Source organism: Dendrobates tinctorius, unplaced genomic scaffold, assembly GCF_039654945.1.
Source record: "Dendrobates tinctorius isolate UK_male_01 unplaced genomic scaffold, ASM3965494v1 ptg000165l, whole genome shotgun sequence".
Classification (NCBI taxonomy): Eukaryota; Metazoa; Chordata; class Amphibia; order Anura; family Dendrobatidae; genus Dendrobates; species Dendrobates tinctorius.
The window spans coordinates 24,826,373-24,898,205 of record NW_027361832.1 but is presented as its reverse complement, the minus strand read 5'-3'; the positions used below and the strand labels follow the sequence as shown (position 1 = coordinate 24,898,205).

General features: G+C 46.4%; 1 protein-coding gene across 1 annotated transcript; it reads right to left on the bottom strand.

The window, feature by feature from the left end:
• Window positions 1-22,253: 22,253 nt before the first annotated feature.
• ZFAND1 (zinc finger AN1-type containing 1) lies at window positions 22,254-56,413 on the bottom strand. The gene is made up of 8 exons (XM_073550591.1): window positions 56,258-56,413; window positions 52,259-52,301; window positions 50,844-50,883; window positions 49,225-49,352; window positions 49,054-49,145; window positions 33,520-33,641; window positions 26,132-26,287; window positions 22,254-23,855 (listed from the first exon to the last, which is right to left on the bottom strand). Exons 1-8 carry the CDS (start codon window positions 56,310-56,312, stop codon window positions 23,685-23,687), a joined length of 807 nt encoding a protein of 268 aa, XP_073406692.1. The 5' UTR covers window positions 56,313-56,413; the 3' UTR covers window positions 22,254-23,684.
• Window positions 56,414-71,833: the final 15,420 nt, after the last annotated feature.

Here is a 71,833-nt window from a genome sequence, read left to right as displayed (position 1 = left end):
CCTGACTCCCATAGAACACCTGTGAAGAGATCTAAAAATGGCAGTTTGGAGAAGGCATCCTTCTAATATCAGGGACCTGGAGCAGTTTGCCAAAGAAGAATGGTCTAAAATTCCAGCAGAGCATTGTAAGAAACTCATTCATGGTTACCGGAAGCGGTTGGTCGCAGTTATTTTGGCTAAAGGTTGTGCAACAAAGCATTAGGCTGAGGGTGCCAATACTTTTGTCTGGCCCATTTTTGGAGTTTTGTGTGAAATGATCAATGTTTTGCTTTTTGCTTCTTTCTCTTTTGTGTTTTTTTCATTTAAGACAAATTAAATGAAGATAATAATACCAAAGAATTTGTGATTGCAATCATTTTCAGGAAGAAACTGAGTTTTATCTGACAAAATTGCAGGGGTGTCAATACTTTTGGCCACAACTCTATATAGCTGCTTGAGGTCTAAAATGGAAAATGCTCCCCCTAGTGGTAAATATATATTTGTAAAAAATATATATACTGTATTTTTCATCTAGAAATGTTTGAAAACAGTGCAGACATTGCATTAATACATTTTAATTACTATTTTAAGCTTAATTTCACAAAAAAGTACAAGAAAACTGGTGGCACCTTCTCTTTAATGCAATCCTAAAAAGACGGACACTGCCGGAGAACAGGTCCTATGGCGCCCACATTTCCTCCAACTGTCTCATTATAGGGAATCTTACGATGTAGGTTCAGTCTGAATCACGCATTCAGAGATTTACACGGAAACCATGGTGTAAGCGCTCAGTGCAGAGTGTAGGATAAATGCACGCCAAGCCTTACTGCGATCTTTGGGAGGCAGAATGAACAAACCGTGGATAGAAGCCACGTCAATGCTGGTTCTACATGTTTTCAACATACCCCACAACAATGGGACTGTGTGAAGTTCATTAAAGAGGATAGGCCTAGGAGGTGGTACGCGTTTGCTGTTACCCTAGTCTCCTTTGATGAAGCCCAGAGGGTGGCAGAAGTGCAGGAGGATGTACAACCACAGGCAGCAACCGCCTTTTAAGAGAGGGCCACCACACCTGGCAATCAAGCACTGTTCTCCAAGAGGCATCGGCAGTACCTTAAGTGAGAGCCACCACACCCAAACCTCTGAACCCTGTGACCCCATGAATCAGGAGAGGATCCAGAGGGGTTGTTGGGAGTCCAGCTCGAGTTACTCCTCTAAGGGGACCACCATTTTCATCTACCAGGGCCAGCAAACAGCCACCTACACATATGCAAGAGCCCGCAATCGGCCACCTACATGTGCAAGACAGGAGTCCAGGAAACGTGGGTACGCCGCGGCCACATTAAAAAAAAAGAGTTAAAATGCCAAATTAATGTGTCGGATGTAAGTGCTTGTAACATGTCAAATGAGACTGTCGTGGGACCCTGAGGGCAGGAGGCCCTGAATGACCAGGAGCTGTCGGTGATGGCTAGGCCAGTACAGCTGAAGGGTTTTTTTTGCGTGTGTTTCACACTCCCTCCAAGTTGTTTTGCACATGTGTGCGCACCCACTGCTGGGTTGTAGGACCGTGGAATCTGAAAAGGACTGATATTCTTGTGGCACCTATGGACTGTGTGCACTCTGTCCCATTGTTCCCATAGTTCTGCCCAATTTTTTTCATTAACTTTCCCCCGGGGACTGATGGGCTGCACTGTACATCTTAGGTCGGGATCACACTTGCGAGAAACTTGCACGAGTCTCGCGTCTCAATATCCGCACTGCTGCCAGCACTCGGGACCGGAGTGTGTGGCTGCATGTATTTCTATGCAGCTGAGCGCTTCTGTCTGAGTGCCGGTGGCAGTGCCAGGTATTGAGACGCAAGACTCGCATGAGTTTCTCGGAAGTGTGACCCCGGCCTTAAAGAGACTGTAGTTCACAAAAGTGGGAGGGGATGAAACGGGTGACCAGAGGATCAAGTCGGTTCAGAACTGTAAGGACTGTATGGACAGTGCTCCTGGACTGTTGGAACTGTTGTAATGTTGGCCAACAGGCCACTATTTGCAAAAATGTGTACACCCTGGGGTCATGTGGACCCATGGAAAAATGGATGACCTGTTGTGCCTGTCGGGCTGAATTGGAGAGGACTGTGCCCATGGACCATTGGGCAGCTACTGTTGTCTTGGCAGAAGGGCCAATGTTGGTAAAATAACTTGAACTCTATGTTCCAGGGTCACAACCGAGTGGGACCGTGGTCAAGGTTGACCGGCAAAAAGTAACTTTTTGTCCCTGGATGAAAGGAGCATTCATTTTATGTGTATTTAATGTAGAAATGTATTTCATGCACTTTAGGAGTGCATTGTTGTCTTGCAGGTTCCGTTAAGGTCAAGGACGACCATATTTAAAGAGGAGATATATGCAAATGAGACTGTCGTATACCTGCCCCTAAAGACAACAATTGTAGTGTGAATATTGATTTAGGTTTTATTTTATGAAATGTTTAAAACGTGTGCTATAGGTACTGCTACTGCTATGTGGGTATTGTATTAGTAATGCCTAAGGTATCCTGGTACACTCAACTCAGGGGTAGGGAAAGTGTGCTTAGATAATGATAGGACGAGCCCAGAGGGTGGGAACATTAGGATAGATAAAGCAGTGGTGGGCCTTATTAGTGTACACTAATAGGAATAGTATAGCATAAAGTTAAATGTTTGGGACCAGCCCAGCATGCTAGAGGTACTGTCAAGTAAAAAAGGGAATCACTTCCTGGTTTAGTTAGAGAGAGTTAGATGTAGTGTGAGGTTTGTGTTAAGTTCAGGTTCAAGTGTTAGTGGGCTAGAGGCACGTGGAATACATAACATTCTGGCAGCATGAGATTTCCTGCTGGTATTCCTGTAATGTTTGAGGCCTATAGCCTGAACTTGGCACTGAGGAGTGTGCCTTAATCCCTTCCATACAGAGGAAGCTAGATGGAGAAATGTGTGAGGAAATGTAATGGATCTCAGGAGTGGTGGCAGAAAATCCCTGGGGCTGACAAGAGGATAAAGCATAGTAATAGTACATGCAGAGCTTCAAAATGTACTGTGTTGATGAAAATTGAACTGGAGGGGTGCTGTACTTGATACTGCGTGTTAAAGACTGACGTATTTGAACTGTCCAGAAAAGTTGAAATTTGTATAATGAACCGGGTGTCCCCTGGTGTGTGCGGCTGATCTGACCAATCTCCTACCTAAATAACTCCCCGCTTCCCCTCTCTGACCACAACATTCTCTCCTTCGCGCTCACAAATCCTCGCCCACCCCAGCACACTCCTACCTATCACACATTCAGAAATCTACATTAACCCTCAGACACTTTCAGACTCCGTACAATCTTCCCTGTCACCAATCTCCTCTTTTTCCTGTCCTGATCTGGCTGTTCATCACTACAACTACACACTTAGAAGCACCCTTGACCAAGTAGCGCCCCTCACCTTTAGAACCTCCAAGCACAGTAAAACTGTTAGAAACTGCTCAGTTTGTGACTATCCACCATTTTCTTGTAGTGTTCTGGCTGCTGGTCTTTTTCCCCTGTTGCTGGGTTTGCCTTTGGTCAGGTGATTGTATCACCCTTTATTAGCTTGCACCTGTCTCCCATTCCTTGCTAGACAACAGTGTTAATCGGCTTGAAGTCTGGCTTGGAGCCTTGCCTTGCTTTCTGTGTGTTTAAATTAATGCAGTTCTGGGACCTCCGGTTCTGCTAGTCCTAGTTTCTGTTTTCAGTTTGTTTCTGCAGCCTTCTTTGTGTGTTCTGTTAGGAGGTGACCCGTTTTTGTACCCAGTCCTTATATCTTTCACGGTCCCTCTTCCCACTATCTAATGGTCTCCGCTTGAGATTAGCCTAGAATCATTGGTGGGTCTATTCACAAGGAATGGGTCGCCCATTCCATTGTAGGGCATCAGCCTAATCGCAGTGCGGGGTCAGTTTTCCCCCTCCTACCCTAGTCCTGTGCTGCAGAACCGTAACAAAAACAGCCCTGGCTCACATCGCAAACTTGACTTCTCCAGCGATGCTCTAGGAGTGCTGAACGCCGATGGAGAAAAACCCGCACACCTGAAGACTTCATCCACTTCAAATTTATGTTAAGAACCTATAACTCTGCCCTTCACCTCACCAAACAGACTTACTTCACCACCCTGATCTCCTCACTAGCCAACAACCGCAAGAAACTTTTTGACACCTTTCACTCCCTCCTCAGGCCAAAAGCACAAGGCCCTATCACAGACATTTGTGCGGATGACCTGGCCTCCCATTTTATAGAGAAAATAGATAATATCCATCAGGAAATCCGCTCCCAACCACCAAGTGCTGTGACTCCCATCCCTCCCTGCCTCCACATTTGATCCCATCACAGAAGAAGTCTCCAGACTCCTCTCTTCTTCTCGTCTGACTACATGCACTACCGACCCCATTGCCTCACATCTCCTCCAATCTCTCTCTCCAGTCATCACAACTCACCAAACTACAATCTTTAATCTCTCCCTCTCCTCGGGCATTTTCCCTTCCTCCTTCAAGCACTCTATTGTTACTCCATTACTAAAAAAATCCGCTCTCGACCCATCCTGCACAAACATCTACAGACTAGTCTCCAATCTCCCCTTCATCTCTAAACTTTTGGAGAGCCTAGTCTACTCCCGCCTTACCCATTACCTCTCCACTCACTCCCTCCTAGACCCTTCACAGTCCGGCTTCCGCCCCCTACATTCGACTGAAACTGCACTCAAAGTTACCAATGACCTTCTGACAGCAAAATGTAATGGTGACCACTCTCTGCTCATTCTTCTCCACCTTTCTGCAGCTTTCGACACTGTTGACCACTGTCTCCTATTCTCTAGGCTCCAGTCACTATGTATTAAGGACACCGCTCTCTCCTGGTTCTCTTCCTATCTTTCACCGCTCCTTCAGTGTTTTGTTCTGTGGCCCCACGTCATCTCCTCTTCCTCTCGCTGTCAGGGTACCTCAGGGCTCAGTCCTTGGCCCCCTTATCATCTCGCTCTACATGGACCCAATTGGACAGATCATCAGCAGATTTGACTTTCAGTACCATCTTTATGCTGATGATACACAACTATACACGTCATCCCCGACCTTACCCCGGTGGTACTACAGAACGCCAATGACTGTCTGTCCGCAGTGTGCAACATCATGTCCGCTCTCTATCTGAAACTTAACCTCTCAAAAACTGAACTTATTCTGCTCCCACTGTCTGCTAACATCCCTAAATCTGACATTTTCCTCTCCGTGGGTGGCACCATAATAACACCCCAGAAGCAGGCGCGCTGTCTGGATGTTATGTTTGACACCAACCTCTCCTTCACATCTGATATACAATCTCTTGCCTGCTCTTGCCGCTTACACCTAAAAAACATTTCCAGAATCTGCCCTTCTCTCACCATGGAAACAACAAAAACCCTCACTGTCGCATTGATCCACTCCCGCCTGGACTACTGCAACGCTCTATTAATTGCCCCCCCATTACTCGACTTCCCCTCTCTAGTCCATACTTAATGCAGCAGCCAGGGTCATCCATCTGGCTAATTGGTACTCGGACATGTCTGCTCTTCGCCAGCCGTTACACTGGCTGCCCATTCATTATAGGATCCAAATCAAAGTGCTTGTTCTCACCCACAAAGCTCTCCACAGTGCAGCACCCCCCTACATAACCTCCCTCATTTCTGTTTATCGGCCTAACCGACCGCTGCGCTCTGCAAACGACTTTCAACTAACCTCTGCACTAATCCGCATCTCGCACTCCTGACTTCAAGACTTCTCCTGCGCTGCGCCAATCCTCTGGAATTCTCTACCCCAAGAAATTAGGACTATTCACAATTTGCACAGTTTCAGGTGCTCCCTCAAAATCACGTTCACTAATCAAAGTAATTTTATGTGTAAGTGTGCGTGTGTAGCCCATTCACTATCTCTATCTATCCCTCACTCTCTCAAGATGGCTGGACCATCATTGTAAATACATCATTGTAAATACACACCTGTACTTTGTATCGCCCCCACCTCATTGTAGATTGTAAGCTCTCACGAGCAGGTTCGTCTTATTTTGCTTTAATTATTGTATTGTTAACGTTGTTACTTATGACTGTAGTGTTTGAAACTGTTAAACAGTAAAGTGCTGCCGAATATGTTGGCGATACATAAAGATTATTATTATTATGGATGTGGAAGCAGCAGAGGCCTCCAGCCTGCAAGTGAGTACAATGTACTGCACACAGCACGACACTAATGGACTGGGACATTGTGTGTTTGTGGGGTGGCAGGGAGTATAGAAGCAGCAGCCTACCCTTGGCTACAACACCTCACATAACTGCATCACATAACTCAAAATTCTATGTGCCAAAGTACAGATCAAAGTCATGAGTGTCTCAAAAGATGACAAATTTCTTTCTGGAGTGTGTGCTGGGCAGATATTCGTGCCAAGCTCGAAGCTTGAGTCCATTTTTTTTTAACATCCAAACTCATGCACATTGATATTGTTTTAAATCAACCTATAACTGAGCTATTGGCAAAAGTTTCTGAGGATCTTTTACAAGTTTTTCAACATTTAATTTTAGACAAATTGGACAGGGCTAACTTTTGGTAGCTGTAACTTGGGTGCCTAGGAGTGTACCTAACTGCTCTATCAATTCCATCAGCTCTCATTTTGAGACATTCGTAATACCATATGACATAGCAACTAGGTGAGGGAACAAAGTCCTGGGAGGCACTGGACGCCCATCTGAATGGCTCCATATTGGTACCACAAACAAGCCTGTGGGGAAACAGCCCTACTCCTAAGAGCTCAGTTCAGCTGCTAATGCAGATGACTGGAGATCTGAGAGAAGTTCAGGGGAAAGGTTCGCTGTACATTCTGTACAGCAAGGATCAGACAAAGCGTCTGTTCCATTGGTATGTGCGCAATTCTGTTTGCTATGTCATCAACAAACGTATTGTGAGTAGTGCTAAGTATGACTGGCAAGTTTCTAATGCATATTGCTATTGCTTCCATTACTGAGACATCACAGGAGTGCTGACAGTCATGAGGAACAATGAAATAACCGACTGGGTGAAAATCTCAAATCCTCTACACACACTTAGTGTGCAAACAATGAAACAAATTCATTTGCAGAGCAGATCTCAACCCAATAAATTATAAATTCAGAAAATTGTAGAGGAGGAAATCGGCACCAAATTCCTTGACGCTGCCACTTAGTTACTCCTCATGAGACAGTACCAAAACATCGGCCAAAGGGGGAACTCGGGTGAACATCAGAAAAAAAGGTAAACATATGTCCAAAGTAAGAAAAGAAAGGTGGCACTCACTGTCCATATAAAAAAAATCTTTATTTCAAGTCCCTAAAACATTGCAGCTAGAGAATGGCTTGGACACTTCATGGACAACTGCGTTTTGCGCAGTCTGCGCTTCAATGAGTCCTGTGCTACAGAACACAAGGTCTCTGTTCTTGTGAGCGTCTTTATAGGGCCTAAATGGTCATCTGTCCAAACCAATTTTATCCATTAATAAGTGATAATCTACTCTGTCACAAAAGTGTCTTAAGTACTACAGTCAGGTCTGTCTCGGCGATGTGGCAGATAAGTACAAATGTTACATGCTGGCCAAAATGTTGGCAGCGGATTATTCAGGATACTCTCCAAGCATGGGACAACAGAGCTTCTTTATTCAGGAACAATCAGGAACAATATACAGTTAGGTCCATATATATTTGGACAGAGACAACCTTTTTCTAATTTTGGTTCTAGACATTACCACAATGAATTTTAAAACAATTCAGATGCAGTTGAAGTTCAGACTTTCAGCTTTCATTTGAGGGTATCCACATTAAAATTGGATGAAGGGTTTAGGAGTTTAAGCTCCTTAACATGTGCCACCCTGATTTTAAGGGGACCAAAAGTAATTAGACAATTGACTCCAAGGCTATTTCATGGACAGGTGTGGGCATTCCCTTCATTATGTCATTTTCAATTAAGCAGATAAAAGGCCTGGATTTGATTTGAGGTGTGGTGCTTGCATTTGGAAGGTTTTGATGTGAAGGAAACATGCGGTCAAAGGAGCTCTCCATGCAGGTGAAACAAACCATCCTTAAGCTGCAAAAACAGAAAAAAACCCATCCGAGAAATTGCTACAACATTAGGAGTGGCAAAATCTACAGTTTGGTACATCCTGAGAAAGAAAGCACTGGTGAACTCATCAATGCAAAAAGGCCTGGGCGCCCACAGAAGACAACAGTGGTGGATGATCGCAGAATAATCTCCATGGTGAAGAGAAACCACTTCACAACAGCCAACCAAGTGAACAACACTCTCCAGGAGGTAGGCGTATCAATATCCAAATCTACCATAAATGAAGACTGCATGAAAGTAAATACAGAGGATTCACTGCACGGTGCAAGCCACTCATAAGCATCAAGAATCAAAAGGCTAGACTGGACTTTGCTAAAAAACATCTAAAAAAGCCAGCACAGTTCTGGAAGAACATTCATTGGACAGATGAAACCAAGATCAACCTCTACCAGAATGATGGAAAGAGAAAAGTATGGCGAAGGCGTGGTACAGCTCACGATCCAAAGCATACCACATCATCTGTAAAACACGGCGGAGGCAGTGTGATGGCTTGGGCATGCATGGCTGCCAGTGGCACTGGGTCACTAGTGTTTATTGATGATGTGACACAGGACAGAAGCGGCCGAATGAATTCTGAGGTATTCAGAGCCATACTGTGTGCTCAGATCCAGCCAAATGCAGTCAAACTGATTGGCCGTCCTTTCAAACTACAGATGGACAATGACCCAAAACATAAAGCCAAAGCAACCCAGGAGTTTATTAAAGCAAAGAAGTGGAATATTCTTGAATGGCCAAGTCAGTCACCTGATCTCAACCCAATTGAGCATGCATTTCACTTGTTAAAGACTAAACTTCAGACAGAAAGGCCCACAAACAAACAGCAACTGAAAACCACCGCAGTGAAGGCCTGGCAGAGCATCAAAAAGGAGGAAACACAGCGTCTGGTGATGTCCACGAGTTCAAGACTTCAGGCAGTCATTGCCAACAAAGGGTTTTCAACCAAGTACTAGAAATGAACATTTTATTTACAATTAATCTGTCCAGTTACTTTTGGTCCCTTTAAGAACATGGTGGCACATGTTAAGGAGCTGAAAGTCCTAAACCCTTCATCCAATTTTAATGTGGATACCCTCAAATGAAAGCTGAAAGTCCGAACTTGAACAGCATCTGAATTGTTTTGTTTAAAATTCATTGTGGTAATGTCTAGAACCAAAATTAGAAAAATGTTGTCTCTGTCCAAATATATATGGACCTAACGGTATGATAAGCTTAATAGATCAGGATTAAATCATTTGTGTGTCTCTATCTGTGCAGCATCTACAGCAGGCTGCTTCTCTCATACACAGACGCAGGAAAACAGGAAATAGTCACATGCTACCCCTGTGTGATCCTCTGGGAGTTTTTTTTTCTAACTTTATGGACAGCATACAAATCTAGCAACTAAACACTCAGACAGGAATGGCGTTGTTACACCAAACATATTCCAACACAAAACCATATGGGTTTTGTCGAGGAGGAGATTCTTTCATTGTGGCCTCTAGACTGCAGGGCAGAAAAAGGGACCCACTAGTTCTGGATAACTTTGGCACCAACTTTTCTATGGTTGCAACTCTTACAGGAGCCGCTATGACAGATGCTTTAAAGGGATGGCCAGTTTACTGAATTTACTGAAGTACACTTGATTCATTATCCTCCTCTCTTTTTCCCCCAGACAATTGTTCTGCAGTCAGTTAGGCTTGTCGAGTCGTGTTTTTGGTGGCTACTCCTGAAAGAGCCCCCTTTCCTTGTGCTTAACTCCTTGCTTGCAAGCTCAATAAGATGAGGAATATTGGCAATTTATACATTATAAAAGCTATATTAATTTCGTTATCAAAGGTATGAAATCAGAATCACTATCATTCTCAGATAGGCTACCATAACCACCACAATTTTCAGAGATTATTAACTGTTGAAAGGGTGACATTTGGTGGTGAAATAACCTCCTGAAGTGCCACCTGAGAAGTGTCCTGTATGACCTGAATAATGGAACGGGTAAATATGTGTCTCTGAGATGCAATACTGCAATCCATTTGTTCTTTTGAAGAACAGACATGACTGACCTTATTGATTCCTTCTTGAAGTAAAACTTCTTTATAAATTTGTTGAGGAATGTCAAAAGTATTACCAGCCTCCAACAATCATCTATCTTGAAAACTGAAAATATCTTTAAAATGGACCTGTGACCAGGTATGGCCGATATGAGGTAAGGCCACCACCTTTTAGGGCTTATCTACAGCATTCTAGAATGCTGTATATGTGCCTGCTTTTCTGCCTAGGGCAGAGTAAAGTACTGCAATGTGCAGGCACCGGCGCCGTTTGCCCTTTTCCCAGCACCTGCGCACTGCAGTACTTTGCTCTGCCTTCAGCGGGGTAGATAAGGAGCACGACCGCGACTCCGGAAAGCCTGTGTGGATAACACACGGACGTGTCACCCACACAAAGCAAGAAGAAAGGCAGCGCTTGTAAGAAGATGGGAGGCACCAGACCAAGAATATCAACACCCATCGCACCGGATCGTCCAGCAAAAATGCTCTTTCTTCTCTTTTAGGTCGGGTTGGGGCAGATATACAGCATTATAGAATGCTGTTTATCAGGCCTGAAAGGTAGTGGCCGTAACTCATATCGGCCAAACCTGTTGACAGATTCCCTTGTGTCCCGACAAGGAAACAACCAGTGGATGTTGATTTTTGCCTGAACAGACGGATCCTCGCAACAACAAGGACTGTTTTTTCTTAGGCCAAAAAGGACTTGCTTATTTTTTGCTAACTCTGCATTGGGTTATGCACCACTCCTAATTAACCAGTGAGTGTCTTAAAGAGACAATGTTCCTTTGCCTACCTCCGTGTTTAGCTAAGTGAGCCGATCTACCACAATATAATATATATACAGTCATGACCAAAAGTTTTGAGAATGACACAAATATTATATTTTCACATGATCTGCTGCCCTCTGGTTTTTATGTGTGTTTGTCAGATGTTTTTATCACATACAGAAATATAATTGCAATCATATTATGAGTAGCAAAAGGTTATATTGACAGAATGAGTTAATGCAGCAAGTCAATATTTGCAGTGTTGACCCTTCTTCTTCAGGACCTCAGCAATTCTCCCTGGCATGCTCTCAATCAACTTCTGGATCAAATCCTGACTGATAGCAGTCCATTCTTGCAAAATCAATGCTTTTATTTTGTCTGAATTTGAAGGTTTTTGTTTGTCCACCCGTCTATTGATGATTGACCACAAGTTTTCAATGGGATTAAGATCTGGAGAGTTTCCAGGCCATGGTCCCAAAATCTCTATGTTTTGTTCCCTGAGCCATTTAGTTATCACCTTTGCTTTATGGCAAGGTGCTCCATCATGTTGAAAAAGGCATTGTTGATCGCCAAACTGCTCTTGGACGGTTGGGAGAAGTTGCTCTTGGAGGACATTCTGGTACCATTCTTTATTCATGTCTGTGTTTTTAGGCAAGACTGAGAGAGAGCCCATTCCCTTGGCTGAGAAGCAACCCCACACATGAATGGTTTCAGGATGCTTGACAGTTGGCATGAGACAAGACTGGTGGTAGCGCTCACCTGGTCTTCTCCGAATAAGCCGTTTTCCAGATGTCCCAAACAATCGAAAAGGGGATTCATCAGAGAAAATGACTTTACCCCAGTCCTCAGCAGTCCACTCCCTGTCCCTCTTGCAGAATATCAGTCTGTCCATGATGTTTTTCATGGAGAGAAGTGGCTTCTTTGCTGCCCTCCTTGAGACCAGGCCTTTCTCCAAGAGTCTCCGCCTCACAGTGCGTGCAGATGCACTCACACCTGCCTGCTGTCATTCCTGAGCAAGCTCTGCACTGCTGGTAGCCCGATCCCGCAGCTGAAACACTTTTAAGAGATGGTCCTGGCGCTTGCTGGTCTTTCTTGGGTGCCCTGGAGCCTTTTTGGCAACAAGGGAACCTCTCTCCTTGAAGTTCTAGATGATGCAATAGATTGTTGACTGAGGTGCAATCTTTCTAGCTGCGATACTCTTCCCTGTTAGGCCATTTTTGTGCAGTGCAATGATGACTGCACGTGTTTCTTTAGAGATAACCATGGTTAACAGAAGAGAAACAATGATGCCAAGCACCAGCCTCCTTTTAAAGTGTCCAGTGGTGTCATTCTTACTTAATCATGACAGATTGATCTCCAGCCCTGTCCTCATCAACACCCACACCTGTGTTAATGGAGCAATCACTGAAATGATGTTAGCTGGTCCTTTTAAGGCAGGGCTGCAATGATGTTGAAATGTATTTTGGGGGATAAAGTTCATTTTCTAGGCAAATATTGACTTTACAAGTAATTGCTGTTAAGCTGATCACTCTTTATAACATTCTGGAGTATATGCAAATTGCCATTAGAAAAAATGAAGCAGTAGACTTTGTAAAAATTAATATTTGTGTCATTCTCAAAACTTTTGGCCATGACACACACACACACAGACTTCTGTACTGCCAATTCTTTGCAACACGCTCAAGTTTTACATGCTTCCATTGTTTGCAATGATCGATTAACGCTTGCAAAGCAGACACGCATGCCTGCATTTGTAATGCTCCAGTAATTCTTGATCTAATTTTTGCTTATATACTTGTCAAATGAGGGTGCTCACTTCCTCCACTATGAGGTCAAACCATATCCTTTGGTATATAACTTCTCGTGGGCACATAACATAAAAATAAGCAAGAATAAAAAAAAAAAAAAAGCCTAGATCTCTACAGACAGAAGGCAGCTTAAAAAAAATAAATAAATAAATGGTGGAAATAAAATAAGTGCAAAAACTGATCACCTTTGACCTGGTGACAACTCCTTATTAAATGTATTAGAATGTCTAGTAATAATTTTACTACCTGATGACTTATGAAAATACTGGTTACATTTTGTTTTGTATCTAAATCCAATGTTATTTCCCTTATATTTTTCATGTATTTCAATGTGATCAGACTGCTAAAGGCATACATTCTTTACATAACATATCAAGGCCTGAACTTGATCTATACACAAGGAACATTTTTTTCCCCCTTCACAAAGAACTTATTGATAGGAAAAAGAATGTGGGACAATAAAACTAATAAAGACAAGTCAAGCAAGCAAAATCATTCACCACATACATGTGTTCTGGGTACTGGTTGCCAGAGCTGCAGAAGCTGCCAAGATGGCACACTGCCTGGGCTAGGTAGCTCCGTGGGTTTATCCAACTTAGCAAGTCAAACATTAAAGGACCTATAACTAGTGGTTCAGAATATAAATTCAATTTTAAACTCCCTGAAGAAGCTGCATCTTGCAGTGAAACATATACTTGGGGCTATTTGTTGGCTAAATATTAATATAACCACTGATATACAGAGCGGACGGCACCGCTTTTACTTTACATGCACAGGTGGGTGTTCGGCCGGCAGTAGATCCATACTGGGCTTTTCCCGGGTGCTTGACCTCGTAGCAATCAATCTTTAGCTCCAAACAGAAGAAAATGGTCGCACTCCATGGGATAAATTATTAGTTTTATTGACACATCAAATTACATGTCAAGTCGGGGTTGTGGTGACAAAAGTGCAGAGCGGCTGACAACGGCCGTTTCGCGCTATTAAAGCGTTTCTACGTAGAAAGCTCTTTAATATCGCGAAACGGCCGTTGTCAGCCACTCTGCACTTTTGTCACCACAACCCCGACTTGACATGTAATTTGATGTGTCAATAAAACTAATATAATTTATCCCGTGGAGTGCGACCATTTTCTTCTGTTTGGAGCTAAATATTAATACAGCAACACTGTAGAATGCACTAAAGTAAGACTAACGCAAACTCGAGGTACTGTCAAGTTAAGCATAGTTTCTATTTTATGCCGACCTTAAAGGGAATTTCTCACCGGGTTTTTATGATCGAATACCATTTTTGTCTGCTGCAGATCTAGCAGAGCTCAATTGTTAAAGGGGTTTTCCTGGACTATTTTACTTTTTTTTTTTTACTGTGGGCCTAAGAACTAAGGCAGACGTGTGCTAATGATTATGTTCTCGTCAGAGCAGTTCTTCCTCTTCCGGGTTACTCTGTCAATGGAGCGTGACTACTAACGCCATGCTGATGGACAGCTGGAATCCTGCTGTTGGGCAGCAGGGAGCCAGCTGTCAATAAACTTGACATGAGCAGTCACGTCCTGTGAGAGCGGAAAAGGATCAGCTTTTCTGTAGATGTGACGACAACCGAAGCTGCAAATATGCCGGCAGGAGCAGTCAGTGCCCGCTCTGAGCTGGCAGAGATCAGTGTCGTATAGAAAAGGCAGCTATAGTTAGCAACCATAAAACTAAGTTTTTTTTTTTTTTCCTCAATGGGCCTGAGAATTAAGTCCTGGATAACCAAAGCCTCACCACGGCTTTGTGTACACTGTATAGGGATTATCTTGCCTATTGATACAATGGGTTGGGTGGCAGAAGACATAATAGACCCTACAAACACACTAACAAGAATATAGACTGACAATAGGTGACATTTTCCCTACTGCTTCTTGGATTAACAGGTTACCCAAAGAGTAAAATAGGTGGCAGCTGAATACAGTAACAGATTAAAAAAGGCAATAATTTCTTGTGAAGATACCACAATCCTATGAACCATCAGAGCACGCTAGGGTTGTAAATCCAAAAGTTAGGAAAGAAAAATTAAAAGAGGTAGGAAGTAACCGACTTTAACGACCTTCAGACAAAAGATGAACAAAAGCAATATGTCCTGCAAGTTGAAAGCAAATGCCGAGCATTATATTCTGACGTTTCAAAAACTACTTTAACAAAAGCTCTAGAATAGATTAGATAACTATGTAAAATTATCAACTCATGTAGGTTAGCGTGCTCTGATTGTTCATCTGTGCTACTGAGCAATTTATTAGCCATTAACAACTTTTCATTGTCTGTAATGGTGGGATCAAAAAAACGATAATCCCACCAACTCTGCATTCAAATACCACAAATGGTTCGAAAATTTGGTCAGGGCTATTTCTGCAATGTTGTTGTCACATTCTTTATAGTCTAACAGACTATGCAAAAACAGGATTTTTGGGTTGCTTACCGTAAAATCTGTTTCTCGGAGCCTTCATTGGGGGACACAGAGACCATGGGTGTATGCTGCTGCCACTAGGAGGCTGACACTATGCACAAAAAAGGTTAGCTCCTCCTCCGCAGTGTACACCCCACCGACCGGCAGGGAATTCCTCAGTTAGTGAGAAAGCAGTAGGAGAAGTAACAGAATAGATTGAAAACAGAACAAACAACTCAACTGTAACCAATCAACCAAAGAACAGGAGTTGTAGAACATGGGAGGGTGCTGTGTCCCCCAATGAAGGCTCCGAGAAACAGATTTTACGGTAAGCAACCCAAAAATCCTGTTTTCTCGTTCGCTTTATTGGGGGACACAGAGACCATGGGACGTCCCAAAGCAGTCCCTGGGGTGGGAAACAAACTTCCATCAGGCCAGTGGACTCACCACCGCTGCCTGCAGGATCCTTCTACCTAGGCTGGCGTCCGCCGAAGCGTAGGCGTGGACCTTGTAGAATTTCACAAACGTGTGAACCGAAGACCAGGTTGCAGCATTGCAAAGCTGCAGCGCGGAGGCTCTGTGGCGTACCGCCCAGGAGGCACCCACTGCCCGGGTAGTGCGCGCTCTGATCCCCGGAGGGGCCACTCGATGCTTAACCCGGTAGGCCTCCAAAATTGCCGATCTGATCCAGCGAGCAATAGTAGCTTTGGAAGCCTGGTGACCTTTCCGCGCCCCATCTGGAATGACGAAAAGAGTGTCTTTCGCAAGGAAGTCGTCCTAGACAGATAGACTCTCATTGCCCTGACCAGATCCAGCTTGTTCAGGGACCGCTCCCGAGGGTGAGTTGGACTCGGACAGAAGGACGGCAGAACAATATCCTCATTGAGGTGAAAGGAGGACACCACTTTTGGAAGAAAAGAGGGCGGAGGCCACAGAACTACCTTGTCCTGGTGAAGTACCAAGAAAGGAGAGAACTGGAAACATCCCTGAGAGGTTCAAAAGGAGAACCTTGCAGAACCTCAAGAACCAGATTAAGATCCCATGGATCCACGGGCGCTCGATACGGAGGAGCCGTGTGAGCCATGCCCTGAAGAAAGGTTTTGACCTGAGGGCGGGAGGCCAACGTCTTCTGAAACAAAATGGACAGCACCGAAACTTGACCCTTCAAGGAACTGAGAGCAAGCCCCGCATCCAGCCCTGCCTGAAGAAACGCCAGAACGGAAGGGAGCGAAAAGCACATGGGCGCGATGTTATTGGCCTCACACCAAGTGAAATAGGCCTTCCAAGTACGGTAGTAAATTTTGGAAGATGATGGCTTCCTGGCTCGGATCATGGTATGAATTACTCGACCGGGGAATCCTGCTCGTTTCAAAACCTCGGTCTCAACAGCCACGCCGTTAAGTTGAGCGGCCGAGAATTGGGGTGGCAAATCGGGCCTTGAGACAGCAGATCTGCCCTGTCTGGAAGTTTCCAGGGGGCGTCCGCGAGAAGATTGACAATGTCCGCGAACCAAGACCTTCTGGGCCAATTCGGGGCGATGAGAATGACTGGAATTCCTTCTGCTTTGATCTTCTTCAACAGCTTGGGAAGAAGAGGCAGGGGAGGAAACAGGTAGGGGAGCTCGAACTGCGACCAAGGAATGGCCTGGGCGTCGGCGCCCACTGCGAGAGGATCTCGAGCCCTGGATACAAACTGTGGGACTTTCCTGTTGAGGCGAGAAGCTAGCAGATCTACGTCCGGGACTCCCCAACGACGGCAGAGCTGAAGAAATACCTCTGGATGTAGGGACCACTCTCCTGCTGTGAGACCCTCACGGCTGAGAAAATCGGCGGCCCAGTTGTCTACGCCAGGAATGTGTACCGCGGAGATTGTCGGTACCGAAATCTCTGCCTACTGAAGGATCTTTGACACTTCTGTCAGGGCTGAGACACTCCGTGTCCCTCCTTGACGGTTGACATATGCCACCGCTGTGGCATTGTCTGTCCGAATCCGGACAGGCAGGCCCCTGAGGAGCCTCTCCCAGTGGACGAGAGCCAGATGGATCGCTCGTATCTCTAGGACGTTGATCGGCAGAGCAGATTCTTGAGTCGACCAATGATCCTGAACAGTGTGATTGTGGAACACTGCACCCCAGCCGAGGAGGCTGGCATCCGTTGTTACAATCTACCAGTGAACAGGAAAAGACCGCCCCAAGAGGATGAGAGGTGACGTCAACCACCAGTTGAGTGACCGCTTGATCCGGCATGAAAGGCGAACAGGGCGATCCAGGGACAGAGCCGACCTGTTCCACCTCGACAGAATGGCCTGTTGGAGAGGCCTGGCGTGAAATTGGGCAAAGGGAACTGCCTCTATCTCCGCCACCATCTTTCCCAGGACCCGCATAGCTGTACGGAGGGACGGAAATCGTGTGGTCTGCAGCGATCGTACATCCTGCTGCAGGAGAGAATCTTCTCTTGTGGGAGAAAGACCCTTGACCGACGAGTGTCGAACAGTAGGCCCAGAAACACAAGACGTTGAGTAGGGACCAGACAGGACTTTTTCCTGTTGACGATCCACCCGAAATTGGAAAGAGTGTCCAGGACGATCGCCAAACTGAGACGTGCCTGTTCGAAAGCGGGAGCTTTGATCAGAATATCATCGAGGTACGGAAAAAAAAAAAAGAGACCTCTGATCCTCAACAAGGCCATCAACGCAGCCACGATCTTCGTGAAGACTCTGGGAGCGGTGGCGAGACCGAAGGGCAGCGCGACGAACTGGTAATGTTCCTGGCGAACCGCAAAACGCAGGAACTTCTGATGTCCGGAGAATATGGGAACATGTAGATAGGCATCTTGGATGTCTATCGAACACATGAATTCCTGCTCCTCCATGGAAGCGATTACCGAACGAACCGACTCCATCCGTAAGTGGCGAAGGCGAACTCTCTTGTTGAGCAGCTTGAGATCCAAGATGGGTCGGACCGCCCAGTCTTTTTTCGGCACGACAAACAAGTTTGAATAAAACCCTGTAAACCGCTCCGATTCGGGAACGGGCACAAACACCCCGGAACTGAGGAGAGAGTCGATGGCCGTAAAGAACCCTGGGATCAAAGCTGGATCTTTTGGAGGACGGGATTCAAAGAAACGATCCCGTGGAAGAGAGACGAACTCCATCTTGTATCCTGACGATACAACCTCCCTGACCCAAGCGTCCTCTACTGAGGCCAGCCAGACGTCCTTGAAGAACAGGAGTCGACCTCCCAATTGGAAGGGACCCTCGGGAGTCCGAGGATAGTCATGCTGATGTGGACCGTCCAGATCCGGATCTGGATGGTCTGCCCTGCGAAGAGTGGGAGCGCCAGGAGGGAGTGGGTCTGAAGGAAACTTTCTTCCTATCTTGGCGTGCCTGTGGTCTTTGTTGGTTGGAGGAGGTCTCCGCCGTATTGAAACGGCGGTAAGCCCGAAAGGGTCGAAACTGACGCCTTATTGGGGGTCTGCGAGGCTTGGACTGAGGCAGGAGAGAACTCGTGCCTCCGGTGGTGTCCTTAATAATCTGGTCCAATTGGGATCCAAAGAGGCGCCCTCCCTGAAAAGGGAGATTAGTAAGAGACTTTTTAGAAGACAGGTCCGCATGCCAGGCCTTGAGCCAAATTGTACGTCGGATTGTCACAACGTTACTTGACGCCTGAACTGCGCAGGATGCGGCATCCAAAGAAGCAGAAAGCAGATAATCCCCCGCATGGGAAATCTGATTGGCGAGATCAGCCAATCGATCTGGTTGTGCTTTCTCTATGATGCCCTGACGAAGATCCTCTGCCCAAGTGGCTATGGCCTTTGCTGCCCAAGATGAGGCACAAATTGGGCATACCGCCGTCGAAGCCGCTTCGAAGGCAGACTTCGCCAGGGATTCTATAATCCTATCATTAGAATCCTTCAGAGACGCCACGCCTGACAGCGGGAGAACCATGTTATTAGAAAGCCTGGACACGGGCGGATCGATCGAGGGGGAAGCAGACCAGTTGTCCCTGAACTCTTTAGCAAACTGGTACAGAACGCTGAGACGCTTTCCTCGTTGAAAGCGTCTGGTCGGATCTCCTCTTTCCCTGGTAAAAATCTTTCCAAACTCGGAATGTAAAGGGAATACCCTGGAGGGTGTTTCCTCCCGTCTGAACGAAACCTCCTGATCTGAGGATTTCGCAGGGGGGTCAGCAATGTCGAAGGTCTGATGGATCGCTGCAATGAGGTTCTGCACAGTAACCCTCATGTTCGCATCCTGGTCCGAATGCAGCTCTAAGGTCCCCTCAGATGACCTGTCCGAGAGCGCTTCACCTGACTCGGGTGAGGAGGCCCGGGAGGGAGGCTGCCAAGGACTATGTGGAGACATGGAGCGAGGAGAGGATTCCGGCTGGAGATCCTGCCTGGGTCTTTTGCGACTAACGCTGGCCGACTCAGATGGAACCTCTTGAGGCCTGCTGGCCCCTGTAGAGGTGTCATGGGGCAACTTATCCAGGACGGCTACTAGGGACTGAGACACCCTGGTGAGGTCTGCCACTGACTGTGATAGAGACGAGGCCCAGCCGGGCATAGGGGGTTCACTCTCGCCTGGGGCCCTAGATGGCTCCTAGGCGGCGTCAGGTTGAATAGGATTGCTACAATCCAGGCAGAGGGAAGTGGGAGCCGCAGGGCGGTTACGGTCAGATTTGGAGTTAGACATAATGAAAATCTGAGGAAGAGCCGGAAGGTTGGGGGACAGGGTGCAGAGAAGGGTGTCTGCAGATGCAGAGCTACTCACGGTCCGGTGACCCCAGAGACGAAGGTATCCACCACTCTGCAGATGCAGGTCAGAGGAATGTCCGGCGGACAGGCCCAGGGAGCGATATCTGACTGACAGGGGCGTCCGGCTGTGCGGCTGCAAAGATGGCGACCGCCTGAAGGAATCATGGAAAACGCGCTCCCAGGGGAAGGAGGGTGGAGCTAACCGCCTGCTGAATCAGGAACCGCCCCTGGCCAGGAACAGGCTAAGAAGGGCGGTGGGAGGGCCTGGAACGGGCGGGAGAGAAGCCCGCTTAGTAGAAAGGGGCGGGGGCGTGGCCGCGATACCGGAGTAGGCCCGAACTGAAGCCGGGGCCTAAATTACTAGCGGTGGCCGCCTGTCAGCACGGGGTCAGCGCGGAGGTGCCGCCGCGAGAGGACCCTGGGATACCCGATCGAAGTGTCGGGGGAGAAGAGGACGGTGAAGGGGCTGGCTGTAGGAGCAGGATGGGCGCAGGAGATCGCAGCGCCACCGCATCCCTGCTCCAGGGAAGATGCTGCGAACGCGCCCTCGGGGAGGAATGCTACTGGCCAAAGGGTCCCCATACTTACCCGTCCCGGGAGAGTACCTGAAGAGTCTGCGTCTCAACCAACCGACAGGCTCTGGTAGGCGAGTGGGTGGGAGACTGGCGACGAGGACCCTCTGGATCGCTGACACATCTTCGTGTTGGCGTCCGCCTGGAAGGCTGGTGGTCCTGCTACGGAGAACTGTGAGGATACGGGGTGGCAGTACACGCCGTACTCAGACTCCTTGTGGGAGTACAGATGTGACCATACACACTGTATCCCTCCGGGAAAACCTGAAAAGGAACGACGCACATCGAGGTAGATATGGGTCTAATTAAAGACCCGTGTCCACCTCCTACTGACACTAAGCTAAACTGAGGAATTCCCTGCCGGTCGGTGGGGTGTACACTGCGGAGGAGGAGCTAACTTTTTTTTGTGCATAGTGTCAGCCTCCTAGTGGCAGCAGCATACACCCATGGTCTCTGTGTCCCCCAATTAGGCGAACGAGAAATACCTAAATCTTAAAATAACTCAATTTGGATTTTTTCAAACTTTGAGCGACGAGCGGCACAGGTTAACGCCGTTTGATCGAGCTCAAATTTTGGCTCTCTCAATATCTGGAAAGGGGAATCGTTTTGTGGGGTCCAGACGAACAAGATTCTGACATTTTCCCCCCCCCATATGAGATCCGGTCACCCTAGTGACCATTCACCAAGAGTGCACCAACATTCTGCCCATTTGTGCACGTCTGACCAAAAAGTAACCTGGCAAAACAGTTCTCATCCTATAGCCACAGCATTGGTTTATTTGTGCCAAAAGCAAGTTAAGTTTCTCTACCTCATTATAGAAATCAATCTCTCATTCTGCCTGGAAATTTGCACTTCCTTTGTGGCCACAGAGCGTTGGTGGGGGATGACTACTGTACTCAGCAATAGTGCAGATCTTGTGTAGCGATGAGCGAGTATACTCGTTGCTCGGGTGTCCTCCGAGTATTTTGGCATGCTCGGAGATTTAGATTTCGTCTCTCAGCTGCATGATTTGCGACTTGTGGACAGGCTGAATACATGTGGAGGAGATTCCCTAACAAACGGGTATTCCGCATTCAGGCTGTCCAGCAGCCGCTAATCATGCAGCTGAGACGACGAAAACATTCTGAGCACGTCAAAATACTCGGTGGACACCCGAGCAATGAGTATACTCGCTCATCACTAATCTTGTGCAAAAAAAAAAAAAAAAAAAAAAAAAAAAAAAAAAGTGCTCCAAAGGTTAACACCAGAGATGGGTGAAAGGCACCCGGTTCTAATGAATACGTTGCATGGGAGCTTGGTTAAGCAAGTTCTTTGGCCGGTTCCTCAAACTTATTGTTAACATTTTTGCTTTTAGCATTATTCCCCCCCCCCATATTTCGATTGCATAAATGGAGACAGTTTACTTTAATCTTGTAAAAGCAGCAATAATGATTGATGTGTGATTGACAAGTGTTCATGTCTAAACAGATGTCGCCATGCACTCAGTATCTTTTTTTTTTTTTTTTTTTATCTATACCTCTTAAATGTAACTTTTATTCTAACTATATTTCTTAAAATCAAAAAAATGTGAAGGCCAAATCTTTGCTTGGAGTACACATTTCGATATGAAGTTATATTAAGTATTGCTGTATCTATAGAAGTCTGACCTATCTAAAAGTACAGTAAATGCAAAGAGTATAATACGCCACAGCTGCAATTCTTTGGTCGCTGAACCTCCCCCCCCCCCTCTCCAAAATTGTACCAATAAGTTCATCTTGCGACGCCATAGAAGAGTCTTTATACGGGTCCATTAATGGAAAAATACATTTATTTTTACCACTTAAATACAAAAGAAAACAAATTGTACAAAGCTGGGTATCGTATAAAATTGTACTGATCTCGGAAGCCATTTTGCCAGGTTGCACAATAGAAAAAAAAAAAAAAAAAAAAAAAACACACCACACAACCAAACAACCACAGAATTGCATTTTCTTTTACCATTTATCTGCACTTGGAGTGGTTTTTTGACCTTCCAGCACATTAAATGTAAAATGAATGGGATCTTTCAAAACTACAATTCCACAGTGTTGGCAGGAAAAAAAAACAAAAAAAACAAAAAAAAAACTGAAAAATTGTAAAAAACAAACAAAAAAAAAAAACACACAAATTTAAAACTGGCTGTAAGGGGTTAAAAAAAAATACAGTTGGTATATTTTTTAAATTCATTCTATGCCAATTTTGTTCCTTTAATTTCTCATAGTATGCCAATTTGTGGATCTGTAACTGAGCATACATATTAAAATTCAGGTTGCTGCACCTCTAATTTTATGGATGTAATATGAAGCCTAGAGAGTCTCCTGAAAGTTGGGAGGGAAAAAAAAAACAAAAAAAAAAAAAAAAAAACTGGCATTTGGATTTCGACACATGTAATAATCTGCCGGCTCTTTACTCACATGGCCACTTGGCTGACCAGAGGACGAGTGTGAATGGGGGCGGGCGGTGAGAACAGACGGCTGTTTAGCCAACAAGTGTCTAGTGTGTACGGCCGTCCCCGATACCTACGGCTGTGTGCACACGCTGCGGATTTTGCTGCGGTTCCGCAGCGGTTTTGGCCGCTGCGGACCCGCAGCAGTTTCTGCTGCGGTGTACAGTACAATGATTCCCTATGGGAATCAAAAACCGCAGTGCAGACGGTGCGGAATTTTCCGCGCGGATTATCTGCGGTTTTCAATCCACAGAAAGAATTGACATGTCAATTCTTTCTGCGGATTCTCCTGCGGTTTGCCATCTCCTCCATTGAGGAGATGAAAAACCGCAGGGCAAAACCGCAGAGCAATCCGCAGGTCTTTTGACCTGCGGTTTCACCTGCGGATTGTACAAAATCCGCGCGGATGAATCCGCACCTTTTCCGCAGCGTGTTCACACAGCCTACAAGTCCAATACAAAGTGGGACGTGAAGAATGATCTTTTGGTTGGTTTGGTGGGATTTACTCTTTACCATGTAAGTGAGCTTTCCAAGGGGCCAAGTGACCGATGCTAAAATATAATGACATCTTTGATAATTACACATTTAGCTTAGGAGTGAAAAACAGTTCTGCAGGGGACAATACAAGCAGCAACAATGATGTGCCAGTCAATGGCTAAATTACATAACTTGAAAAAAAAAAAAAAAAAAACCTAAGAAGGTTTATTGCACTGAACATAATGCCATGTCAATCACAGGTCTAGATTATAATTGGGTTTATGATAAATACACACTGGGATACTCAATTTTATTGCACTCGTTATCTAAATACTCCATGATAATATTCCCTCCATTGTGTAGAGGATTTTCTGCAGCAGAAAGCCACATCTCTATAGAGCCGTTCATTGGTAGCGCTGCTCCCGTGTTGGCATGGCACACCCGAAGCTTCTGCAAGACAAATTGGACACACTGTTAAATCTATGTGTGACCAATAGTGGTGCATGTCTACAATCCTTAATCCTGGATAATTTCTGCACATGAGGAAAGAGACATAGTAATATTAAAAAAAAAAAAAAAAAAAAAAGCACTATACTACATTCCTAATTGGAGGCATTTGCCATTATTATACCTACTAAATATTGGGATAGGATCTTGCAGACGGGCATACTGCTTTAAGTATATATCCAATAATGCAAAGTCTGCTCACAATTTTTTTGGATATCCATTTTGCCAGTTAGTCTTTTCCCCTCCCCAGACAAAAACCACACATTGGAAAAGTAGATTTAAAAAAATAATTTCAGTGTCACTACCAGATTACAAGATATTCTGAAATCTTGCAGTTTTCACTGTGACCATCGAGCCTTAGAATAATCTGACACTTCATGATCTGTAGCGATAATATCACGAGAGTTGCGACAGAAACCCATTATTAAAGTTACTAAACCTTTACAATGTTTTTTTCCCCTTATTTCAGTACAATTACAAGCAGACAATTGTGAGTCCAGATGTTGAGACCCCACTGATCTTTCAACTCCCACCACTGGTTTTACTCTATGAGGAGCACAGCTCCCGCCTGAGCGCCGCGCACACAGAGCGGGGTATGGATACAATAAAAAGGCAGAGACTGTTCAGCTAATTCTTTCTATTGATTCCATATTCTGGTCTGAGCGTGTACTGTGCTCAGAGAGAAGCTGCGAGTTCCTGTCTCCTGAGCTGTGCATCTCTCAGGAGGGGCGATTTTGAGCAAATCAGTGGGGATCTCAGGACCCGGACCCCACCGATCTGTTTAAAATTATAAGTGCAGTGAAAGAAAAAAAAAAAAAAAAAAGTTAAAGGCTTACTCACTATAATGGATGTAAATACAAGGGACGATGGTCACAGCTCACCTCCTCCCTGTACAGTGACCTCTACCTCATACAGTAGATTACATATTTTTTGCACTTTTATATTCAGGGTGCAGCCAGACCCATTAACATTGGCCTTGTAAACTGGGGTGCACGTATATAGTGCTGGGTAGCCAGCTTAATCTAAAGCCCTCCGTCTCACATAGCGAGATCGCTGAAGCGTCACCAGTTTTGTGACGCAACAGCGATCTCGCTACATGTGACACAGCAGTGACCAGCCCCCCAGCTGGATATCACTGATCGTGCTCGAATGTCCTGGGCCATTTTTCTGTTGTCATCCCGAGGGCCAGCGCACATCGCCGTGCTTGACCTGACGAGCGACCTCGTTAGCGATGCAGAACTCAGTCGCAGGCTGGAATCATTCAGAATCGCTGCTGTGTGACAAGGTACCAACGACCGCCGAGGATCGCTGGATGGTTGCGGAGTCGCTTAAGAGATCTGCCTGTTTGGCAGCTTACTAGGAACGCACCAGCGATCCTTACCAGGTCATGTATTGGTCAGGATCACTGGTGCGCTGCTAAGTGAATTGAGACCCTTATACTATGGGCGTCACGGATAGGCACAAGCCAGACACTACCTGTGTGACCAGCGCCCCATACAAACCTCTTGTGTGCAATTTAATACCAAGCAATCGTCACCTCCATGAATTGGTAGGCTGTGAGTGGTTGTCCCAGTATTTTGCACCTGTGCTACCACCATCTTTACTACCTGGGTTTGCTGCATCCTGAGAGTGCATTAGTTCGAGTCCTGGGCAGGTAAACGCTGCTGTACATTTTTTTTTTTTTTTTTTTTACTGTCCAAATTTGACTTTGAAAAATTGATAGTATTCTTTTATCTGGGTATGTAGAGGAAATGCTAAAAACACTTATCACCTGTCCAGAGAGTAAGGTGTAAACGTATGATTATTTGGGGTCCCATCATTTGATTTCTCCCTGATTATGAGAACAGGGATACCAATGCCCCATTCAAATGAAGAGGCCACGTGTACTACCACGAGGTTCTGAAATTCATGGTCCATAGGACTGATGTAGAGCCATCTCCACCAATCTCAGACTGAATGGAGCGGCAGTGCGTACGTGTGACTTAGATCTCAATGAAAAGGGATAAATGTGACCCTTGTTCTCACGATCAGCAGGGGGCTACAGCATAAACTCGCCACCAGTTCGTGCCTACCGTGTTGGATATTAACATGTTATTTATACAATACTGAATAAGAGTTGAACTTTAGTTTTTAGCTACTTTGGTCTTGTAAATTTGTATATATTGGTGGTTTTTCTAAAATTTAACCAGAAGCGTACAGACCCCGAAGAGTTCACATACCTTTGAAGTGACTTTGTTATTGTCATTTTTCAGGTTTGCTATAGTAGCCGCATAGTCCACAACTTTTCCAATGCTCCACTTCTTGCAGAAGAACATTGCTTTACTTTTGTCCTTTCCACCCAGAGGCAAGTACACTTGAAAGTAGACCCTTTCTGACTGCAGTGTACAAAAAAAAAAAAAAAAAAAAAAAAAAAAAAAAAAAAAAGAAAAGTAAGTGAATCTGCATAGCCAGAAAAACTGCTCAGTGTGAACAAGACATTTAAGATCCCATGAGTCTACCAGCATCCATTATACATGTACACAGGCCCATTGTAGGACTGAAATATATAAGACGCCGATTAATGATATGGGACTCAACTATTATGAGTATGATGCTCCACACATACAGCTCAGGAGAAGAGCATCACTCCTTACAGATCCAATAATATACGTGGGTACAAGTGTTACGGAACGTCACTCAAATATCTGTTAAGAAAATGATCAAAACTTAAGGCCAAAGTAATTAAAGTGAGGCTCCTTGTAGGCATTCATTTAGCAGACGGATAATCACGGTCGCTTTAACAAACTCTTGCTTATTACATTGTCCATGTAGCCACTTTCAAAGAGTTCATTGCTCAAAATGTGTGTGTGAAGAATTGCTTTAAAGTTACAGCCACTAGGTGTCTCCCTTCTGACAGCTGCCTGTTGCCAAGACTGATCTGTGTAAGGCTACAGAACAGCAGAGGTTGATGCTGCTCCTCAGACTGAGTGAGACAGCAATGCTTGCTGCTCCAAAGCTTTGGACAGCACAGTAAGAAAAATGGCTGGACTATTTGTCTAGATCACTGCACCATTCACTTGTGAGCTTCAATTGCCGTTTTGATCTTCATAGCGGATTAGCTGTGCAATTCTAACCTTCTCCCCTACTAGGCGTCCCTACTCACATGGATCCAAATTGCTGCTTTATACTCTGCACCTCCCCAATTCTGTGCAGTAGGAAAGCCGGGTTACTGCTCTGCTCATGCCCAATACAGCCTCTAGGTCACAGCTTTCCTACTGCTCTCCATTCTATGGATGCAAGTGAAAACAAAAACGTGTGTTCAATTCTGCCAATATATGTGTTTGTTTTTTCTTCATTGTCAATTGGAAGTTTTAGTGGTAAAATAATTCCAGAACATGGTAAAAAGGGGTTGTGTCACCAATTCCTGGCCATTCGATCTGGGTAGAGGTATTTTTCCTCCTTCAGCTCATGTTTTTAGTGATATTTTCAGGTGGTACATCCACCCTACTGATTATCTTATTGTATTTTTTTGGCAATGTGCAGCAAGTGAAAAAATGTAAATCTTCCATTAAATTTTTTTCTTCTGTCAGCAGAAAAGCTGTAGAAAGACATCTAAAACTCCACTGATCTATTGTGGCTCGGCAAAAACTTACAAAACTGAACATGGGGTTTTTAGTTTAGCATTGTGATCAGACTGTAGCAGGCCCGCTGCCACATCACGACGAACACATCAGGGTATGACATTGATAAGTGTTTTATATATTTTACACAATTTTTCTATTTTGATAGACCGGGCTTGTACAGACGCAACAATACCAACTATGGGATTCTGGGTAATGGAGCACAATTTAAAGAATCAGTCACTTCCAGAAATGGCATTTACCTGCAGATATATTAGTATATTAGTAATTTGCAGGCAAACATTTAAATCATGTCTGGCAGAGTTACTGGGTCAGCAGTTACAAGGAGAAAACAAACTTGTATCCTCCCTGCAGCTGCTCAGTTCTAGACTTTGGGGTGGATCTGTAACAGTGACCCCTCACTATATAGGGAAAAGCCAAGATGAACACAAAACAAGCAAATACCCTACAGTAAATAAGTAGCAATAGTGATGAAAAATAGGTATTAGACCTACCGGTAATGATGTTTCCAGGAGTCCATCCTGACAGCACCATGGAGGACGTCCTCCTCCTCCTTACAGGGACAGGAAAGCACACGAGAGGTTAAAAGGCCATGTCCCACCCCCTTTCCCTCAGTGATTTGACAAGTACCACAAGGTGGATGATACTAGAAACGGTTTAATGAAACGATCACATTACAGCATATGACATGACGTAATACATTGCAGTATAACACAACCGGGAGGGAACTACCCGTGCTGTCAGGATGGACTCCTGGAAACATCATTACCGGTAGGTCTAATACCTATTTTCCAGGACATCCACCTGACAGCACCATGGAGAGTACCAAAGCACCTCCTCAGGGTGGGATTACCGCCTGGAGAACTTTTCTCCCAAATGCGGTTTGTTGACCAGCTAACACATCTAGTTTGTAGTGTTTACAGAATGTATTAAGACTAGCCCAGGTTGCCGCTCGACAGATCTGATCAACTGACGCCCCCGCCCGCTCGGCCCATGAGGCCGATACCGCCCTCGTAGAGTGGGCTTTTAAGGAATCTGGCGGGCTGGCGCCTTCAGCCTGGTAGGCATCCGAGATTACTGAGGTAATCCAACGCGCGATGGACGCCTTAGAGGCCTTCTTCCCTTTATTCCTACCTCCAAAGAGGACGAACAGGTTCGGGTCGATACGCCAACTATTGGTGGCCTCTAGGCATTCTATAACTGCGCGCCTCACGTCTAGCGAGTGGAGCCGCTGCTCCTTCTCATTTCGGGGATTATCGCAGAAAGAGGGTAACACTACCTCCTGGTTCAGATTTCTTTTAGAGGCTACCTTCGGGGTAAATGCCGGGACTAACCTTAGGATTATACGGTCCTCTCTTATCTGGAGGTATGGGTCCTTAGTGGATAGGGCCTGGATCTCCCCTATTCTTTTGGCCGTGGTAATGGCTACTAGGAAGGCAGTTTTACGAGTGAGAGCAGGGATGGCTATCTTCTCACTAAGGGCAAAAGTGTCCGAGGAGAGGAACTGAAGTACCAGGCCCAGGTCCCATGGCGGGGTGAGCTGCCTAATCGTGGGGCGCAGGCGCTGTGTGGCTTTTATAAACCTTATCACCCAGGGATGTGCAGCTAACTGGTAATCGAAGAAGGCGCTCAAGGCTGAAACCTGGACTTTTAGAGTGCTGGGCTTGAGGCCTTTATTAAAACCTGCCTGCAGGAACCCTAGTATGTTAGGCAGATCAGGGGTGCCTGCCACGAGCTCGGACCTGCCACCCCCCAGACAGAATCTTTTCCATATCTTCCGATAAATTGCCGACGTCACCGGCTTCCTGCTGGCCTGTAGGGTGGATATGACCTGCTCCGACAATCCTTTTGCCTTCAGGATGTCCCTCTCAGGATCCAAGCCGATAGATGGAGTCTTGCTGGGTCCGGGTGGTGGATCGGGCCCTGGTGGATGATGTTCTCCCACAGGGGCAGTTCGACTGGATCTTCTACTGCCATGGCTCCTAGAAGGGGAAACCAGCTTCTCCTCGGCCAGTATGGCACTATCAATATCACTCTTGCGTGGTCCTCGCGTATCTTCCCGAGCACTGCCGGTATGAGGGCCAGTGGTGGGAACGCATAAGAGAGGGATTCGCCCCAAGTCTGACTCAGGGCGTCTACGCCTTCTGGGTGGTCCATCAGATTTAGGGATTAGAATCTGGGAACATTCGAGTTCTTCCGGCTTGCGAAGAGATCTATACTGGGGGTCCCCCAGCGCTGACAAAGCTGGTCGAAGATTTCTACGTTCAATTCCCACTCTGTCGGGTGGATCTGTTGTCTGCTCAGGTAGACTGCCACTTCGTTTTGGGAACCCTCTAGATGTACCGCGGTCACGGATCGGACTGTTCGTTCTGCCCACGTGAATATCTTTTCCGCCAGTGCCTGTAGTGGTTGATGTCTGGTTCCTCCCTGGTGTTTCAGGAATGCCACTGTCGTTGTATTGTCGGATAATATGCGGACATGACAACTCTTTAGTACCGACCGGTTTCTCCGCAACGCTTCCCAGACCGCGAAGAGTTCCTTGAAATTGGAGGATCTGGCCTTGATGCTTGCTGGCCACTTCCCCTGGAAGATCTTCCCTTCTATGTGGGCTCCCCATCCCCACGCACTTGCGTCTGTGGTGACTACCACGTATGGAGAGATTGTCCAATGCACGCCCACCTGAAGGTTCCTGGACTGTGACCACCAGCGAAGGGACTCCTTTACTCATCCTGAGAGCCTTAGGGGTTTGTCTAGCGACGCCTGACTCCTGTCCCACCTCGCGAGGATTTCCCTTTGTAACAATCGCAAGTGGAATTGGGCCCATCGGACGCACTGGATGCAGGCCTTCATGAGGCCCAGGACCTCCATTGCTTCCCTTATGGAGCATTGCCGCTTCAACAGGCCTCTGGTTCTGGCCTGAATGGACTTCTGCTTCTGCTCGGGTAGCCAGGATATTCTGTCGGCTGAGTCTAGGAGGACTCCCAGGAATACCTTTCTGGTGTCTGGTGTGAGGTCCGACTTCTCCCAGTTGATCACCCAGCCCAGGAACTCCATTACGGTAGTTGTTCGGATCCTGTCTCGGATGAGCGCTTCTTTGGATCTTGCCACCAGTAAGAAGTCGTCCAGGTACGGAACAATCACAATACCCTGATCTCTCAGGTAGGCCACCACCTCTACTACCAGTTTCGTAAAGATCCTGGGAGCTGAGGCCAACCCGAATGGAAGACCCTGGAACTGGAAATGGCAGGTCCGGGCTGGTGAGCTGATCGCGAACCTTAGTAGGCTTTGGGATGAGGGATGGATAGGAACCTGATCGTATGCCTTTTTTAGGTCTAGGGTGCACATAACTGCGTCCCTGTCTATTTTAGGGGAATTGCGGATCGGATTGATTCCATCCGGAACCTCCTGTATCTGACCAAAGTATTTAGTGGCTTCAGGTATGATGGTGCGGGCCTCGCCAGATTTCTTTGTGATTGCAAACAGGGAAGAGTAGTGCCCTCTCCCTCTTTCTGACGGTGAAACTGGTATTATGACCCCTGAGTCTAACATGTCCTGAAGATCCGACCACATTGCGGAGTCCTCCCGGACGGTGGGGGCAATATATCTGTCGGGGGGAGGAGAATAGAGCTCTATCCTGTAGCCTTCCCTGATGGTTCTGAGGACCCACTGATTGTTGGTGACTCGGGACCAGTTTGCTGCAAAGTGGCGAAGTCTCCCCCCAATGCCTATGGCGTCATTGTCTCCTCGATCTAGATGTTGATGCAAATGGGGGACCTCTGTTCCTCCCACTTTGGCTGAAGGAGCTTCTATTAGACCTCGCCCGACCCCTAAACTCCATCTGTCCTCTGAAGGAGCCTCTCCGAAAGGACTGGGGCCGCCTGGGTTTTCCTTCCGGGAATCCCTTATTCTTATCTGACACCAGCTCAAGGATATTATCAAGGGCTGGACCAAACACCCTCAGGCGCGAGAAAGGGATGGCACATAACCCTTCTAAAGCAAAGCTATCCCCCGACCAGGATCTAAGCCAGACTGCTCTCCGGGCCGCATTAGAGAGGGAGCCGTTTCTGGCCGCAAACCTTACTGATTTCGCCGACGTATCCGACAGGAACGCCGTGGCTGATTTCAAGAGAGGAAGAGATGCTAGTATCTCTGACCTCGGGGTCTTGTTGGTTAGGTGTTCCTCCAACTGCCCCAACCACAAGAACATAGACCTGGCCACCGAGGTGGCTGCTATGTTGGCTCTAATCAGGGCCGCCGACGTCTCCCATGCTCTTTTTAACAAGACGTCCGCCTTTCTATCCATCGGGTCTCGAAGACCTGATTAGTCCTCGGATGGGATAGCCGTCTTTTTAGTAACTTTGGCGACTGGGACGTCGATTTTAGGGACTTCTTCCCACGCTCGAGTTTCCTCGGGATCAAAGGGCAGTCTATTTTTAAAGTCTCGGGAGAGTCAACCGACACTCTGCTTCCTTCCACTCCTCCTGGATCATTGCTTTGATGTGTTCGCTTACAGGGAACACCACCTGTTTGCGGGACACCAGTCCTCCAAACATTAAGTCCTGTCTGGACTGTGGCTTAGGGACTTCTTCCATCTGCATGGTATTTCTGACCGCGTGTACCAGCTCGTCCGTATCCTCCAGTCTGAATAGGTACTTCCTCCTCTAATCCTGTCTATCCCCCAGGATCTCGCCTTCTTCCTCCTGGTCTGAGTCCCGGAAATCGGATTCCTCGCTAGGGCTCGCTTCTGATACTGGGTCTGGTTCCCACCTTGGACGCTTGCGACTTGGCCCAGGGCTGGGGGACTGACGCCAGGCTGTAGAGGCCTGAATCTCTTCCCTTATCAGCGACCCCATTTCGGAAAGGAGAGATGGCTGTTCCTCGCCTATGACCCTGGAGGTACAGGGACCGCATAGGGTCTTGCTATAGGTGTCTGGCAGCTTTGCTCTGCACACCGGACATCTGACCGATTTGGAGGTGGCTTTTGCCGGGTCCTTCCCCGAAGGGGACTCTGCCGGGATTCCCTTTTCCTAATAACATAAGGGGCACCTATTCAGATCTGGTCTGCGCTATGCGCACTTACCCCTCCACCAGCTGCAGCGTTGCCTTCCATCCTGTTCCAGGCGACCAATGCAGTCACACAGCCTAGAACGATCTGTGGTGACTCTGGAGAGCGCTGTGGTCCAGGAGTGCGCGCGCCCTGGATTTGAAACCGGCGTCTGACGTCACCGGATGTGACACTGGTAAGCCGCGCCTCCATTTCCTGCCGGGCTTCTGCGCGCGACCGCGCTCGGTTCCCCGGTGCCGCCGCCTGCAGGGAGCCGCCTCCCCGCCTGCTATGGCGTTCCGCTGGAGGCCTCCCAGTGCTGACCTCGCCAGCCGTCGGCGCCGTCCTGCGGGTACTCGGCCCACCTGGCCTGGCAGCCCCGATTGCGCCCTCTTCTGTCGGTGCCCGCTCGGCCAGCCGCCTGCGGGGAGCCGACCCGTCCTGGAGCCGAGAGCCCCCCCACCGGGAGGAACGGCTCCCTCCAGGAGAGTCGTCCTGCTCCTGGCCTTTGGAGCCGAGAGACTCCCCATCAGGGAGTTTCGACCCCGGGACCTCTTGACAGGGGAAGGATTGGACTGGCCGCACGATCCCGAGCCCCTCCGGTAAGCTCTTGTGTGTCCCTCCATGCAGGGACAGGAAAAACACTGAGGGAAAGGGGGTGGGACACGGCCTTTTAACCTCTCGTGCTTTCCTGTAAGGAGGAGGACGTCCTCCATGGTGCTGTCAGGTGGACGTCCAGGAAATATAGGATACTTGGTTAACAATATTGATGGGGAAAAGAAAAAGTTATTTCATTGAAAACCATATCCTCTAGGTGTAACCTCTCCACAGATCTGCATTTGAAGATTGCAGGTGTTCACTGGGCAAGCACAAGGCTAATTGTGTTTAGCAACCCAGACAAATGCAGCCGCTGTTCTGGAAGCCTCGCCAGCCGATGCCCTACCTGAGGTAAGGTTTTATCCCCCAGCGCATGCAACTTCAGCTTCATTAGTGCTACTTTGGCTGCAGTCGATGCATTTTTTGCCCCTCTACGAACTTTATTTGGAGGTTCAGACTTTTTGGAATCTGAGGAAAAAAACAAACAAAAAAAAAAAAAACCACACAATAATGCTATATTGGAAGCATCAGCAGCTGATGTACTGAAAATATATATATATATATATATATATATATATATATATATATATACACATATATACATATATACATACACACACACACATACAATAAAAGACTGATGAAGGCATCAGCATCTCCATTATCACTGCCCAGAGTTTATCTTCCAGATATACAGTGGCATGTAGAAGTTTGAGCACTCCTGGTCTGATGACTGATATTGTGAACAGTTAAGCAAGTTGAAGACGAAGTATCTGAAAGGGCTAAAGTTAAAAGTTGACACAAATCCTCCCCCCCCCCCACCTAAAATACAAAGAAAGTAATTTCTTACATTTTAAAAATTACAAAAAGGAAAAATTGGCCGATGAAACAGTTGGGGCACCCTGCACGGTTAATACCTAGTAACACCCTCTTTTTAAATTATCAAAGCTTGTAAACACTTTTTGGTGCCAGCCTAGAGTCTTTCAACTCATGTGCAAGGGATTTTCATCCATTCCTCCATGGAAAGTTCTTCCAATTCTGTGAGATTCCTGCATTGTCTTGCATACAATGCTGTTTTGAGGTATAGCCACAAATTTGCAATGCCATTCAGGTCAGGGGACTGAGGGCCATGGTAAAACCTTCACCTTGTGCGTTCTGAGGTATGCTTCGGATCCTAATCCATTTGTAGAAGCCATCCTCAGCATTTTTTTTTTTTTTTTTTTTTTTAAATACATAGCTGGTGTTCTATTTTCATCAAGAATTTGTTGAAATTCTATGGAATCCATTCTTCTCTAGCCATGAAATGCTCCCTGTGCCATTGGCTGCAAGAGAACTCCAAAGCATGGCTGATCCACCCCAATACTTGATGATTGGCCAGATGTTTTGCCTAAAATTCTGACTTTTTTTTCCCCCCATATATACCTTTGATCATTGCCAGAGTTCTATTTTAACCTCATCGGTCCACAGCATGTTTCCAAATTGCATCAGGCTTGTTTAAATGTTCTTTTACATACTTCGGATGCTGAATTTTATTGTGAGGATGCAGGAGAGGTTTTCTTCTGATGACTTCCATGAAGGCCATATTTATGCAGGTGTCTCTGAACAGTAGAACAACGTACCACAACTCCAGAGTGCCAAGTCTTTCTGAAGGTCTTTTGCAGTCAAGCGGGGGAGGTTTTCGTTTGCCTCTAGAAATCATAAAAGCATCTCACTGAAATTTTGCTTGGTCTTCTGGACCTCATCTTGACCTCCACTGTTTCTGACAACTGCCATTTCAAACTGAGGAAAAGAGTACCTTGAATATGCTCTGCTAGTAGGGATAGCCAATACTAGAGAAGAGAGGATTCAAAAAGATAGATAAACTGGAGCAGTGGGCAGCAACTAACAGAATGGTTTTTAACAGAAAAATGCAAAGTACTACGTCTTGGCAATGAAAATGAAAAAGAGCATATACAGAATGGGAGGAATAGGGCTAAGCAACAGCACATGTGAAAAAAAACTTGGGTATACTAATAGATCATAAACTGAACATGAGTCAACAGCGTGATGCAGCAGCAAAAAAGGCTAATGCAATTCTGGGATGTATTAACAGATGCATACAGTCTAGATCACGTGAAGTCATTAATGCTCTCTACTCCTCTTTGGTCAGACCTCATCTGGAATACTGTGTCCAGTTTTGAGCACCACAAAAAAAAACAAAAAAAAAAACAAAAAAAAACCACACACATATCAAACTGGAGCAAGTTCAGAGAAGAGCGACCAGAATGGTGACCGGTCTACAAACCATGTCCTATGAGGAACGGTTACAGGATTTGGGAATGTTTAGCTTGCAAAGACTGAAAGGAGACTTAATAGCTGTCTACAAACATCTCAAGGGCTGTCACATTGTAGAAGGATTATCTTTATTCTCATTAGCACAAGGAAAAATGATAATTACTTACCGGTAATTTGATTTTCCAGAGCCATGACAGCACCGCAGACATGTGATGGTATCCGCCCCCAGGAAACCTGTAGCTGAGACATAAGGGGGCGGCACCTCTCTCCTCAGTTTCAGACTATGCAAAGGTAACCGCCTTATTAGTTTACATATATGTTATACAACAGTGTCACTAATAATCACCTTCTTTTTCCTTTTTTTTTTAATATCTATATATTTTTACATATCCAGATAAAACTTTAAATTTTCTGGTGCACCACACAACCATCACCAAGATAGGGCAGGAACGATGCGGTGCTGTCATGGCTCTGGAAAATCAAATTACCGGTAAGTAATCATTTTTTCCCCTTCCCCATGACAGCACCACAGACATGAGAGGAAAGATGGAATAGACTCCTAGGGTGGGACAACAGCAGACACTTTTCTCCCAAAGGCCAGATTTGAGGGCCCTAGGTCTAGTCTATAGTGTCAGAAGAAAGTGGATGGCGAGGACCATACTGCTGCCTTACAAATCTGCTCAACCAAAGCATTTGCCCTTCGTTGACTTTGAAGCTTTCTTACCCCTGTAAGGAGACAAAAAGGGCTGAAGACTGTCACCATGATTTTGAGGCTTCTATATATTGAAGCAGGCAACATCTGACATCTAGACAATGGAAGGTTTTTTCTCCCTGGGATTTGGGGTTTTGACAAAACGAGGGCAAAATCATCTCCTGCTCCCTGTGGAATTAACTTTCGGTAGGAAGGCCAGATCAGTTTTTATGATCACTAGCTTCCAAAAAGGCGATATATGGTGTATGGTGGATTTACGGATATTGCCTGCAGCTCGCAGACACGAGTTGAAGTCAGGGCCACCAAGAGTATTGTTTTTAGCGTTAGCACCTTTATTGAGATGGAAGAAATAGGCTCAAAATGGAGACCATGTCAGTGCCCTTAACACTAAGTTTAGATCCCAGGGAGCTACCTTTGTTGGCAATTTTGTGGGCCTGGATGTAAAGGAGGCCTGAATGAATCTATAGATCCATGGGTGGTCAGCCAATTTTTGATCAAACAACGCCCCCAGGGCCGATATCTGCACCTTTAAGGTGCTTGTGGTCAGTTCTTTCTGGAGGAACTCTAGGATCTCTTTTATTGGTACTTTTTGGCCTGTCCCAGTCCACTGTCAGCCCCTGAACTGAAAGAATTTTCCCCAAATTTTCTGGTATTTACATGAAGTTACCTCCTTTCTGCTAGCGAGCAGGGTGGTTACTAACGGAACTAAGAAACCCTTTGCTAGAAGGAGTCCCCTCTCAAGTTCCATGCAGTGAGGTGCAGCCTGTGAACTCTGGGGATGTTCTACTGGGCCCTGGTATAGCAGATTCGGGGTATAGGGGAGGATCCATGTGTCCGAGATAGACATGCGTCTGAGCCATGTGAACCATGCCCTTTTCGGCCAGAAGGGCGCAACCAGGATTACTCGAGCTTTGTCTTGTCGGATCTTTATTTTAAGACTACTGGAATCAATGGAAACGGGTGGAACGCATAGGCCAGACAAAGTTTCCAGCGGTGTAGTAGCAAATCTACCCCCTCTGGTTGTTCTCTTTGATTTAGAGAGTAGAACCTGTCCACTTTACGATTTTGTCTTGTAGCAAACAGGTCTACCTCCGGTGTGCCCCAGGCAGTGCAGATTTCCCCAAATATTTTTTGTTTTAGGGACCATTCTCCCTGGTGTAGTACATGATGGCTTAAATAATCGGCCAGATAGTTGTCTGCCCCCTTTAAATGTGTACCCGATAAAGACAGAAGATTGTTTTCTGCCCATGTGAATAATTCCCTGGCCTCTGCCATAAGGGTTACCAACCTTGTACCCCCTTGTCTGTTTATGTATGCTATGACCCTGTTGTCGGATAATATTGTGACATGCCTCCCTTGCACTTCTTGTTTTACTAGAAGGGCTTGCCTTACAGCCGCCAGTTCTTTCAGATTTGAGGATGCATCCCTCATTACGGGTTCCTACTGGCCCTGTAGGGTTAGTTTGTGTGCCCCCCAACCACTTGGACTTGCGTCCATGGTTAGTACCACCGAGTTTTGAGTAGTCCAGGGCACTGATCTGTTTAAGTTTTCGGTGCTCAGCCACCATTTTAGGGAATCCTGAACCTGAGGTGAGAGATTGATCTCCCAATTTAAATTGTAAGGACCCCTCCCCTGCTCAGATAGGATCTGCCACTGTAGTTCTCTCGTGTGGGCTTGTGCCCACCGGACCGCTGGGATTGTTGCTGTCAAAGTGCCCAGGAGAGACACTGCCTCCCTTATTGATATGGCTCGACCGGATTATATCCGTTGTATTTTTTGTTGGATAGCCCCAACTTTCCTTTCTGGAAGAATGCACTGCTGTTTTAATGAGTCCAATTGAATTCCAAGGAATTCCTGTGACTGAACTGGAGTTAATCTGGATTTTTTTTTTAGATTGATCATCCAGCCTAACCTGGTTAATATTTCCAGAACCTCCGTAACTGCATTTTCGCAACTTTGTTTGCTATGATGAGGAAATCGTCTAAATAGGGTACCAACAGGATATTTTCCCCTTCTTATAAAGGATGCTACCTCCCCGATGATTTTTGTAAATATACGAGGGGCTACTGATACCCTGAAGGGTAGGCATTGGTACTGGAGAGGAGTGGGGACTTGAGCAATCTCTACTACCAATCTTAGATATTGCTGACGTTCTCCCCATATTGGCACATGGTAATAGGCGTCGGTAAGATCTATTACTGCCATGTAGCAGCCTGGGTCGAGTAGCTTCACTGCTGATCCCAAGGTCTCCATTTTGAATTTTTCTGTTCTGATGATTTGGTTCAGGGCTTTGAGATTGAGTATTGTTCTTAGTGACCCATCTGGTTTTGGCATGAGGAACAGAGTGCTGTAAAACCCCTTCCCTACTTGATGATACGGTACTTATACAAGTACCTCTTTTTGTATGAGGAGTCGAATCTCCTTTTCCAGCGTGGCCTAGTTCTTTTTGGCTACCCGGGTCACTTTTACTCGTTGAGGTGGAAGGCTTAGAAGACTTAGTTGTAGGCCCCCGGCTAACAGGTCGGTTACCCACTTTGAGGCGGGCAATGCTACCCATTGATGGACAAAGAACCGAAGGCCTTCCCTCAACCGCCCTGGCGTCATTGCTTAGTATCGGGTCTCGGGGTGGTTTTGCTAAAGAGGAATCCTCTCTTTCCTTTCAGGGTCTGCCCCGCATGGCTCTATCGTCTGGACGCCCCCGGCTCCCTATATTCCCTGCTCCACGAAAGGACGAGCGAGCTTCAGTCCACCGACACCTAGGGAAGGGGGTTGGAAACCGTTTTTTCTTATCTGACGCTTTTTCTAAAATTTCATCCAATGCTTTTCCAAACAGGTATTGACCCTCACATGGGACGGTGAAGAGTTTGACCTTTGACTGGAAGTCTGCCGACCAGTTTTTTAACCAAAGAGCTCTGCGGCCTGAATTCGAAAGGGCGCATGCACGGGCGGCACCTCGGACGGAGTCTACTGCGGCGTCAGCCAGGAATCCCGCTGACTTCTGTAGGGAAGGTATTGCCTCCAGCAGTGTCTCTCTTGGGCATTTATTTTTAATTTGGTCACTTAATTCGTCCAACCACTTGACCATAGCACGCGCTGTACATGTGGCGGCTACCCTGGGTTTAAACGACCAAGCCGATGCCTCCCAAGCAGATTTTAGAAGAGCATCCACTTTCTTGTCAAGGGAATCTTTTAGGGCGCCCATGTCCTCAAATGGCAATGCTATCCCCCTGGAGGTACTAGCAATGTCTGCATCTAGCCTGGGAGCTCCCCCCCCCCCCCCCCCGTTTATCGCATACCTCCTCATCAAACGGGTATTTACGTTTGAGCGCCTGCGGTATGGACATTTTTTTGTTGGTTTTTTTTCCCCATTCCCTCTTAATTAAATTTAACAGGTTATCATGAAAGGGAAAAACCCTTTGTTTTTTTCCCCCCTCAAGATTACTAAACATAGCATCTTGAATTGATTTTGGTTCTTTAGGTGTTTCAAGTCCCATTGTGATATACAAAAACTTGGCACACACTAGTGGATTCTGATGCAGAAAAGTGATGGATTTTAATAAAGTACAGTACATACAAATAGACGTTTCGGTCTATGACCTTCATCAGTGTACGTGAGACTGTACTGTGAGCTCAAAGATAACTGGGCATAATTCTAGAAATCAGATAAATGAGGAGGCACAAGAGGCTGTTTCTCGTTGCTTATAAATGGTGGATGGACGCGGTATCCGCCGCAAGTCAATAGCGCTGTTGACTTGCGGCGGAATTATGCCCAGTTATCTTTGAGCTCACAGTACAGTCTCACGTACACTGATGAAGGTCATAGACCGAAACGTCTATTTGTATGTACTGTACTTTATTAAAATCCATCACTTTTCTGCATCAGAATCCACTAGTGTGTGCCAAGTTTTTGTATATCACGAGTCACGGATCGGGATCCTACTTGAGCACCACTAATACCACAGGGTTGTGCCAACGGTTTTGTTCAATTCAAGTCCCATTGTGGACCTTACAAGTTTTAGTAACTTCCCAATGTCCTCGGATAGTAAATATGGACGACCCTTTTCCTCGTCCGAGGAGTCTAGGTCTGAGTCCGAGGCCCCCCTCATCTCTCCTTGTTCTTCCACAGACTCTGTCGGTAGTTATTTCTGTGGGAGGAAGAGGAGGAGGTGAAGGAGGCGTTACGTCGGAGCTAAGGGTAGTCTGCTCCTTCAATTCATCTTTGACTGTCAACTTCACTTGATCCCGTATCATAGTTTTAATGCTCTGGAGCAGAGACGGCGACTCTTTTGCCACTGTTTTTTTAATGCATGAGCGACAGTCGCTTCTCATAAGTTTTAGCTAGGGCCTTTTTTGCATAATGCACACTCATTCTTTTGCTTTGATGTGGCCTTTCCCTAAGGGCAGTTTCACACGTCAGTGTCTCCGGTACGTGTAGTGACAGTTTTCTCACGTGCCGGAGACACTGTCACACGTAGACACATTCGAATGAATGTGTCTATGCAGATGTCAGCGTGTTTTCACGGACCGTGTGCAAAACACCCTGACATGTCCGTTTTTGTGCAACAGCACGTATCACACAGACCCATACAAGTCAATGGGTCCATGTAAACACGTACCGCACACGGATGCCGTCAGTGTGCGTTTTTAAAGTCAAAGGGTTAACATTGAAAATAATTTTTCAAAAACACGGATGGAATACGTATGCACACGGACAGCTCCGGTACCGGAATTATTTGGATGTGTGAAACTGCCCTAAGAGACATGACATGGGGCAGTCGTTCATATTATGTGTTGCCTTACAAAGGCACTCACCCGGCCCTCTGAGTACCCCGGTTGCCTGTGGCTCTTCCTCCTGTGCGTGCATCTCGCCTTCAGGATCGATCCTTTAGCCACCTGGCTGGTGGTCTGGCTCTGCTACTTCAGAGCCTATATGCAGCCTCTCAGGGGCCGGTAGCACCTTGCCTTATTTCTCTTTTATGGAGGAGCGGTGTGCACCTCTGGGTCCGCTCCCTCACGGAAGTGCCCTGTACACCGCTCCCCCGGCGTGTGATGTCACTTCCGGTGCGACCCCAGAAGTCGTCGCCACTCAGTCGGCGCCAGCGTCGTGGTGGCCACGCCTCCCCCGGCCCAGCCTACCACAGGAGTGGCCGCCGGGGAGTCTCGCGAGGCCGCTGCAGCACCCACCGAGCCAGGCTGACAGGCGCGCTCCACCGTGCCCCGCTGCCTTCCTCTCCCCACGGACCTCAGCCTCCTGACATCAGAGGGGGATCCCTCCTGAGGTATGGACTCCGCCCCAGGCATCCGCCTGCGGGAAACAGGAAACCAAAACTGAGGAGAGAGGTGCCGCCCCCTTCTTATGTCTCTGCTACAGGTTTCCTGGGGGCGGATACCATCTCTCATGTCTGCGGTGCTGTCATGGGGAAGGGAAAAGAATAAAAGCAATGGGATGAAACTGAATGGGAGGAGACAGATTAGATATTAGAAAAACTTTTTGACACTGAGGGTGATCAGTGAGTGGAACAGGCTGCCACGAGAGGTGGTGAGTTCTCCTTCAATAGAAGTCTTCAAACTGAGGCTGGACAGACATCTGTCTGGGATGATTTAGTGAATCCTGAATTGAGCAGAGGGTTGGACCAGATGACGCAGGAGGTCCCTTCCGATTCTACAATTCTTATAGCCTTCTCATACTTTGTTGGCCCCTATTTTCAGAGTTCTAGGCAGCTGCTTACAAGAACCAATGGCTGCAGTTTTTTGGTACAAGGTTAGAGAAGGCTGGGTTTTTATCAAGCTGAAATTTGCATCACCTGGCCTTTTCCCCAACGATGAGCGTGAACATGCCATAACCCTAACAGGCTAATTAAGGTCTAAACATTGGTCAAAGTTACCTGCGCACATCTCCAAGGGTGCCCAAACTTTTGCACTGGCCCACTCGCCTATTATATATTATGGGGTTTTTTTTTTTTTAGCCTAAAGTACAAAGGAAAATGTGTCATCTTTAAAGGGAATCTGTCACCCATTTTTAGTGATATCATGTAAAGATATCACCCAATTGTGCATCCCATAAGGATTCTATTAGGACTTTTGATTCCCCCGACCCCGCACCTTTGAAGCGTAAATACCTTTTTTTTTTTTTATCTTGGTGAAGATGTATGGAAATCGCCGCCGTCCGGTCTGGTGGGCGTGGCTTTTTCGCCTTCTCCACACAAATCCCCCCCCCCACACACGGCTTGCTGATCGTATTCTTCATCTGTGAATATCAGAAGCTGTAGTTTTCTGTGCTTGTGCAGTATGCTTTGCCCAATTGTGGGCAAAACATAATTCGGAGCACGCATGTGCTGGTATTTTTCAGCGCGGTCTATGCCCCGGAAGTCTTCACATGCAGGACACACTTCTGGGGCATAGACCACGCTGAAAAATACTGGCGCATGCACAGTACCGATTATATGCTTTGCCCACAGTTTGGCAACGCATACTGCACAAGCGCCGGAGGCCTTTTCAATGCGCAAGCGCAGAAAACTGCGACGTCTGATATTCACAGATGAAGATTACGTTCAGAAAGCTGTGGAGGGGGGGGGGGGGGTTTGAGAAGGCGAATAAGCCCCGCCCATCAGGCCGGACCGTTGCGATTTCCATACATCTCCACCAAGATACGAGGTATTTATGCATCAAAAGGTGCAGGGTTGGGGGGAATCAAAAGTCCTAATAGAATCCTCGTGGGATGCACAATTGGGTGATACCTTTACATGATATCACTAAAGATGGGTGACAGATTCCCTTTAACTTTAGGCCTTTTAGAGATGGTTTCATCTTCAACATGCTCAACTGTTCACAGTAACAGTAATTTTGACCAGGCGTGACAAGCTTTTACGTGCCACTGTATTTTATGTACAGCATATGCTGGTACGATACAGGTACACAATACAGGAGAACACAGGGCTTGTACATGTGCTACATTTTTTTCTGCACCTTTTTGAAAAAAAAAAAAAAAAAAAAAAAAATATCCTGCATTTCACAACATCAAAGTGAATGAGATTTCAGAAACCTCATGCAGATTATGCTTATTTTTTCCCTGGCCGATTTGAACTAGAGCTTTTTCAGATCTGTATTACGTCAGTTCTTTCACCCACTCAGGCTACTTTCACACTTGCGATTTTTGCGCTGCGCAGTGCAAACGCACATAAAAACGCATCATGCGTTTGTGTGCGGTTTTGCGCATGGTTTTTTAAAAACGCATGTGATTTTTGAACTGATGGGCGCATGGTAATGCGCCTGTCAGCGCACCCATAGGCTATAATGGGTGTTTGGGTGAAACAAAAAAAAAACAAAAAAAAAAACGCATGCTTTTTTTTGGGACAAGTCGGACGCACAAAAAAAATGCATTTTATGCGTCCGAGCGCACACTACAAAAAAAACGCATGAACATACAAACGCATGTGTGCGCACCCATGTGAAGTATAGGAAAAAAGACATGCGTTTTTGCGCAAAAACAGCACAAGTGTGAAACCAGCCTCAAATGGGGAAAAACCCTACCAAAAAGCCGGATTACTTACCGGTAATGCTCTTTTAATGAGTCCACGACAGTACCCACTGGAGGTATCGGATCCGCCCATTTGGAACAGGAAACCCTACAGGAAAGATAAAAGGGGCAGTCCGCCTTTCCTCCTCAGTTTTACGTTTCAGAGTACCAGAAGGACCGCCAAGGATTAGGCAATGTTCTCTTATTTTAACATCTTTCTTATCCATTATTTGGTTGATATACTTTAACTATTGATATCTTTAGGGAGGGAAGTGAGCGGGTGCTGTCGTGGACTCATTAAAAGCATTACCGGTAAGTAATCCGGCTTTTTACTCTTCGCCACGACAGCACCCACTGGAGAGATTCCAGAGACCATCACCTGGGTGGGGCTACCGTGCCAAGGACAGTCCTGCCAAAGCTTAAGTCAGAGGTTGATGAAAGATCAAGTCTATAGTGGTTATAGAAGGTAGAAGGGGATGACCAAACTGCCGCCTTACATATAGTTTCAATCGGAACATCTCCCTTTTCCGCCCAAGAAGTTGCCATTGCCCTGGTGGAATGCGCCCTGATGTTCCCTGGAGGATCTTCGTTTTTTGCGGAGTAGGCTAAACGAATGGCCTCTCTGATCCACCGGGAAATGGTGCTCTTCGTGACTCCATACCCCTTCTTACAGCCCTGAAATGAAACAAATAGGGCCCTGCTCTGCCTCCAACTGTTGGACCTCTCAATATATTTTAGGACAGTTCTTTTGACGTCCAGAGTATGGAACTTCTGCTCTTCCGGAGTAGAGGGATCTTTATAGAAGGTTGGGAGGAGTATCTCCTGAGATCTATGGTATTTTGTTGCCACTTTTGGCAGGTAGGCAGGGTCTGGTTTTAATACCAATCTGTCTTGGTATTCTTGAAAAAAAAGTGGATCTATTGACAAGGCCTGGATATCACCCACTCTTCTAGCTGAGGTCAGTGCTACCAAGAGGGCCATTTTAAGTGCTAAGTATTTGAAGGGTATTGTGTCGATCGGCTCAAAGGGGTCTACCGTTAGGGCGTCTAAGACCAGATTTAGATCCCATGTAGGGACGGAGGGTATGTGGATTGGAGCTATTCGTTCACATGCTGTAATGAATCGAGTTATCCACTTGTTGCCTGCTATATTATGGCCATATAGTGCTCCTAATGCCGATATTTGTACTCTTAGCGTATTTACTGCTAAGCCTAAGTCTTTCCCTTTCTGCAGAAATTCCAAGATTGGGATTATCGGAACTTCTGCTGTATGAGGTACTGTATGGAATTGAAGAAATTTTTTCCATATTCTAGTGTAAATTTGGGTTGTGGACTGTTTTCTACTTTGTAGTAGTGTAGTAATTAAAGACTCAGAGAATCCTCTTGTCCTCAATAACTGCCTCTCAAATTCCACACCGTCAAGTGCAAGCTGACCACTTGAGGGTGGAAAAAGGGGCCTTGGGAGAGTAGGTTGGGAGTCGAAGGAAGGACCCAAGGATCTGTTGTTATTGACATAATTTGCAGCCACGAAAACCACGGTCTTTTTGGCCAGAACGGTGCTATTAAGATTATCCTTGCTTTGTCGTCTCTGATCTTCCGAATTACTTGAGGTAGGAGGATCAATGGAGGGAACGCATACGCCAGGTTGAAATTCCATGGAGCTAGAAGGGCGTCTAGTATGTCTGGGTGATCTGATGGAGATAGGGAGGCAAATGTTTTTATCTGCCTGTTCTCCTTTGTGGCGAAAAGGTCCACCTCGGGTTGTCCCCATAGGGCTACTATGTCCCTGAAGACCTTCTGATTGAGGCACCACTCTCCTTGCCGTAGAGTGTGTCGGCTTAGGAAGTCTGCCTTTTGATTGCTCTCGCCTCTGATATGAAGAGCCGAGAGGGACAAAAAATAGTTTTCTGCTAAGTTTAAAATTCTTGCCGCTGAAGACATCAGAGTCTCTGATCGAGTTCCTCCTTGTCTGTTTATATAGGCCACTGTGGTGGTGTTGTCCGATAGGATCCTGACATGCTTCTGTTGGAGCTGCGGAAGGAAGTTGTATAGAGCATAGAACACTGCAGTCAGTTCTTTTAAATAGGATGAGTACTTGCATTCCTCTCTATTCCACCTTCCCTGATGAAACCCATTCTCCATGTGGGCTCCCCAGCCCTGGGGACTGGCATCAGTGGTTACGATACAGGATGGAACTATAACCCATGGAACTCCTGAACATAAATGGTCATCATCTAACCACCACTCTAGAGAAGTCAAGACTTCTTGTGACAGGGTTATTTTGCTCTGTAAATGACCACTATGTCGCTTATCCTCTTGGAGGATCTGGTGTTGTAGTGTACGGACATGGTACTGGGCCCACCGGACTGCCGAGGTGCAAGAATTTAGTGATCCTAATAGTGACATTGCTCCTCTCAAGGACACCCGTGGTCTATCTATAGCTGCTCGTATTTTTTGTTTCGTGAGGGTGATTTTTACCTGAGGTAGTAGACATCTCTGGGTCAAGGAATCTAGTTGAAATCCTAGAAATGTCTGGAGAGATTGTGGATCGAGTCTGGACTTTTGGATATTGATGATCCAGCCAAGGCTCTGAAAAGAGGAGATTGTGTCAGTCACGCGTTCGGTACATTGTTTGACTGAATTCCCAATTATTAGGAAGTCATCTAAATACGGCACGATCAGTGTGTCCTTTTGGCGAAGGTAGGCCATCACTTCTGCCATCACCTTAGTAAATATTCTTGGTGCCGTGGAAAGCCCGAAGGGCATGGCCGCGTATTGGAAATGAAGAATCCTGCCCTCGACTTCCACTGCGACTCTTAGGTATTTCTGGAATCTATTGCTTATTATCATCTCCCTATTCACATCTTTTAAATCAATCCCTGCCATTACGCAGTTTGGGAAAAGAAGCTTTATAGTGGATCTAATTGATTCCATTTTGAAGTTATAATTTTTTATAAATGAATTAAGCTTCTTTAAATTAATAATGGTTCTAAACGTACCGTCTGGTTTAGAAACCAAAAACAGGGGAGAGTAAAAGCCTCTACCCTCTTGTTCCTCAGGGACGTCAACTAAAACTTTTTTAGTTAGTAGGACTCGAATCTCATCTTCGAGAGCCTTTTGCTGAACTGAGGAATTAAGGCGAGTTATAACAAAGAATTCATAAGGGATCTGAAGGAATTCAATCTTTATTCCTTCCTTGATTATGTTCAAAATCCATGGGCTTAACGTAATTTGTTCCCATTTGGTAACAAAAAATTTTAATCTACCCCCAACTGGTGGGTCTAAACTCTTAATTTTTATCAATCCTATATGTTGGCCCTCTGAAGATGGTACCCTTCTGCTTTTCGTCTTTCGTGGCCCATCTATTCGTTCTGTCCGACTGTCTTCTTCTCCCGAATGGCCGTCTCTTAAAGGTTTTCCTATAAAACGGAATGGGAGAATCACTGAAGGCCTTTTTCCTCTCTTTTGCCTTGGCGAGAATTTCGTCTAAGGCTTTCCCGAAGAGGAACTCACCCTCGCATGGGGTTGCACTAATTTTGGATTTTGATTGTGCGTCCCCTTTCCAGCTTTTTATCCACAGCGCGCGTCTGGCGTTATTCACCAGGGCTGCCGACCTCGCTGCCAGTCTTAGGGTGTCCGCTGAAGCATCTGCCATAAAGGCAGCTGCACCTCTTATCAACGGGATGGCTGCACGCAGTTTCTCCCTTGACACTCTTTGCTCGATCTGCTGATCTAATTGATCTAGCCATACCAGCATTGATCTAGCAGTACATGTGCTGGCTATTGCGGGTTTGAATACCCCGGTGGTGGACTCCCAGGACCTTTTGAGCGAAGATTCTGCCTTTCGGTCTAATGGGTCTGCTAACAATCCTGCGTCCTCGACCGGGATTGAGGTCTGTTTGGAAGTGGAGGCTATGACGGCATCCACCTTTGGTATTTTAGTCCATTTCAATAGGTCTTCATCAGTGAACGGATACTTCCGTTTTGAGGCTGATGGGAGAAAACCCCTCTGGTCGTGTTTTTCCCCACTCTTTTGATGAGGTCCTTAATTGCCGGTATCACCGGAAATGATCTCCTCTTTTTTTCTGCCAATCCCGCAAACATAATGTCCTGCGCGGTTTGGGCTCCCCTTTCCTCTTCACACCCCATAGTATTTCTAACCGCTTTTACTAGGTTATCTACGCTGTCCAGTGGAAAACATGCGCGTCCTTCCATCTCCGAGGATGACGATGAGGACGTGAATGCGGAGCCTGAATTTAACTCCTGTTCTTCCTCTGAACTAACAACGACCTGTTTCTTATGACTGGACTCTGAGGGAGTGCTGGCGCGGTTGATGGCTTGTATCTCCTCCCTAATTATGGCTCGGATATCTTTAGAAGATATCGTCGACCCCTGCCTGGTCTCTTTCATGCATTGTTTGCAGAGTTTTTTGGGGTAGGAGTCAGGGAGAGGCTCTGAACATAATGCGTATTCTTTATGTTTAGTTTTTTCTTTTTTCTTTGACTGAAGTGGGAGGTCAAAGGTAAAGAGAGGGTGGGGAGGAGGAGGTTAGCTTAATAGGTAGAGTATATACTTTGCACACTCACCTAGTGAAGCCTAATACCGGGTTGGATGGCTGAGACGGTCTGGATCTGGTTTCTGCTGCCTCGCTCCTGCGGGCAGTCTCTGTCCTGGCGCTGCGGTCCCTGGTGGAATTGCCCCCAGCTGAATCCCCTGCTGGGGCCTGCGACTCCGTGGGGGACGACATGGTTCCATCGTTGCAGCGCTGTTTTCCTGTCGTGCCCCCCGGAAGTCGCCCTGTGTCAGGGCGCATGCGCCGCGTCATCGCCATCCTACCCCGGAAGTTCAACCATTACTTCCGGGGTATAGGAGCGTCGGGCGCCGGCCGGCTCCTGCGCCACCACTACTCACACGCGCGGTTCACGCGCTCATGGCTTCACCTCCCACGCTGTATCTCCACCGATGGGGGGGGGGGTGGAGATACCGGGCGGCCCTCCCCGGACCCGGTCATCACCGTTATGCCACCAGACGAGGGGGGAACCGTCAAACGTAATCTCCCCCGACGCTGCTTCCGGACCGCAGCCCCTGCCCCGTTCCCGAGGAGACCGCACAGGCGGATGCATGGCCCAAGTAAGATCCTGCAGGATCCTGCTCCATTTGGAACAGGAAACCAAAACTGAGGAGGAAAGGCGGACCGCCCCTTTTATCTTTCCTGTAGGGTTTCCTGTTCCAAATGGGCGGATCTGATACCTCCAGTGGGTGCTGTCGTGGCGAAGAGTAAAAATGTACATTTTTTTACACAGTGTTTTTCCCGCCTACTCGTGTTTGCTGCAGAAGAAATGCTGCAAATACCAGTCACGTGGACACAGCCTTACGTACCCACAATCTGCTTCACCAGCTGTTGGGTTGCAGCCATCCGTTGCTTTGGAGCCTCCAGCTGGTCACATCTGTGGTCAGGCTGGTGACGATGTCTGGAAAAGACAAAGGGCGACATGTAGAATAACGCAGAATAAGGGACAGGCGCTGCGACATGTCTGTGGCCAAACTAACCTCAAGCAAAAATGCTTCTTGCAGAAAGGACATAAAACCTCCACCAGCTCCTTCGCTCCACAGCCGGTGTACGTACAAGGGAGCTGAGTGCTGTCTTCTGGCTGTCCACTGCTGCTGCCTGTAGTCAGCTGGGAGAATGCATTAATATACATGGAGGAGTGACCAGTACAGTGGAAGCCTCCGTCACTACACAGTCCAGGACCACCCCCAACAATCATGTTCTCCAGCACATCGGGAGACAATTTTAGCTTCCAGTGATCCAGTAACCAGAATCACACAAACTAAAATGTTATCCGACTCCATCTCATCTGGAGGTACAAAGCAGCCCAGCTATGTCATTACATTTGTCATCCAGGGGCACGGGAAAGCTGGCTGACAACTCTGGGAACGGCACTAATAACTGGTTGCCACAAAAGCGACCACAGAAGGACAGAAGCAGCCGAACAGATGAGGCCTTGTTCTCACCGCTGTACATTAGTGTCCATTTCTATGAATAACAGTGCATGTATAGTGTACAAGATTAGAGATAGTGTCCTCTGGTGGCCGAGCACTGCACTACTTCTCCAGTACCGCACAATCAGACCATTTAATAGCAGAAATCATTACTAGTGACACTAGTGCTGGGGGGGGGGGGTTAACATCTTTCTGATTATTAAAGTTTAGCTAATATTTTTAGAATGCCTATAACACGGCAGAGATATGTCAGAAGTTTTCATCAGCGACATCCCGAGTTGAGACCACAACTGATCACCAGCTGACGAAGACGATGGGCTCGCAGAAAGTTTGCGTCGGTCTCGGGGGAGAGCAGCCTGTCTTTTAGTGATCGGTGATGATCTCAGCACCCCGACCCTCACAGGTAGACGTTCCCGACATGTCTGCATTACACGACTACATTTTTATGAAAGCGCAGTTACATATATTGTGTGGGCTATCCATACAATAGGTGATCATCAATATGAGACCGGTGAGGGTCTTACACCTGGTACACGCACTAATCAGCTGAGAACTGCTCTGGACAGTGTTATGTGATGTATAGGAGATCGAGTGCAGCTCTTGGCTGCGGCCACTGATCGAGGCCTTGTGCCGCGTTCTGCCATACAGTGCTGATTTCCAGCTGATCAGTGGGTATTCCAGGTGTCAGACCCCCACTGATCCCATAATGAAGACCATTCTTAAGGATAAACCATCAATACATCAATCCCCATACACCTCCGTCAGGCTGTGTGTCCACATTGAGTTTTTTTGAAGTGTTTGTGCCGGCTCAGACGCTTCAGAAACACTTAAAATAAGCTTCCCATTCAATTTAATGCATTTTGGCCTTTTCGTGCCAATGCATGCGTTTTGTTTTGTTTTTTTAACGCTTTAAAAACGCAGCATGCTCATTTTCCGCATAGGTCTGCGTTTTTAGCTGTTTCCAAAAAAAAAAAATAAAATAAAAAAAAAAAACCTGTGTGGAAAAAACGCATCATAACATGTGGGTTTTGTGCAAAAGTCGCACAGAAATAAGACGCGCGTTTTCTGGGAAGGAGTCCGGTTTTTTGAGCGTTTTAAGACGCTAACGTGGGCACATAGCCTCAAGGAAACAGCTAGTTGTTCTAGGAAAACACAATGCGCCTTACCTCAGGGCAGCCGTGGGAATCCTGGCTTCTGTGTGTGAGGCTTTAAGAGAGGAAAAAAAAAAAAAAAATTAGAACATGGTCTCATATCAATCAATGCAGCAGGAAAGGCTAAAAATATGAAAAGTCTGGATTAGTCAAAAAAAAAAAAAAACACCCCACACACAACACTGACGTCCAGACAGGTGCAAAGTCGATCCCTGTGTGTGAGCGGTGAGGACGAAGGGGTAAGTCCCGACGGGGCAATGACCCATGGAAGACCATTTTGGTGCCAGTTATAAGTGAAGTCCAGTATGGGCAATTCCCTAATATTGTTATCACTGAAATATAATCTTACTAGCAGGGGGATGCAGGCAAGAAGGATGGGGAATGCATCACAGGAACAGTTTTACTGCAGCCTGTAATCTGAATAATGTTCTGACTATAACTGGAAAAAAAAAAAAAAAAAAAAATAGAACAGCTGCCCCAAGTAATCGATCAGGTGTCACCTCCCAATGAAAGTAGTCATATGATCTTTTCAGAATACCCAGTGTTTATAACTTCGCATCTACCTCTGAGAAAGCTGCGAAACGTGCAAATCACGCACTGCGACCGCCTTCTTGTCCCAGGTCTTACATCTTCAATTATGTATCATTTTCATTATCAATGTGTTTTGGTGGTTAGCCATGGCCACATCCTCATAAGATATTATGTAATATCACTCTGTGGGTTGTACTGTGGATTAGAGTTCTCTGTAGATCAGATACTTTATCTTCCATATTCATTTCACCTTATGTGCATTTTATCCGTTTACGCTACCTTGTGCACTAGGGAGTTATGTACCTTGGGTTCGAGTTTCAGGGGTATTTTATAGGGTACCACCACCGCATCAGGGAGGAGATGTTGGGTGACCACATACATTTCTGGTACCAGTATATGTTGTGGTCCAGTATTTTGTCTTCTAATAAGATATTGATTTTTTTGCTGTGACACTATTTGTATCATTTATTTTTACAAGCCATCTTTCTTCTATTGATGCTTGTTTGTATGCATTCAGTATGTTTTGATTCTATTCTAAGCGATTCTGACTTTTTTGCTATGCACATAACATTGCCCCAGGAGAAAGCCGCAGGCGAAACGCGAGCTGAGGCACATGGTATTTGGGTAACTTTGTCCATTTTTAATATTTGTAATCAGGTCAATACTACCATGTTTTCATGTATAGTAGTATACTGCATATTAAGGACAGATCTGGGTTTTACAGTTTGATAACCTTACCCGTGTATGTCTGCATTTATGTTCTTTATCCCCCCTCCCCATTTTGTTTTTTTAACATTATGATGTAATTTTTGAATCCGATCTAATACTTATCACATTTTACTTTCTGGGAGGTGTGACACTGTTGTAGGGACATAGGAAAAATTAAGGCACACACTGACCAGAAGACTCGGGAGCAGCCATCACACACGAAGGGAAGAAAATCTGTAAATGAACACAATGAAGACAGTTAAAACACAATCCAATTTAAATGTTTCACAAGTGAAGTCTATAGAAAAAGTGGTCTTTTCTTTTAGGTCACATTCACACGTTCAGTATTTGGTCAGTATTTTACCTCAGTATTTGTAAGCCAAAATCAGGGATGGAACAATCAGGAAAAGTATAATGGAGACACGTCACCACTTCTGTATTTATCACCCTCTCTCCTGGTTTTGGCTTACAAATACTGAGGTAAAATACTGACCAAATACTGACCGTGTGAACATGGCCTTATGCTGCTCCAATGATATAACAAATTTGTTACCACTGATTTCTGAGGGGAACAGACAGAAGTGAAGGCACTAGGCTTCTCGTGTCATCCCCCAACAGTGGTAACAACGTGGAACTGAGGATGAACGCTTACAGACTTCTCCGTTAGGCCTCAGACGTCTGTGACTCAGGTTTGCGTTCTGTGATTTTTCACAGATAGAACGCTGGCATTACAGTCTATGGGGCTGTTCACATGTCTGGTTTGAGATACAAATAAACTTGCACTCTGTAGTGATAAAGCACGTAAATATGAAGAGAAATACTGCGCAAAAAAAAAAAAAAAAAAAAAAAAAAAAAAAGATGCTAAGCACAGAATTTGGCCAATTAATGCATGACCAGCAGCCAACGACAAAGCGATCTCCACTTTTGCTGGGAACTTACCTAGTGTGAACACCTCTCTAAGGCTGCAATTAAAACCGCCACATATGTTAGCTCTCTGACCAAGCACTCCACCCTCCAGCCTGTGGCGCTTTTAACTGCATCAGGATCCCAATTACCCATAAATTTAGGCTTTAGTCTTAGAGCAGTGTTCACACTAAATAGGTTCCCAGCAACACCAGAGATCGCCTTGTCGCTGGCTGCTGGGCATGCAGGAATTGGCCAAACTATGTGCTCAGTATCTCTATTTTTTCCCCCTTATTATCTAGAGCAGTAATGCTATTCATATTTAAGTGCTTTAGCGCCACCGAGTGCAACTTCGTTAGGGCAGTTTCACACGTCCAGATAATTCCGGTACCGGAGCTATCCGTGTCCATACGTGTGACATCCGTGTGTACCATCCGTGTTTTTGAAAAATTTTCAATGTTAACCCTTTGAGTTTTAAAGACGCACACAGACAGTATCCGTGTGTGGTACATGTTTACACGGACCCATTGACTTGTATGGGTCCGTGTGATCCGTGCTGTTGCACAAAAACGGACATGTCAGAGTGTTTTGCACATTGACACACGGTCCGTGAAAACACGTTGACATCTGCATAGACACATTCATTCAAATGTGTCTACATGTGTCAGTGTCTCCGGTACGTGAGAAAACTGTCACTACACGTACCGGAGACACTGACGTGTGAAACTGCCCGTATGTATAGAGATGGCTACTCTTACTTCACACCAGTTTCCTGATTTGGAAGTGCCAGTAGGTCTTGTTTGTTGTTTTTGAGGACCGCATGCCAAAAAAAAATAAATAAATGTCGTTGTGATTTGTGGTTTATTTTTTTTTTTAATTAGTCAATTAAAATCCCCCATACAAGTCTATGGATCTGTGAAAATCACGGACAGCACACAGATGGTGTCCATGTACCATTGTGCTGTCCATGACTAACATTAAAATGTGTAGGAGAAGCTTAGTCATTTATCCATGTATGAACACCACTGATTGTAAGACCTGAAGCTGTCTGAACACTGGGGAAAAATTGGGACTTTTTTTTTTTTTTTAACGCATGTGAAGAGTCACTGACGCCTGAAAGCGTTTACCACGACTGCAGCACCAGCATTTGCCGTGAAAGAGATAAGGAAAATGAATGTAAAAGTCACGCATTATAGTCATTTTTATACAATCATAAATCAATCTCCATTTGACATCCGCTTCAATTGTTAAAGTTTTGGTAACAAATCAACCAAGTGCTGACTACAATATGGGACCGTTGTTTCCACCGTCCATCCACCACATGACGCTGGTCAGGGTTCGGGTGTCTGAGCACAGGTGGGCGGCCTCCTGAATGGTTTACGATTTGGTAATACAGGTAACACAATGTTCAGCTGGAGAGTCACTGAATGACTCGCTATATGCAATTTGTGTGTGAAACATGGACTAAAATATTACGACACCTACACCGGCATTTAGAACGTACCATTCTAAAGCCATTAGATTTTGCAGAGTGTTTGTGGGACTTTTTCATCCAGAAGAGCATTTGTGGGGTCAGACACTGATGTTGGAGGAGAGGGCCGGGCTCACAATCTCCATCCTAGTTGATCCCAAAGGTGTTGGTTGGGAATGAGGTCAGAGCTCTGTTTGGCCGGTCACATTCCTCCACACCAGGCTCAGCCAACCGTGCCTGTATGGACCTCGCTTTGGGCACAGTCATAGGGCACAGAAGAGGGCCTTACCCACACTATTTCCACAAAATTCAAGGCATAGAAATGTCTTTTTGTAACTAAAGGTTTAAGACTTCACTGAAACTAAGTGGGGACCAATCCAAACCATGAACAACATCCCCCAAAAATTGGGTCTGCTACACCAAACTTTACAGTTGGCACAATACTGTCAGTAAGGTAATCTCTATAGAACACGTTTCTACTGCTCCAGAGTCCAAGGTGGGTGGCTTTACACCACTCCATCTGGACTCTTGGCATTGTGCTTGGTGATGTAAAGCTTCCATGGAGAAGCTCAGCCATGGAAACCCATGTCCCAGAGCGCAGGTCTGTGCTGATGTTAATGACAGAGGGTGTCTGGACTCTGCAGTTATTGGGGCAACAGGGCATTGGGAGACATTTCTGCACTATGGGCCTTGGCGCCCTGAGCTCTAAGATTTAGTGTTCTGTCACCTCATGGCTGAGTTGCTGCTATGCCTTTCACTTTTTACTAACACGTGATAAGAAATTATTTAGAAATGAAAACACTTTATGAACTGACTTGTTACATCAGTGACCGCGCCGCCAACAGTGAGATCTTCACCACCGGCCATTCTGACCCAAATGTTAGTAACAGAAGAAGGGATGGTGAGGGGCTGGATGTTACACACTGGGGGCAGTGGGTCTGAAAGCAGAGTCTGAGTGCAATTCTGGGGCATTTGTCAGTACTTTTAGCCATATGGATTGCAATGCCGGCAAGGCTTCACACATCACATACGTGGAGACACCATGATCTATAGTGATCCCATGTGTTAACAGGTAGAGGAGCTACGCGATCGATGCCATTAGGTCTGATGCTAAAGTGAAAACCACTTTACATTTGACCATCTAGAATCATTAGAATTATCACATTACTATTTTTTCTTTTTCCACACTGTCAAATTAGCACAGTGGCTCAGCAGTCAGCACCGTACGGCAGCTCAGCGGTCAGCACCGTACGGCAGTGCTGGGGTCCAAGTCTCACCAAGGACAACATCTGCAAGGAGTTTGTACATTCTCCGTGTCTGCGTGGGTTTCCTCCAAAAGACACACTGATAGGGAATGTAGGGTGTGATGCCTACGTAGAGATACGGAATTAATGACGCTATATACGGGAGTAAAATAAGACAGATCGTGGAATCCTAGGTCCGGGCTTGGAGGAACAAAGCGGCTTTGGGCACAGACTGAACCATACTGCTAGGAAAGTAATGAGCCAGGACTGGAGAGAACAGCGAGACACACAAGAGGGTTCCTTACTGATGAGCTAAAAGCTACAGAAGTTTAGCTGCACTAAGCAGTGACACGGCTCAGAACAGCACTATAATCAGGGAGAGAACTGTATGGCTCAGATGACAGGTAATGTCAGTATTATACAAGCTGACGGGGAGCCAGGAATCCGGAGAAAATGAAGAGGGTCCGAAAACCTGGAAAACTCCTATACAGCGTCCATGTAGTGCTGCATGTGGGGTCCACACAGGCAGGAGCCGACACAGCCCCTGCTCCCCCCATACACACAGCAGTTACCCAGCTGCCCGCAGTGCTCCACATCACAGTGCTGCCCGATCTCCAGCTCTGCCATGCCCGATCTCACCGAGGCCGACTTTCACATGCACGAATCACTCGGGATCTGCTGCTCGCTTTTCTGTCATCATGCTTAGACGCGCTTTATTGACGTCATTAATAGGCGATCTTAGGACTGCTCTATCCGCGCCACAGCTGCGTTTACTAATGACACGAGGGTGATGATCAGTCTAGAGCTCCCTCTAGTGGGCGGATGCCGGCTGTGCAGGGATACTATGTAATGAAATTATCAGAATCACTCGTGTAGAATCATCACTAGAGTTGAGCGAAACGGGTCGAAAAAATTCAAAAGTCGCCGACTTTTCGCAAAGTCGGGTTTCATGAAACGAAACCCGACCCTAGGATGAGGTCGGCCACGAGGTCGGCGACTTACGCGCCAAAGTCGCGTTTCAAAAGTTTGTTTTGCGCTCTTTTTCAGCCAATCAGGATCCACGGACACTGTGGGCAACGTGATGACCTAGGCACGGGTCACCACCATCTTTCAGAAGGGCATGCAAGTGATTGGCTTGCTTTGGTGGGCGTCACAGGGGGTATAAAAGGGCGTGCACGCCGACCGCCATCTTACTTCTGCCGATCTTAGTATAGGGAGAGGTTGCTGCTGATTCTCTAGGGAGAGCGTTAGGCAGGGAAGAAGACAAAAAAAATGCTTCTGCTGCTAGCGATTTGGCCTGCACAACACACCAGTCACTGTGTGTGCAGTGCAAGGGGAGGCTATATAGTGGTGTATCAGTGGTGTTGGTTGTTGGGCTGCCTTTTAAGGCTTCCTGACACGCTGGCATTGCTGTTTACCCACTGCTCCGCAAACTGCTTTTTTAAAAGCAATCCAATCTCCCTTATCCTCTAGTCACTTTTGTCACAGCTGTGCCATCGAGCGTGTCACATAGCGCTCAGATATCAGTGGGCCTCACACAATCCACAAGTGTCCAGTGTCCAAAAGTGTACGCAGAGATTCAAAATCTCCATTATCCTCTCGTCACTTTGGTCACAGGCAGCTGTGCCATCGAGCGTGTCACATAGCGCTCAGATATCAGTGGGCCGCACACAATCCACAAGTGTCCAGTGCCCAAAAGTGTACGCAGAGATTCAAAATCTCCATTATCCTCTCGTCACTTTGGTCACAGGCAGCTGTGCCATCGAGCGTGTCACATAGCGCTCAGATATCAGTGGGCCGCACACAATCCACAAGTGTCCAGTGTCCAAAAGTGTGCGCAGAGATTCAAAATCTCCATTATCCTCTCGTCACTTTGGTCACAGGCAGCTGTGCCATCGAGCGTGTCACATAGCGCTCAGATATCAGTGGGCCTCACACAATCCACAAGTGTCCAGTGTCCAAAAGTGTACGCAGAGATTCAAAATCTCCATTATCCTCTCGTCACTTTGGTCACAGGCAGCTGTGCCATCGAGCGTGTCACATAGCGCTCAGATATCAGTGGGCCTCACACAATCCACAAGTGTCCAGTGTCCAAAAGTGTACGCAGAGATTCAAAATCTCCATTATCCTCTCGTCACTTTGGTCACAGGCAGCTGTGCCATCGAGCGTGTCACATAGCGCTCAGATATCAGTGGGCCTCACACAATCCACAAGTGTCCAGTGTCCAAAAGTGTACGCAGAGATTCAAAATCTCCATTATCCTCTCGTCACTTTGGTCACAGGCAGCTGTGCCATCGAGCGTGTCACATAGCGCTCAGATATCAGTGGGCCTCACACAATCCACAAGTGTCCAGTGTCCAAAAGTGTACGCAGAGATTCAAAATCTCCATTATCCTCTCGTCACTTTGGTCACAGGCAGCTGTGCCATCGAGCGTGTCACATAGCGCTTAGATATCAGTGGGCCTCACACAATCCAAAAGTGTCCACTGTCCACAAGTGTGTGCAGAAATTCTAAATCTCCCCTGTCCTATAGACACCTTGTACCTTGTTTTACATACTATATAGTTTGTTGGATTTTGTCTACATTTCTACCAAAAATGAGGAAGACTGGTGGAAGAGGCCGTGGAATTGGGCGGGGGTTGGCAGCTGGTAATGATGGTGTTGGTGGTGGATCTGATGGTAGTGGCAAGAGCAAAATAGGACCGAATGCAGGAGGTGCTGACCCTGCGTCATCGTCTGGCTACATAAGGCCTCGAACGCTTAGTTTTCTAGGAGTTGGCAAACCGCTTTTAAAGGCAGAGCATCAGGAAAAAGTTTTGTCTTACATTGCTGACTCAGCCTCCAGCTCTATCGCCTCCTCTTCTTCAGTTGTAAAAAGTAAAAGCACTGAGTCGTCATTGGAGGCTCATGTTCATGAACCACACCTTTCCTTGTGTCCTTCACCCCAACCAAGATTGAAGGATGACGCAGGCCATACTACTGATTACTCCATGGAGCTGTTTTCACATACCATGCCTGGATTATCAAGTCAAATGGTGAATTACCCAGGCCAAGATGAATCTGACATGGAGTGCACTGATGCACAGCCGCTGATGGATGATTCTGCTGGTACATTCACTCAGAGCACTACATTGTCCTCGCAGTGTACAGAGCCAGATTTTGACTCTGATGAGACTCAGGTGCCCCTTCCCGCACACTATACCACCATACACGGTGACACAGAGAAAGGTGCACATGACATAGAAGAGGAGGTGATGGATGACCCAGTTGTTGACCCAGATTGGCGTCCATTGGGGGAAGAGGGTGCTGCTTCCAATAGCTCAGATGAGGAGCATCCACAGCAGACATCGACATCGCAACATCTGTTATCTGGCAGGCCCGGAGCACTCCAAAGACAGGTTCCAAACATCAAAAGAGTTGCTGGACAGCTTGTCCAGAGGGTCAAAAGATCACAGCGTGCTAGGCCGCAAAATGTCTGCCAAAGTAGGAAGAGTGCAGTGTGGCACTTTTTTGAACAAAATCCTCATGATCAGGCCAAGGTTATCTGTAAGAAGTGCGCAAAGACCTTTAGCCGAGGGAAAAATCTAAAAAATTTGAATACCAGTTGCATGCTTAGACATTTAACCAGCATGCACTTGCAAGCTTGGACACAACACCAAACCTCAAGTGCCACATGTGCAACTGATCACAACGAAGGTAGTCAGCAACGCTACATTGTTTCCCCCACTGTAAGCCCACCGGTTAGCACAGCAGCAAATGTTGAGGTGTCGTTGCAAGGCCACAGCAGTCAGGGAATCCCACTGTTATATCAACGAAAGACTGATTCTAGGCCATCAGAAAGAACACCAACTCCATCACCATCATCAACCCTCTCTCAGTCCGCCCTGTCCACCGCTACTTCCACCATATGCAGCTCTCAAGTCCAGCTCACCCTCCCAGACACTATGAGTAGGTCAAGAAAGTACTCAGTCTCTCATCCGCGTACACTGGGTTTGAACGCCCACATTGCCAAACTAATCTCGTTTGAGATGATGCCCTTTCGGTTGGTGGAAAGCACAGCTTTCCGCGAACTCATGGCCTATGCAGTACCACGCTATGACCTACCCAGTCGCCACTTCTTCTCTCGCAAAGCCATCCCAGCCCTCCACCATCATGTGAAAGACCGCATTGTCCATGCACTCAAGCAGTCAGTGAGCGGAAAGGTGCACCTCACAACTGATGCATGGTCCAGTCGGCATGGCCAGGGCCGTTACGTGTCCATCACTGTGCACTGGGTTAATGTGGTGGATGCAGGGTCCACAGGGGACAGCGGTGGTGGGACAGTGCTGCCTAGCCCACGGTATAGGAAACAGTTGGCTGTAGGCGTTCGACCCTCCTCCTCCTCCTCCTCCTCCAGAAGCGAAAGCTCGTCCACAGAGCGCAGTCGTACGAGCACTCCATCTGCAGCTGCCACTGTTGCACACGATGTGTCCCCCTATCGAGCAGCTAGTGGAAAGCGTCAGCAGGCTGTGTTGCAGATGATGTGTTTGGGCGACAGACACACCGCCGAGGTGCTGGCCGAGTACTTGAAGCGACAAACTTAGTCATGGCTGGGCAGTGTACATCTTGAGGCAGGCAAGGTAGTTAGTGATAACGGCCGTAATTTTGTGGCAGCCATAGCCCTTTCAAAACTCAGCCACATACCTTGCTTGGCTCACACCTTGAACCTGGTGGTGCAGTGCTTCCTCAAAAATTATCCGGAGTTAACAGCCCTGCTCCAGAAGGTGCGAAGACTGTGCTCGCACATCCGCCGGTCGCCTGTACACTCCGTTCGTATGCAGAAGCTGCAGCGATTGCTCCACCTTCCCAACCACCGCCTCATTATCGACATTGCAACAAGGTGGAACTCCACCCTGCACATGGTGGAGCGGCTGTGCGAGCAGAGGCAGGCCATAATGCATTTGTGGGAGGATACACGGCCAGGCACTTTGAGAGCAGACATGGAGTTGACAGGCGTGCAGTGGTCGAAGCTGAAAGACCTTTGTAAAGTCCTTCAGTGTTTTGAGGAATGCACACGGCTGGTAAGCGCAGACGACGCCATCCTAAGCATGAGCATCCCACTTATGCGTCTGCTCATGCAAACTTTGACGCACCTTAAGGAGCAGGCGTCTGCAGCCAATGTTGATGAGGAGGAAGAGGAGGAGGGAATCCTTGATGACATTCAGCCATTGTCTGCTCAGGGACCTCTACTGGACGAGGTGGAGGAAGAAGAGGAGGAGGATGATGGGGATGATTACTTAGGGGAGGAGGATGCATCTCGTGGGGCAAGTGAAAATGTTGGCGTGGCAAGGTCTGGTACAGGGTTTGTGCGTGACTGGAGGGATGTGGATTTGCCAGAAAGTGCTCCTCCACCCAGCACTCGCAGTGCATCATTGACACCGGGAACATTGGCCCACATGTCAGATTATGCCTTGCGGATCTTAAAAAGGGACCCCCGCATTGCCAAAATGATGAACGATGACGACTACTGGTTGGCCAGCATCCTGGATCCACGCTATAAAGGCAAATTACAAAACATCATGCCACAGGAGAACCTTGACCTAATATTGGCTAATAAACAAGCAACTCTGATAAATCGGTTGCTTGAGGCATTCCCAGCACACAGCAGCGGTGATGGTTCTCACACGAGCCGTACGGGCCGGGGGCAGCTTGGCAGAGGTGTTCGTGGTGCACACAGCAGAAGTGGCGTTGGAGACAGGGGTTTCATGACAATGTTGTGGACTGATTTTTCAAATACCGCTCACACAACTGGTAATACTGCATCGATGGAAAGTGACAGGAGACAGCAGTTGTCAACTATGGTTACAAACTACTTTTCCTCCCATATCGATGTTCTCCCACACAGGTCATTCCCCTTTGACTATTGGGCCGCTAAACTGGACACCTGGCCTGAATTGGCCCAATATGCCTTACAGGAGCTCGCTTGCCCAGCTGCAAGTGTGCTATCGGAAAGAGTCTTCAGTGCAGCTGGATCAATCCTGACAGAAAAAAGGACCCGTCTGTCAACCCAAAATGTGGATGATCTAACCTTCATTAAAATGAACCACGCATGGGTTTCCAAGGATTTTGTCCCACCTTCCCCTGATGACACATAGGGTGACAGAAAAATGGCTTGCTTTGGTCCACCTCTTCCTGGTACTTCACCTATTTCGCCTTTTGCATCAGCTGAATGTCCAACATCAACATATGCCACTTTCTAAAACTCCCTAACTGTGCTGCCTCCCCCCCCATGGCCGGGGTAACCACCTAGCGCACGACACCGTGCGAGTGCCGTTGCCCTGGACAGGTGGGTAGGCCGACTCTTGGGCGCGGGCACTGGCACAGGGTCCCTCATAGTGCAATCAAGTGTCTCTGACGGTGGTGGTGCACACCCGCCGTCAGACACACCGCTGTACTATGAGGGGCCCAGTGCCAGTACCGACGCCCACGAGTGGGCCCCCCTTGCTTGGGCAGGGCCCCAGCATTTGCAATCTTTACCTCTCCCTGCTCCTCCGCTGTGTAATCTGGGCCGTCAAATCCATACTGTGCCTGACACCGTCTGAGCCTGCCTCCTGAGACATATATTTTGAATGTGTACGCTATCCATACATGTTATCCAGGGATACGGTACCCTTTCTAACCTTTGTGCAATGACGTGCAATCCATACTGGGCCTAACACCATCTGAGCCTGCCTCATGCTGTATAGACATATATTTTGAATGTGTACGCTATCCATACATGTTATCCAGGGATACGGTACCCTTTCTAACCTTTGTGCAATGACGTGCAATCCATACTGGGCCTAACACCATCTGAGCCTGCCTCATGCTGTATAGACATATATTTTGAATGTGTACGCTATCCATACATGTTATCCAGGGATACGGTACCCTTTCTAACCTTTGTGCAATGACGTGCAATCCATACTGGGCCTAACACCGTCTGAGCCTGCCTCATGCTGTATAGACATATATTTTGAATGTGTACGCTATCCATACATGTTATCCGGGGATACGGTACCCTTTCTAACCTTTGTGCAATCACGTGCAATCCATACTGGGCCTAACACCGTCTGAGCCTGCCTCATGCTGTATAGACATATATTTTGAATGTGTACGCTATCCATACATGTTATCCAGGGATACGGTACCCTTTCTAACCTTTGTGCAATGACGTGCAATCCATACTGGGCCTAACACCGTCTGAGCCTGCCTCATGCTGTATAGACATATATTTTGAATGTGTACGCTATCCATACATGTTATCCAGGGATACGGTACCCTTTCTAACCTTTGTGCAATCACGTGCAATCCATACTGGGCCTAACACCGTCTGAGCCTGCCTCATGCTGTATAGACATATATTTTGAATGTGTACGCTATCCATACATGTTATCCAGGGATACGGTACCCTTTCTAACCTTTGTGCAATGACGTGCAATCCATACTGGGCCTAACACCGTCTGAGCCTGCCTCATGCTGTATAGACATATATTTTGAATGTGTACGCTATCCATACATGTTATCCAGGGATACGGTACCCTTTCTAACCTTTGTGCAATCACGTGCAATCCATACTGGGCCTAACACCGTCTGAGCCTGCCTCATGCTGTATAGACATATATTTTGAATGTGTACGCTATCCATACATGTTATCCAGGGATACGGTACCCTTTCTAACCTTTGTGCAATGACGTGCAATCCATACTGGGCCTAACACCGTCTGAGCCTGCCTCATGCTGTATAGACATATATTTTGAATGTGTACGCTATCCATACATGTTATCCAGGGATACGGTACCCTTTCTAACCTTTGTGCAATCACGTGCAATCCATACTGGGCCTAACACCGTCTGAGCCTGCCTCATGCTGTATAGACATACGTATATTTTGAATGTATACGCTATCCATACATGTTATCCAGGGATACGGTACCCTTTCTAACCTTTGTGCAATGACGTGCAATCCATACTGGGCCTAACACCGTCTGAGCCTGCCTCATGCTGTATAGACATATATTTTGAATGTGTACGCTATCCATACATGTTATCCAGGGATACTGTACCCTTTCTAACCTTTGTGCAATCACCTGCAATCCATACTGGGCCTAACACCGTCTGAGCCTGCCTCATGCTGTATAGACATATATTTTGAATGTGTACGCTATCCATACATGTTATCCAGGGATACGGTACCCTTTCTAACCTTTGTGCAATGACGTGCAATCCATACTGGGCCTAACACCGTCTGAGCCTGCCTCATGCTGTATAGACATATATTTTGAATGTGTACGCTATCCATACATGTTATCCAGGGATACGGTACCCTTTCTAACCTTTGTGCAATCACGTGCAATCCATACTGGGCCTAACACCGTCTGAGCCTGCCTCATGCTGTATAGACATACGTATATTTTGAATGTATACGCTATCCATACATGTTATCCAGGGATACGGTACCCTTTCTAACCTTTGTGCAATGACGTGCAATCCATACTGGGCCTAACACCGTCTGAGCCTGCCTCATGCTGTATAGACATATATTTTGAATGTGTACGCTATCCATACATGTTATCCAGGGATACTGTACCCTTTCTAACCTTTGTGCAATCACCTGCAATCCATACTGGGCCTAACACCGTCTGAGCCTGCCTCATGCTGTATAGACATATATTTTGAATGTGTACGCTATCCATACATGTTATCCGGGGATACGGTACCCTTTCTAACCTTTGTGCAATGACGTGCAATCCATACTGGGCCTAACATCGTCTGAGCCTGCCTCATGCTGTATAGACATATATTTTGAATGTGTACGCTATCCATACATGTTATCCAGGGATACGGTACCCTTTCTAACCTTTGTGCAATCACGTGCAATCCATACTGGGCCTAACACCGTCTGAGCCTGCCTCATGCTGTATAGACATATATTTTGAATGTATACGCTATCCATACATGTTATCCAGGGATTTGGTACCCTTTCTAACCTTTGTGCAATGACGTGCAATCCATACTGGGCCTAACACCGTCTGAGCCTGCCTCATGCTGTATAGACATATATTTTGAATGTGTACGCTATGCATACATGTTATCCAGGGATACGGTACCCTTTCTAACCTTTGTGCAATCACCTGCAATCCATACTGGGCCTAACACCGTCTGAGCCTGCCTCATGCTGTATAGACATATATTTTGAATGTGTACGCTATCCATACATGTTATCCGGGGATACGGTACCCTTTCTAACCTTTGTGCAATGACGTGCAATCCATACTGGGCCTAACACCGTCTGAGCCTGCCTCATGCTGTATAGACATATATTTTGAATGTGTACGCTATCCATACATGTTATCCAGGGATACGGTACCCTTTCTAACCTTTGTGCAATCACGTGCAATCCATACTGGGCGTGAGAACGGCTGGCGAGCTGTTAAGCAAGCTACAGCACCTGTCCAGACAAGTACAGGGATTCCCTAGCGAGGAGACTTATTTGATTGTTTTCAATGTTGGGACAGCAATTTTTGGGGAGCACTATACTCTGGAGAATGATAGATGGGGCCCACCATACACTGGAACATTCCAAAGGTGGACATCAGACACTGGAGCAGCATTTACAGGGCCCATTATACACTAGAGCATTAGAAATGGGGCCCATTATGTTTGGAGCATTATTTGGGCCCATAAGACAGTGGAGCTTCATCCATGGGGACCAACATATACTGTAGCATTATGTGGAGCTCATCATATACTGTTTCAAACATTATATGGGACCAATGATTCTGTATGGAGAAATAGATGGGCCTCGTCATGAGATGTAAAAAGTGAGGTATTTTTCATTGTACTATACTACTATTTATCTGCCGTATCGGAGCATGATGAGTTGTGGTATGTGTTAAAGGGGCGCTCTTTCGCCCAGGGCACATGAAAACCTGCAGCCAGCCCTCCCCCCCCCACAACTTTAGCCAAATAACCCCCATTTTTCAGTGCGTAACTTATATTATGAAGTTAATTAAGGTTGACAAGCTTAAGTAAGAAGAATTGATGCTTTTGGCATTCAAATGGGCACTGTAGGTGTGTTTCCTGTCCTCCTCTCACTGCCGTCTTTTATTCCCCATTGACTTACATTGGGTTTCGTGTTTCGGGACGACCCCGACTTTTCCCTATAATCGGACGATCTTGCTCGACCCGACTTTTGGAAAAGTCGGGTTTCACGAAACAAAACACGACCCTAAAAAACCAAAAGTCGCTCAACTCTAATCATCACTCGTGTAGAATCCCGCCCGTGGGCTTCTTATGTGTCTCTCTGAGTCTGCACCAATCAGCTAAAACAGGGTAAAGAAATAAAAGCAGAATCCTTTGCAAAAGTGTGGAGAAATCTGGTTTCAGCAGTCAGTGCACCATCACGTAGTCTTTGCATTAGGTTTGGGAATTCCTTTCCAGAGTCTGGTTGGACTTTCTTCTCCATTTCACTTTCTAATCTCTTCATTTTCCTTTTTTTTTTTTTTTTTTTTTGCGTTTTGTAATTTGGGAAGCCATGATCATTCAGGTTGTAACATTTTAGAACAAAAAAGGTGAATGAAACTGCTCCATATAGTATAATGAGCCCCATACCTGTGTATAGGGTAGCACGGTGGCTGCAGCCTTGCAGCGCTGGAGTCCTGGGTTTAAATTCCATCAAGGACAACATCTGAAAGGAGTTTGTATGTTCTCCAAATGGGTTTCCTCCGGGTTCTCCGGTTTCCTCCCACACTCTGAAGACATACTGATAGGGAATTTAGATTGTGAGCCCCATCGGGGACATCGATGATAATTTGTGAAAACTATAAAGTGCTGCGGAATATGTTAGCGCTATATAAAAAAAAGATTATTATACAGCCCCTGTATATACATCAGCCCAGCCAACCCCCCCCAGCCCCTGTATGCATCAGCCCAGCCACAGCCAGCACCTGTATACATCAGCTCAGACACAGCCAGCCCCATCAAACATCAGCCTAGCCACAGCCAGCTCCTGTATACATCAGCTCAGTCACAGCCAGCCCCAGCAAACATCAGCCCAGCCACAGCCAGCTCCTGTATACATCAGCCCAGCCACAGCTCCTGTATACATCAGCCCAGCCCCACCAGCCACAGCCAGCACCTGCAAACATCAGCCTAGCCACAGCCCCTGTATACATCAGCCCAGCCACAGCCAGCCCCAGCAAACATCAGCCTAGCCACAGCCCCTGTATACATCAGCCCAGCCACAGCCCCTGTATACATCAGCCCAGCCACAGCCACTCTCCCTGTAGCATTCATCACTGCTCCTGGAATAGGACGTCACATCACAGGAGGCAGGGGCTGCACTCACTCCCTGCAGCATCCAACGCCGCTCCTGGAATAGGACGTCACATCACAGGAGGCAGGGGCTGCACTCACTCCCTGCAGCATCCAACGCCGCTCCTGGAATAGGACGTCACATCACAGGAGGCAGGGGCTGCACTCACTCCCTGCAGCATCCAACGCCGCTCCTGGAATAGGACGTCACATCACAGGAGGCAGGGGCTGCACTCACTCCCTGCAGCATCCAACGCCGCTCCTGGAATAAGATGCACCAAATTCATTACCAAGCGCACGACATTTAATACGTTTGACGCACCTTCTCAGTAGACTGCGCTTCTGTACTGCTTTCTTGTTACTCCTTTCAGGGATTGGAATAACATTTGTGGTGAAATTTTGCCACTTTAGCTAAATTTGACATGACATGGGAAGAGGGTAAGGAGGAAGTGTAGCTTGTTCCACCTGAGCTCCTCCCCAGCTACATCCATTTTGGCGGAGCTGGCCAAATTGCCAAAATTCGCAACATTTTTGCTGAACTCTGTATTGTGCAAAAAATGAGCAACTTTTCAAAGACTTTTACAACAGCTTTCTGATGCTTTGCTGAATTGATTCCTGATTTCTAAATTATTGTTACAGTTTCAAATTGTTTTTATTTATTTCCCATAAAGACAACCAATGTTGTTTTGCTCTCTTGAGCATTGATGGGCTTAACATGACCATGATATTGTGTAACACTACTATTATTATCATGCTGATAGCAACTTTCTCACCAGAGACTTTATCAGTAATAGAAAACCGATCCACAAAGAAGTCTCATATGATTGCTGTCCATTTGATGTATCAGTCTTTTTTGTTAAAGATTAACCCCTTCACGCCGCAGCTCATTTTCTTTTTGTATTTCCGTTTTTTTGCTCCCCTTCTTCCCAGAGCCATAACTTTTTTACTTTTCCATCAATATAGCCATATGAGGGCTTGTTTGTTGTAGGACGAATTGTACTTTTGAAAGACACCGTTGGTTTTACCATATCGTGTACTGGAAAACAGGAAAAAAAAATCCATGTTCAACAAATGCTAAAACTGACCTGCCACTATGATTCTACAGGTGATTACAAGTACATTGACACCAAACATGTCTAGGTTCTTTTTTATCTAAGTGGTGAAAAAAAATTCCAATGTTTGTTTAAAAAAAAAATGGTGTCCTTTTCCGTGCCGAGCTGACATTTTAAATTATACCATTTTGGTGCAGATACAATCTTTTGATCGCCCGTTATTACATTTTAATGCAATGTTGCAGTGACCAAAAAACGCAATTCTGGCGTTTTGACTTTTTTTTTGCTACGCCGTTTACCAATCGAATTAATTATTTTTTTATATTGATTGGGTGATTCTGAACGCGACCAAATATGTGTATATGTTCTGGGTTTTTTTTTATTACTTTATTTTGAATGGGGCGAATGGGGGGTTGATTTGAACTTTTATAATTTTTTAAATATTTTTAAAAACATATTTTTTTTTTTACTTTACACTTGTTTCAGTAGTCTCCATGGGAGACTAGAAGCTGCGATCATCCGATCGCTTGTACTACATAGAGCGGGGCTTCAGAAGAAATGCTCACTTGCTACGACCACTGACCGGTGGCCACTCATTGACAATTGCTTTAGTAAATGGAGCTTTACATATATCAGTTATTTGCATTTCCATTGCATTCATTGATTTCATACAAAGTGCAATAATTTGCATCCACATTTCTGACTTCCCATTCTCTCCCTTTAGTTCTTGCCATGCTATTTAACGCCTATAAACAAAAGCTTATTTGTTTCATGTTAGCTGATATCGGATGAATGACCTACTAGAGAGCGTTGGCAGTGCCACCGTCTCAGGGAATTGGGCTTCATATAGTGTAACATTCCTAAGTGCTGTCAAAAGGAAGATAAGGCGCTCTGTGGGAGCAGGAGAATGACAACAACCTGGAAATCAAATTACTGTCTCCAAAGACAAATGGCTTCTGATTCAAATTACAATTGTTGCAAATTATGTGGTATAATGAAGACAAGGGGCGTCACGCTGATGCAGAAGTGCAAGTATCTCAGCTGGCAGTGGGGTTCAGTCTCACCGATACAAGGTATTTAATGTATGTATTGTGACAGTGAGTAGATGTAGCATAACAGTGCGGAAATAATGATGAAAAGAAGAAATTGTCAAATCTTCTCAACACTATGCAAATCCAATTTTATACAACCTTCCAGGTATTCTACAATTTCCTTGCACATTATTAGAAACTAAATCATTACACTCGTTTTAGGATTCTTCATACTTGTGTTAGTTGTCCTCATACTTCTTAACTGTGTTAGGGTCTTCATACTTGTGTTAGGATTCTTCATACTTGTGTTAGGATTTTTCATACTTGTGTTAGGATTCTTCATACTTGTGTTAGGATTCTTCATACTTGCGTTAGGTGTCCTCATACTTGCGTTAGGGTCCTCATACTTGCGTTAGGAGTCTTCATATCTGTGTTAGGGTCTTCATACTTGTGTTAGGATTTTTCATACTTGCGTTAGGTATCCTCATACTTGCGTTAGGGTCCTCATACTTGTGTTAGGAGTCATACCTCGTGCTTGGGTTAGGTGTGCTAATACTTGTGTTAGGGTTCTCATACTTGCGTTAGGAGTCTTCATACCTGTGTTACGGTCTTTATACTTGTGTTAGGATTCTTCATACTTGTGTTAGGTGTCCTCATACTTGCGTTAGGGTCCTCATACTTGCGTTAGTCTTCATACCTGTGTTAGGGTCTTCATACTTGCGTTAGGCGTCCTCATACTTGCATTAGGAGTCTTCATACCTGTTTTAGATTCTTCATACTTATGTTAGAATTCTTCATACTTGTGTTAGAAATCCTCATACGTGTGTTTGGAGTCCTCATACTTGTGTTAGGAGTCCTCATACTTGTTTTACGGTCTTCATACTCATGTTAGGGGTCTTCATTAGAGTTGAGCGAAACGGGTCGGTCAAATTCATAAGTCGCCGTGAGGTCGGCGACCAGAGCGCCAAAATCGCGTTTCAAATGATGCTTCCAGCGCCCTTTTTCAGCCAATGATGGAGGACGCACACTGTGGGCAACGCGATGACATGGGCATCGGTCACCACCATCTTTGAGAAGGGCATGCAAGTGATTGGCTGGCTCTGTGTGGCATCACAGGGGCTATAAAAGGGCATGCACACCGACCGCCATCTTACTTCTGCCGATATTAACATTAGGGAAAGGTTGCAGCTGCTGATTCTGAATAAGGGAGAGCGTTAGGCAGGGAAGAAGAACCAAAAAACTGCTTCGGCTGTTAGCGATTTCCACTTACAACACAACACTTTGTGTGCAGTGACAGGGGAGGCTATATTTTTGTGCATCATCTCTGTTGGTTATTAGGCTGCCTTATAAGGCTCCCTGATAGCTGCATTGCTGTGTGCACACTGCTGTGCAAACTGCTTTTTTAAAAGCAAAATACTTTTCTTCCTCTTTTCTGCACAGTTACCAAGCATTCATTTTTCCACCCTTTTGTGCGCAGCAGTCCTGCTTATTAGGCTGCCTGCTGCCATACTTGGACTGAGAGCATCATTGTCAGCCTACTAAAATCTCTAGGGAGATTCAAATTCTCCCCAATACTATATACACCTTGTACTTTGTCATACACCAGCCAATTTCAGCCTGTTAAATTGAGGTGTAATCTATCGTGGGCCTGAGATAATAGTTCAGCCTCCTAAAATCTCTAGGGAGATTCAAATTCTCCCCAATACTATATACACACCTTGTGCCTGGTCATACACCTGCCTATTTCAGCCTGTTAAATTGAGGTGTAATCTATAGTGGGCCAGAGATAATAGTTCAGCCTTCTAAAATCTCTAGGGAGCTTCCAATTCTCCCCAATACTGTTAGGGACGGCGGAACGCACCAAATATAAATAATAGGAGATGCGTTCGCCGCCCGGGGTCCACCGTGCGGTAGGTGTAAAGACCGCTGCTGGATAATGGCAAACTCGCTAGATGCCGAAGTAGAGCACTCTGGTTAACGTCACCCGAGGTAGTTAAGGCAGACTCTGTTTAGGACACAGAGATGCCCTAATATAAAAGAGAAAGGAACGCTGAACCTGTTAACTCCACAGGCCAGCCGGCGTGTGGCATCACAGCCGCGAATGCCAATAGATGCTGCAACTGCAGCACGGCGGTAACTGTAGCCGCTAAGCGACGGTGCCGGAGAGCTGGACACCGACGGACGCTAGTGTAAGGTGCGGTAAGCACAGTGGCGCCTAGCTTGCCACTACCTGGAACTGACTATAACCAACACTCTGTCACGATTCGTAATATCAGAGGGAAGGGGGTTTCAAATAAGTCAGTCACCAGACACATGCATCCATCACCTTTCACACACAGCATAATAGTCTACACTAGCGCATGGCCGAGCCGCCATGCGCTTCCGGGACCTTCCAGTACTCTGGGAAGGACGAATCAGATCCGACACAGGACCTGAGCATGTGACCCCTGCTCTCCACTGAGAGGGCATCTTGCGGGCATGCCCAGCAGCACGGCGAGAGGACTTAGGCTGTGTTCACACACAGCGTTTTTTTAGCAGTTTTTACCTCGGTTTTCACTATAAAACCGCTAAAAATAAGCTTCCCAGTCATTTCTATGCATTTTGCACTTTTTGTGCACATTGATGCGTTTTTTACCGAGAAAAAAGCGCATCGCGGTTAAAAACGCAGCATGCACATTAATTTTGCGGATTTTTCTGCGGTTTTGGCTCCTTCCATGCGTTTTGAAACCGCT

Bases quoted from the DNA above. Each gene is read 5' to 3' on its own strand.
- ZFAND1 (XM_073550591.1), bottom strand. From the start codon at position 56,312: ATGGCAGAGCTGGAGATCGGGCAGCACTGTGATGTGGAGCACTGCGGG. The intron at 33,642-49,053 runs GTACGTAAGGCT...TTTTTTCCTCAG, and splicing joins GCTGGTGAAGCAGATTGTGG to ATTCCAAAAAGTCTGAACCT. The intron at 26,288-33,519 runs GTAGGGCATCGG...TGTACACTGCAG, and splicing joins GGGATAAAACCTTACCTCAG to TCAGAAAGGGTCTACTTTCA.